General features: G+C 41.9%; 2 protein-coding genes across 2 annotated transcripts; both read left to right on the forward strand.

Moving 5' to 3' along the window:
• Positions 1-8,956: 8,956 nt before the first annotated feature.
• LOC117509440 (transmembrane protease serine 5-like) lies at positions 8,957-28,333 on the forward strand. Its single transcript, XM_034169138.1, is given in 14 exon segments — positions 8,957-9,163; positions 19,524-19,653; positions 19,826-19,906; positions 22,928-23,041; positions 23,310-23,451; positions 23,663-23,776; positions 23,881-23,924; positions 24,090-24,252; positions 25,324-25,508; positions 27,729-27,827; positions 27,952-28,043; positions 28,045-28,095; positions 28,184-28,244; positions 28,247-28,333. Coding segments are annotated over 14 exon segments (1,365 nt in total). The 5' UTR covers positions 8,957-9,160; the 3' UTR covers position 28,333.
• A 1,398-nt stretch (positions 28,334-29,731) lies between these two features.
• On the forward strand, positions 29,732-59,442 carry pih1d2 (PIH1 domain containing 2). The gene is made up of 5 exons (XM_034169139.1): positions 29,732-30,021; positions 47,761-47,881; positions 50,551-50,787; positions 58,755-59,029; positions 59,126-59,442. The coding sequence occupies exons 1-5, from the start codon at positions 29,854-29,856 to the stop codon at positions 59,258-59,260; spliced, it is 936 nt and encodes a 311-aa protein (XP_034025030.1). The 5' UTR covers positions 29,732-29,853; the 3' UTR covers positions 59,261-59,442.
• Positions 59,443-72,089: the final 12,647 nt, after the last annotated feature.

A 72,089-nucleotide genomic window follows, 5' to 3' on the forward strand; every position in this document is an offset into this window, starting at 1 on the left:
GCACGTCTTTGATTGCGTGAAGTTTACATTTGGAAATTAATCTACAATACGACAGAGTGTGGCATGTTCCCCTTGTGTGTTTTGTGGTTAGATTTCTTTTTTTCTTTTTTACTGTGAGTGTAAATTTGGAGCTGGAATGTGTGTATGTGTGCTGCAAAGCCCGCTGTATGTGTGCGCACACATGCTCTGTGCAGCTAACGAGACGCTTGTTTTCCCCAGATGATAACACTCATAATTAATCATGCGCAACACTGATCCTGGAGCAGAGATGGTTATTGACAGGCTGCATTTATGACTCATGGCCATGCAGGTGCACATCAACCTTTTTGGAGCCGCAGCTTTTACCGTGACTCCATCAAAATGAACAGTTATCACTTAAAAACGAATCATAACACAACATCACACTTATGTAAACTTTGGAATTAATCTGGCCTCCGTTCTTAAGATTAACAGCTACATTTCATTGAAGCGCACGCTGTGACGCTTGTAGTTGTGACGTCACCTGTCGGGAACACCCGAGTAAGTACTTTCTTTTAAGACGTCTCTGTAGCTGTTTGTGGTGACTGTCGTATACTTTGAAACCGGTCATCATCGGATGGTCACTAACAGCCTAAATCTTAATTGTTATGATTTTGGTGCGACATGTCCTTTAAGAAGTGCCACCGATGAATTGTACCATAGCCCATTTATACAGACTGCATTCTTTTAGAAGAGAGAATGTTAGAATCACTCCCTTTACCATTGAGTGAGGGTTATTCCTTTGATGTCTATCCTAAAAGTTTTAGATCCTGATTGCTGATGTATGATTGTGATCTTTGATCCTGAACAGTGACATTTTATCCCAATCACCAAGCTTTTATGCTGAGTATTCAACTACTGAACAATGATCTTTGAACCCCACTAAAGGGATTGTTTTCCTTGCTGTTTTATCCAAAATATAGGATGAAAGGAATCAGAGTCAAGGAGTGTCCCATGCTTAGTTCGTGCCACTTACTTACTGTTACACTTACTCTCAAGTACTTGGCTTTAAAGCAGGAAATATATTTGAGAAACTAAAAACAGAAGTTTCCATTGTGGATTGATAAAAACCGAAGAAGAGACATCACACTCAGGTGCAAACAGCAAACCGTGTTCTCTGTCTGACAAGGCCTTAGGTTTGCTCCTGCAAGAGAATTCAAGGCTGCCACCCTAATATTATCACACATTATTAACCTCGGAACCCTGCTGGCATGAATTTCAGCCATTTCTCCATTAAGGCAATTTACGCTGTTTGAGCAATGCTCATTGCTCTGCATTTGAGTTCCAATAATTCCTAATGACACTTGTTAGATGAGCTAAATAGATGTGGACCATTACTGAGATTGTGGCCTGACAGTCTGATGAGGAGAAAATCTCCTTCCTGGCACTTTTTCACTTCACCTGGACTCTGAATATTCCTGCACCGCACATAACGGAAATACATAAATAATAACTCCTTCTGTTAAAAATACCAAAAGTACCTCATTTCTAAATGAAGTGTAAAATTTCATATTTCTTTCAATTAAAATTTCATTGCCTCTTCAGAGTGGAGAAAAGCCTTGATTTCCCGGTCCTGGTTTCAGACTCTTCTCACATGTTCGTCACACTGAATAATCATTATAACCACCTAATAAGCAGGTTCTGTTTTCACCTATAGATAATTCCTGAAAGCTTTCTGAAAAAGTTGATTCTGACCTGAAGAAGATCCCTTTATATTTCAGGGGTGCACAAACCAGGAAATTCTGACAACAATAGAAGATGACTTAATCTACTGGCATAACTTACCACTTACCATAATTGGCAGAATAGCAGACGTAAAAATGAACATATTACCTAAATTAAACTATTTATTTTCAATGATTCCAATCCATCCCAAACCCACCTGGTTCAGAAAATTAGATTCAATCGTTTCCCATTTCTATTGAAAAAACAAACCACCAAGAATAAAACTAACCACTCTGCAAAAAAATAAATTTCAAGGAGGTCTAGAAGCACCAAACTTTCAATTATACTCCCTTGCAAACCAACTACAATACCCTACCCAATCTGATATCATCTGGCTAGACTTGGAACAAACTCTGTGCAAAGACATAAACATATCAGACATCCCTTTTATTACAAAGTCCATTAAACACCATACATGCTTCAACGCGGTCACAATAGCTTCCATCCTGACAGCCTGGTGGAAATTCCACCAAATCACTAACTCCACTCTTGCCCCATCTAACTTCACTCCACTGTGGAATAACCCGGACTTTGTAAATAATAAAAAATCACTTAACTTTAACACGTGGGCTGAAAAGGGTATCACTCACATTAACCATATCTTCAATTCCAATGAACTTAAATTTCCACTCCTGAACCAGAGGTTTGGCATCAGGAGCAATCAGTTCCTGAAATACCTGCAATTAAAATCAATTCTACAAACAAAAATACATTTCAGATCATCAAATCTACAACTCCCACCTGCAATATCACAATTAATTAATCTATCTTCATCCAAAAAAATTATTCTCCAAAATATACAAAATTATTTTAAAAACCTCTTCAAGAAATATCTCTGTCGACATCCAAATCGGAAAATGACTTGTCAACTTCTCCCGATGCCAACTTCTGGAATCAAATCTGTAAAAATATTTATTTTATGACTAATAATGCAAATTTACAATTGATACAATACAAAACACTGCATAGAACACATTACACGGGGGAAAGGTTATCAAAAATGGGACTCACATCAGAAATTTGCATGCACTGCACAGAGAACTGCACAGACACATACATTCATGTGACATGGCACTGCACCCCCATCAGACACTTCTGGGAACAGGTTACACAGGCACTTTCATCCTTGCTGGACTGCCACATCCCATTATCTCCCACACTCTGCTTGCTAGGGGACACTTCAATAATTACCAAAAAAACTATAGATTTCAAACTGGTCCTCATAGCTCTAACCATTGCCAAGAAAACTATCCTCATGAACTGGAAAACACGAACCCGTATAAACATCAATTATTGGAGAAATCTTCTCACAGATTTCATCACAATGCAATATTCTTCACCTCCTTACAATGACTCAGCAGAATCCCAACCCTCCCACTCAACATTAACTGACTTGGTATTGTTTTAGTTTCCTTTCAGGGAGGAGGGAAGAAGAAAGAAAAGGAAGGAGGGAGAAGGAGAAAGGAAAGGGAAAGGGAAGGAAAAGAGAGGGGAAGGGAAAGGAAAAGAAAAAGGGAAAAAAAGGGAGGGGAAAGGGGAAAGGAAGAAAAAGAAAATTAAAAATCATGTCACTCTTGACAGCACACTCACCTCTACCCCCCCCCCCCCCAGAACCCACTGGCATCTAGTCAATATTAAGAACTTTTCTCTCATAACCTCACACCAGTTGTATGTGTGTGTGTATATATATATATATATATATATATATAATTTTTTTTTATTTAAGCTATTTATATATTCATTATTGATAATAATATAATAATTATTGATAATATTATAATTATTTTTTTATGATATATGTTTGTATGTGTATATGTAGGTATCCTTCCTCAGTAACTGTTTTTCATGGAAATTTTACGATTACTTATACGATTAATGGCTGCATGAAATACTAATAGCGACAACAACACAAGGACAGGTTAAATTAATATATATATTTAATATATATACATTAAAGATAATTAAAAATAAAACACTGCACATTCAAGGATCTGATCCATTCTAACCCCACATTCATGTCTGTGTTTTAATGCACCATACGAGATGAGACCAACACACAGAAAAAAAAAAAAAAAAGAATAGGTCAGATACGCAATAATCAATGTCACACTATTTTGAAAGGTTGTTTAATCATTGTTGTTGTTGCTGTGGTACGGATTGATGTTGTTATGATCATTGTTGGAAGCCTTAAGCCTTGGAACATGCCCTGCTGTTAAACAATTTCTCAGATACTCACTCAACTGAAAGCCACCAAAAGCCGCCTGGATTTTACAAATGGTTATCAACACGGAGGTGTTTTTCCTGTGGCGGGCGCGCTGCGCCGGCTGCGAGCCGACGCGCCAATCCATCCGCATGTCTTTCATTAAAAAAAATCTCCTTTAACAGTGGAATGTCCGGATAAACTGCTGAACCCGAGTTCTTCTGAAAGTTCTCTGTTCTCTCACGACGTCCTGGGTCAACAGAGGCTTAAATTTGGAGGTTTTCAGCTTGAAACAGGATGACGACATCGCCTCGGAGCGCTGCGTGACATCCCGCTCCGTGGGAAGTCCTTACAGCGATAGAAACAATCCAAAATCTCTCATCAGCCGTTAAAATTTTCACCGAAAACCAGCTTAATTTGTCGAATGGTATCCACTCGGATGTGCCTCACAGTTTTGGAAAAACTTTTGATGAAGCACAGCGCCAGTCTCTCAGCAACTTCTCAGACAAAGGAATTCCGATGAGGGGGCTGGACCACTCCTCCCACAAGGCGTGCTCACAGGCGAATGATGTCACCGACAGGCGTGGAAAAACTCACGCATGCGCACGAAGGTTCAAGCTTGGTTGACATAAAAACATATGAATCAAATCCATATAGTTTTTTAAAAAAATAAAAAGGTAGGATACTTTTCTAATAGACCTCGGATATTTTGTATACATGTGTGCATGTATGCATGTGTGTGTGTATATATATATATATGTGTGTGTGTGTATGTATACTGTATATGTATATATACCTCCTTGTGTATCATGTCTGTATTGTTTTATGTTATATGGTTATTATCCTTTTGCATTTATTTCTTTATATTACCGTTGTTGCCAGTGCTCGTTATTGCCTGTTTTGTTTTATGTTGTCATGTTGTCTTTGTCCTCTTGCCTTTATATTTGTTGCCAGGGCCTGTTATTGTTTGTCCCTATTAAAAACAGAAAAAAACAAAACAAAACAAACAAACAAAAAACCCCCCCAGGAAATTCTACTTATTTAGTGTAACTGCAAGATAGCGCGTGATACCAGAATGGTTCATTTAATTTATTTGTTTTTTGTTTTTTTAAATATGCAGTCTAACCTAAAATCAACAGTTTATTTTGGGTTATGTCCAGATACCTTATTTTTTGGAGAATAAGTGACCTATTTGTTTGGGAGGACCTGCGACTTAGACCCTGGTGCAACTTATATCCCGAAAAATCACACATTTGTTAAGAATAATAATTATAACAACTATTTATATAGCACTTTCCCAGGAATCAAAGGACAAAACTAACTAAATTCCAATAATAAATGAATAAATGCCATTAATAAAAAGTACACTACAACAAAGCACAAAAATCTCAAATTAAGGAACCGAGGTCTGACATACAACCCCTGGCAAAAATTATGGAATCACCGGCCTCGGAGGATGTTCATTCAGTTGTTTAATTTTATAGAAAAAAAGCAGATCACAGACATGACACAAAACTAAAGTCATTTCAAATGGCAACTTTCTGGCTTTAAGAAACACTATAAGAAATCAGGAAAAATAATTGTGGCAGTCAGTAACAGTTACTTTTTTAGACCAAGCAGAGGGAAAAAAAATATGGACTCACTCAATTCTGAGGAATAAATTATGGAATCACCCTGTAAATTTTTATTCCCAAAACTAACACCTGCATCAAATCAGACCTGCTCGTTAGTCTGCATCTAAAAAGGAGTGATCACACCTTGGAGAGCTGTTGCACCAAGTGGACTGACATGAATCATGGCTCCAACACGAGAGATGTCAATTGAAACAAAGGAGGGGATTATCAAACTCTTAAAAGAGGGTAAATCAACACGCAATGTTGCAAAAGATGTTGGTTGTTCACAGTCAGCTGTGTCTAAACTCTGGACCAAATACAAACAACATGGGAAGGTTGTTAAAGGCAAACATACTGGTAGACCAAGGAAGACATCAAAGCGTCAAGACAGAAAACTTAAAGCAATATGTCTCAAAAATTGAAAATGCACCTCAAAACAAATGAGGAACGAATGGGAGGAAACTGGAGTCAACGTCTGTGACCAAACTGTAAGAAACCGCCTAAAGGAAATGGGATTTACATACAGAAAAGCTAAACGAAAGCTATCATTAACACCTAAACAGAAAAAACAAGGTTACAATGGGCTAAGGAAAAGCAATCATGGACTGTGGATGACTGGATGAAAGTCATATTCAGTGATGAATCTCGAATCTGCATTGGGCAAGGTGATGATGCTGGAACTTTTGTTTGGTGCCGTTCCAATGAGATTTATAAAGATGACTGCCTGAAAAGAACATGTAAATTTCCACATGGCCTGCAAATAGTCCGGATCTTAATCCAACTGAAAATGCTTGGTGGAAGTGATGTACTAGTGATGTGTTAGAGCGTTCTTTTGTTTTTAATGATTCCATAATTTTTTCCTCAGAATTGAGTGATTCCATATTTTTTTTCCCTCTGCTTGGTCTAAAAAAGTAACCGTTACTGACTGCCACAATTATTTTTCCTGATTTCTTATAGTGTTTCTTAAAGCCAGAAAGTTGCCATTTGAAATGACTTTAGTTTTGTGTCATGTCTGTGATCTACTTTTTTCTAAAAAATTAAACAACTGAATGAACATCCTCCGAGGCCGGTGATTCCATAATTTGTGCCAGGGGTTATATTAACTAGAAGCACTCAGAGAGTGCAAACCTCTGCCAAGGCCATGGGGTCACTGACGCCATAACATCTACATGCCGTGGAATCACTGAACCTAAAAAAGTCTAACAATGATGTTTGCTCAGTCGTAAAAAAAAACATTTCATCTGCTGTGACTAGATAGCATGTATCCTTAGCGCTTGGCATCACAGTTTATTGCAACTTGCACCTTTCCCAGAAGCTACTGTCATCTGAGCACTGATATTGATATTGCATGTGCTTATAGACAAAAACAAATAATAGACAAAAATCAATTTATTATTCAACTAAACTGCAAATATATGAATTTTTTAACATTTATGAAACACTTCTCTAAACAAGGCCATAGGGCCAAAGAGATTCCCTCCTTGGCACAGTGATCTATTTATTTTTGTCTCGTTCTCTAAAATTGTATATAATAATCATTAGATTATTAATATATAAACAAAAATAAATTTAAGAAATATTACAATTTCAAAACAAATGCACCTGAACTTGTTGACAGCTGCAACTGCTTAATGCTAACTTTTAACATTGAAAATGCCACAGACATGCTAATGTGTTAGCATCGGGATCTGGATCGTGATCCGGATCACCACTAAAATTTAATCACTTGTTCCTCTCGTCATTTCCAACCACTCCACAAAATTTCATCAAAATCCATTCAAAACTTTTTGAGTTATCCTGCTGACAAACAGACAAACAAACAAACAAACGCGACCGAAAACATAACCTCCTTGGCGGAGGTAACAACAACAACTATTTATACTCTGCAAATTATCTGATTCTTACCAAGATAAAAAAAAAAAATCTACAACTTAGATTTAGGAAGTGTTCATTTTTTTTTATCTTGTTTTAAGAGTTATTTTATTATTTTAAGTGTTTTACATACTTATTTCTAGATTTAATCTTAATTCAAGACAAAATTTCACTTGTTTTCAGTACCTTTTCCTTCAGACTTAGTATTTTATGCTGTTTTTAGACATCCCTTTTTGCAGTGTATTGGGCTTTCCCAGGAATCAATGTACAAATAAATAAATTAATTTAAAAAAATCCAATAACTAGACTATAACAATGGGAAAAAGAATAAGAAATAAAAGAGCTGATTAAAAAAAACAACCAACCAGACAAAACAATCAAATGGACTCATTTTTATTATAGTGTTTCGAATGTTATATGTCAGCAATCCACGACCATCTGATGTTCTCTGTTCAAACTGCATCAAATGACATCCAATGTGTTGTCCATCATATATTTATCTGTCCATCTTACTTATTGATCGAATTTAAAAGTCGCCCCCAATGAAAGTTAAAAAGCATGTCCCACATACAGCAAAAAAGTGTGACTGGACTACTCCGGACAAAGTTAGATATGCTTTTAATTCTTCAAGAAGCATTTGTTAACAGTTCTGACTTTTACTGTAGAGAATATGAGTAGTTTGAATCAAGAAGTGGTGCCAGGAAGTTTAAAAAAAAAATCATTATTAAATAAAATTGTAACATCACAAGACAGGGAGGTTTTGGACTTGGGTGGAAATATCCTATGCAGGTCTTGGTGCTTATCCTAGGACACTGGAAGAGACTTTATCACAACTCCTAGACAGGAAGTCAGTCCATCACAAGTTCACTACTTCAACCAAGGCTGGTACCAATTTACAGCTGGGTGAACTGGGACACTGTAGTTGCAGTGTCTTGTCCAAAGACATGCAGAGGTGTAGACTGTAGCACACTCCTGAAATTCAACTCTGTTCTACGATTCCTATTCCACAGATCTACCTGCGTGCCGGTGTACAAATCGACAGCAACATATGTTGTTTATACGTGTAACTGTGCCGGCGACTCTGCAGGTATCGTGGCATTAATTAGTACCCTTCTAATTGATCCTGTATGTTCACCATTCACATTTTTCGATGCCACCCAATTTATTTAAACATATATAATGGAGACAAATTAGACAATATGTTGATTAAAAATGTGAAATTGAAGAGAGTCTCATTTGTCAGCAGACAGACAGAACAGACTTCATTTTGTGCTCACGTGGCGACAGGTGACACCTGTGGATTCCAAATGATAGGGCAAATGACAGAAGCTGACTTTTCAACAATCTGCAATAATGACCTTTTCTCAGAACCTGCAAACTGTCAGGTAATAACAACATAACATACCAAGCAACCTCCAGGTGCTGTCAATAGTCAGCTTGGAAGTTATCAGTATCTCTGGAGATGCTCCGCCCGCCTACAAAGACCCGGTTCATCTCGCGTCCAGCCTCTCACCCCCCCCCCCCCCCGACCTCACTGGACAAACAACAGCCTCATTCTCTGCACCACTGCTGACTTCATTGTCTCTTTGAGAAAGGAAAATCCACAGTTGCATTCTGTTAAATGGCAAACATTGAACCAACTGCTGGCAGGACAGACCTCGACCACTAGCACAGGCCTACAGATGCGCACGGACAACGAGTCTTTTCCCCGGGACTGTATGCAAGGAAAAAAATGGTAAGAAAGCAGATGACATTGGGAAAACGTATAGACTACCAGACTTTTCTTGACTCGCCATCGCTGGTTGCACCGTCCAACTCTACATCAACATATGTCACTTGCATAGCAATTTCTTTTTGTTTTTTGTTTTGTTTTCTTCATGTCAGTAATGCTGTTTCAAATGAGCTTTTCTTCGATATATGCTACTTGTGTTCATTCCAGACGGGTGAAGAATTACAAGAGCTGTCGTAACACCAGGGCAGATGGTGGCGCATTTCTGTACATCTGATTTGTCCTGTAACTGTATAATACAATGTCTGTATTGCACATCTATACAAAGCTGTGTTAGGATTCATGTAATACTCTCAATATGCTGCTTATAGAAACAGCTGCTCCTTGGAATTATGCGGCACACTGCAGCCTGCGATAAAATGTCAGAAAAGTTGGTGTGTGTGGGCAGGCGGTATTTTAAAATGAAATTAAAATGATGACCTAAAGCAGGTTGGGCTGATAATAAATTAGTTTCATTATCGAGCCTCTACATTGTCATTACAACTGACTGATAATCCATTTAGCCAATAAATGTCAGTTGAAAAGTAAAAGTCATTACAATTTCCAGAGAGATGGCTTTAGATTTACTTCTGTCAGTGAAACCAATCGGCCAAAAACCAACAAAAGCCATCTTTTCAAATTTAATCATCTTAATCCCACTTTAAATTGGTTTTGAGGCATTTACAAATCAGCAATATCTGGTTTACAATCAAAGTGCTGAAGAATCGCATTAAACTTGATTATCCTTGACACAGAACAGTAGATTAGTGAAAGAAATTTTATACACAATCCCCAACTCTCCTACACTAGTCGCTCGTCATCGTCAGCACTTTAGAGTCCAACAGGTCTACATTACATACAACATATTAAATTAACAAATGTGAATTACATCAACTTACTCAAAAACAAACAAAAATAAGTCTGATTCAATTATATTAATAATTTGACTAGAATTATTCTTCTTTATTTACTATAATAAGTACCAGTTTTATCATCATGTCCCACAGCAGGCAATACTCAAGGTTCTTGAAATGGAGCAATATCTCTGCCTGGTGGACATTTACCATTAATGCAGGTACAATAGAATTTTGCCAAAGCTCTAATATTATATGTTACGAGGTCTGTTAGAAAAGTATCCGACCTTTTTATTTTTTGCAAAAACCTGATGGATTTGAATCACGTGTGCTTGCATGAGCAAACCTTGAACCTTCATGCGCATGTGTGAGCTTTTTCACGCCTGTCGATTACATCATTTTCTGGTTAAACAGCCTTTGTGTGAGGACATGTGTAGTGCGCGCGGCGGATTTTCATTTCAAGGAAAAAGATGGAACGACTGGAGCAGCGCTGCATCAAATTTTGCCAGAAACTGGGCGACAGCCATTCGGATGATTCAGACAGCTTTCGCTGACTTTTCAGCCATGTGACTATCTGAGAAATTGTGGAAGAGGTGGGCATGTCACAGCATGTCCTGTGAGACTTCAACATGGAGGCGCTTTTGCGCCGCCGTCAGCAGCAGCATGAATTTCACAGCCACTCTTTTCATGGCCAAATCTTCTGTCACAGTGGAATGTACTGAAAAAGTGCTGATGTCCACCTCTTCCGCAGTTTCTCAGATAGTCACATGACGGTCCCGCATCACCACGGCGTTCACTTTGGAAATGATCCGGTCATTTCAGCATGTTGATGGCCGACCAGAGCGTGGCTCGCTCTCCACCGTTGTGCGGACGTCTTTAAACCGGTTGTACTGCTCCTTAGTCAATCAATCAATCAATCAATTTTTTTTATATAGCGCCAAATCACAACAAACAGTTGCCCCAAGGCGCTTTATATTGTAAGGCAAGGCCATACAATAATTACGGAAAAACCCCAACGGTCAAAACGACCCCCTGTGAGCAAGCACTTGGCTACAGTGGGAAGGAAAAACTCCCTTTTAACAGGAAGAAACCTCCAGCAGAACCAGGCTCAGGGAGGGGCAGTCTTCTGCTGGGACTGGTTGGGGCTGAAGGAGAGAACCAGGAAAAAGACATGCTGTGGAGGGGAGCAGAGATCGATCACTAATGATTAAATGCAGAGTGGTGCATACAGAGCAAAAAGAGAAAGAAACACTCAGTGCATCATGGGAATCCCCCAGCAGTCTACGTCTATAGCAGCATAACTAAGGGATGGTTCAGGGTCACCTGATCCAGCCCTAACTATAAGCTTTAGCAAAAAGGAAAGTTTTAAGCCTAATCTTAAAAGTAGAGAGGGTGTCTGTCTCCCTGATCTGAATTGGGAGCTGGTTCCACAGGAGAGGAGCCTGAAAGCTGAAGGCTCTGCCTCCCATTCTACTCTTACAAACCCTAGGAACTACAAGTAAGCCTGCAGTCTGAGAGCGAAGCGCTCTATTGGGGTGATATGGTACTACGAGGTCCCTAAGATAAGATGGGACCTGATTATTCAAAACCTTATAAGTAAGAAGAAGAATTTTAAATTCTATTCTAGAATTAACAGGAAGCCAATGAAGAGAGGCCAATATGGGTGAGATATGCTCTCTCCTTCTAGTCCCCGTCAGTACTCTAGCTGCAGCATTCTGAATTAACTGAAGGCTTTTTAGGGAACTTTTAGGACAACCTGATAATAATGAATTACAATAGTCCAGCCTAGAGGAAATAAATGCATGAATTAGTTTTTCAGCATCACTCTGAGACAAGACTTTTCTGATTTTAGAGATATTGCGTAAATGCAAAAAAGCAGTCCTACATATTTGTTTAATATGCGCTTTGAATGACATATCCTGATCAAAAATGACTCCAAGATTTCTCACAGTATTACTAGAGGTCAGGGTAATGCCATCCAGAGTAAGGATCTGGTTAGACACCATGTTTCTAAGATTTGTGGGGCCAAGTACAATAACTTCAGTTTTATCTGAGTTTAAAAGCAGGAAATTAGAGGTCATCCATGTCTTTATGTCTGTAAGACAATCCTGCAGTTTAGCTAATTGGTGTGTGTCCTCTGGCTTCATGGATAGATAAAGCTGGGTATCATCTGCGTAACAATGAAAATTTAAGCAATACCGTCTAATAATACTGCCTAAGGGAAGCATGTATAAAGTGAATAAAATTGGTCCTAGCACAGAACCTTGTGGAACTCCATAATTAACTTTAGTCTGTGAAAAAGATTCCCCATTTACATGAACAAATTGTAATCTATTAGACAAATATGATTCAAACCACCGCAGCGCAGTGCCTTTAATACCTATGGCATGCTCTAATCTCTGTAATAAAATTTTATGGTCAACAGTATCAAAAGCAGCACTGAGGTCTAAGAGAACAAGCACAGAGATGAGTCCACTGTCCGAGGCCATAAGAAGATCATTTGTAACCTTCACTAATGCTGTTTCTGTACTATGATGAATTCTAAAACTCTTCAAATAGACCATTCCTCTGCAGATGATCAGTTAGCTGTTTTACAACTACCCTTTCAAGAATTTTTGAGAGAAAAGGAAGGTTGGAGATTGGCCTATAATTAGCTAAGATAGCTGGGTCAAGTGATGGCTTTTTAAGTAATGGTTTAATTACTGCCACCTTAAAAGCCTGTGGTACATAGCCAACTAACAAAGATAGACTGATCATATTTAAGATCGAAGCATTAAGTAATGGCAGGGCTTCCTTGAGCATCCTGGTAGGAATGGGGTCTAATAAACATGTTGATGGTTTGGATGAAGTAACTAATGAAAATAACTCAGACAAAACAATCGGAGAGAAAGAGTCTAACCAAATACCGGCATCCCTGAAAGCAGCCAAAGATAACGATACGTCTTTGGGATGGTTATGAGTAATTTTTTCTCTAATAGTTAAAATTTTGTTAGCAAAGAAAGTCATGAAGTCATTACTAGTTAAAGTTAATGGAATACTCAGCTCAATAGAGCTCTGTCTCTTTGTCAGCCTGGCTACAATGCTGAAAAGAAACCTGGGGTTGTTCACTCAGAGCAACCACGCCCCCAATTATACAGAACATTATGGCTTAAAGCATCTTAAACTAAGACTTTACAAAAAAATTCACCTCCTGTACAGTTGTCATGGAGGCAGAAACTAGTGAAACAGACTAAAACTGATTTTTTTTTTTTTTTCCAGGCTGCAAACGTCTTTTTTTCTGCTTTAAAGTTGGACATTTGGAGTCCTACGGGAAATTGCTCTGTTTTGAAGCCAGCCTCCGACAGCCAGTCACTTCCACGTCAATCTCATTTATAGCAGACTCAAGTTGCCACTGGTAATATCCCATAGACGTGTCTGCCACCTGCTGGATGGTTGGTTGATGTTGGAAGGATTATGAAAAATTATGAATAGCTGTTGAAGACACTTTGTGCTTCATCAGTTGCCTGCTGAACACGTCTACATCATGTGCACATCATGTGCTCATTAGTGGAGTAAAACTGGAATTAAAGAATATATAGAACATGTGGCTGGTGATGATACCAAAACACATCTGCGGCCCTCCAAATTAATGACGGCAAACACAAAACACTGTTTTGGTAAAGTGAAGCACATACAGATAAACATATTTACTAAAAGATTAGTTGTTTTGACACAGTGAAGAAGGTATTGGACTGATATTTGCAGATACTGTAGGTTCTCTTATCCGTATTGTATCGTATTGTGTTGACCTTTAAGCTGTACGGCCTTACAAATTTCACAAAACTGACAATGGTAGGAATGGGGTCTAATAAACATGTTGATGGTTTGGATGAAGTAACTAATGAAAATAACTCAGACAGAACAATCGGAGAGAAAGAGTCTAACCAAATACCGGTATCACTGAAAGCAGCCAAGATAACGATACGTCTTTGGGATGGTTATGAGTAATTTTTTCTCTAATAGTTAAAATTTTGTTAGCAAAGAAAGTCATGAAGTCATTACTAGTTAAAGTTAATGGAATACTCAGCTCAATAGAGCTCTGACTCTTTGTCAGCCTGGCTACAGTGCTGAAAAGAAACCTGGGGTTGTTCTTATTTTCTTCAATTAGTGATGAGTAGAAAGATGTCCTAGCTTTACGGAGGGCTTTTTTATAGAGCAACAGACTCTTTTTCCAGGCTAAGTGAAGATCTTCTAAATTAGTGAGATGCCATTTCCTCTTCAACTTACGGGTTATCTGCTTTAAGCTACGAGTTTGTGAGTTATACCATGGAGTCAGGCACTTCTGATTTAAAGCTCTCGTTTTTAGAGGAGCTACAGCATCCAAAGTTGTCTTCAATGAGGATGTAAAACTATTGACGAGATACTCTATCTCACTTACAGAGTTTAGGTAGCTACTCTGCACTGTGTTGGTATATGGCATTAGAGAACATAAAGAAGGAATCATATCCTTAAACCTAGTTACAGCGCTTTCTGAAAGACTTCTAGTGTAATGAAACTTATTCCCCACTGCTGGCTAGTCCATCAGAGTAAATGTAAATGTTATTAAGAAATGATCAGACAGAAGGGAGTTTTCAGGGAATACTGTTAAGTCTTCTATTTCCATACCATAAGTCAGAACAAGATCTAAGATATGATTAAAGTGGTGGGTGGACTCATTTACTTTTTGAGCAAAGCCAATAGAGTCTAATAATAGATTAAATGCAGTGTTGAGGCTGTCATTCTCAGCATCTGTGTGGATGTTAAAATCGCCCACTATAATTATCTTATCTGAGCTAAGCACTAAGTCAGACAAAAGGTCTGAAAATTCACAGAGAAAGTCACAGTAACAACCAGGTGGACGATAGATAATAACAAATAAAACTGGTTTTTGGGACTTCCAATTTGGATGGACAAGACTAAGAGTCAAGCTTTCAAATGAATTAAAGCTCTGTCTGGGTTTTTGATTAATTAATAAGCTGGAATGGAAGATTGCTGCTAATCCTCCGCCCCGGCCCGTGCTACGAGCATTCTGACAGTTAGTGTGACTCGGGGGTGTTGACTCATTTAAACTAACATATTCATCCTGCTGTAACCAGGTTTCTGTAAGGCAGAATAAATCAATATGTTGATCAATTATTATATCATTTACCAACAGGGACTTAGAAGAGAGAGACCTAATGTTTAATAGACCACATTTAACTGTTTTAGTCTGTGGTGCAGTTGAAGGTGCTATATTATTTTTTCTTTTTGAATTTTTATGCTTAAATAGATTTTTGCTGGTTATTGGTGGTCTGGGAGCAGGCACCGTCTCTACGGGGATGGGGTAATGAGGGGATGGCAGGGGGAGAGAAGCTGCAGAGAGGTGTGTAAGACTACAACTCTGCTTCCTGGTCCCAACCCTGGATAGTCACGGTTTGGAGGATTTAACAAAATTGGCCAGATTTCTAGAAATGAGAGCTGCTCCATCCAAAGTGGGATGGATGCCATCTCTCCTAACAAGACCAGGTTTTCCCCAGAAGCTTTGCCAATTATCTATGAAGTCCACCTCATTTTTTGGACACCACTCAGCCAGCCAGCAATTCAAGGAGAACATGCGGCTAAACATGTCACTCCCGGTCTGATTGGGGAGGGGCCCAGAGAAAACTACAGAGTCCGACATTGTTTTTGCAAAGTTACACACCGATTTAATGTTAATTTTAGTGACCTCCGATTGGCGTAACCGGGTGTCATTACTGCCGACGTGAATTACAATCTTACCAAATTTACGCTTAGCCTTAGCCAGCAGTTTCAAATTTCCTTCAATGTCACCTGCTCTGGCCCCCGGAAGACAATTGACTATGGTTGCTGGTGTCGCTAACTTCACATTTCGCAAAACAGAGTCGCCAATAACCAGAGTTTGATCCTCGGCGGGTGTGTCGTCGAGTGGGGAAAAACGGTTAGAAATGTGAACGGGTTGGCGGTGTACACGGGGCTTCTGTTTAGGGCTACGCTTCCTCCTCACAGTCACCCAGTCGGCCTGCTTTCCCGGCTGCTCGGGATCTGCCAGGGGGTAACTAACGGCGGCTAAGCTACCTAATCTTAATCTGTGTGATGCCCATAGGATCGTCACCAAAAGCCGTCTGAATCATCCGAATGGTTTCCACCTGGCTGTCGCCCAGTTTCTGGCAAAATGTGATGCAGCGCTGCTCCAGTCGTTCCGTCTTTTTCCTTGAAATGAAAATCCGCCGAGCGCACAGCACACATCTCACACAAAGGCTGCTTATCAGGCAATGACGCAATCAACAGGCGTGAAAAAGTTCACACATGCGCACGAAGGTTCAAGCTTGGCTCATGCAAGCAAACGTGATTCAAATCCATCAGGTTTTTTCAAAAAATAAAAAGGTCTGATACTTTTCTAACAAACCTCGTATATGTTAAGTTTTATTAAACTCCATGAACTAGTTTCTGAAGAGTTTTGCTTACAATATCGATGGGCAAGGACAAGGTGATTCCAATAAATCCTCCAAATATTGTTTGGGAAGTAATCTGGATCCATAACAGATGTGCTACGGTGACACCAAGCAAAAAAAGTAACAATGAAATGAAAGATTTTACTTCTAATTAGTCAGACTTAAAACATTTAAAGACATGCTTTCAGTGTATTTATTTTCTTGCTCAAAGTCTTTTAGGTCAATGTTTGCTATAAATGTACTCTTAAATTGTATAGTTTGGCATTCAGTCACAATCGGTGAAAAAAAAATAAAAAATAAAAATCCACCAACCCTTGATGCAATTAATTAAAATTAATATTATTTGTAAGTAATTATCAAAATTGTTGATGGATATTTTTCTTAATAATGAGATGACTCAGTTTCAGCTGTATGTTAAACACACTGAAGCATCAATTTGCAAATAGCGTGTTTCTTACTGGCGGGATGGGCTACATACTCCAACCCACAACAACCTCTACGACTTTATATACTGGCGGCATACAACATGATTACAGTGGTCCTAATTAAATGATCAAATAATACGAAATGATCTGATCAGTTAACTTTTTAAAAAGCGTGAAAAAATGATGTGCACATCTATCAGTGAATGATGCACATATTTATTTTGCAGAAGAGAGCATATTACAAATATTATGTCTAATGGTGAATCACATCAAAGGAATTTGGTGTCTGAGAAAAGCTAACAGAAGACGAAACTTCACATTCGGGCACAAACAGGAAACCATGTTTGCCGTCTGCTATTTGCTTCTGCAGGGGTACAGTTCAAAGCTACTATCCTAATATTATCACACAATATTAACCTCAGAACCCTGGTGGTATGAATTTCAGCCATTTCTCCATTCATGCAATTTACGCCATTTCAGAAATGTTCATTTCTCGGCGTTACAGTTCCAATAATTCCTAACGATACATATTAGATGAACCACAGCGACATGGGCCATTTCTGGGATTCTGGCCTGACAGTCAGATGAGGAAGAATGTCCTTCCTGGCAGGCTTTCACTTCACCTGCACCCTGTGTAAATCCTTCACCGCACACACACGATGACGAATGCATAAATAATATCTCTTCTACAATGTACCTGATTTATAAATTAAAGGTAAAAATTTCATATTTCTTTCCATTCAAATTTCATTGCATCAACAGAGAGGAGAAAAGCTTTCATCTCCTAGTTCTGACATTAGACTCCTCACAAGTGTTCTTCACACTGAATGATCATTACCTGAGGAGGTACTGAAAATGTTAAAGTGGTGAAAACGTAATCTCCCTACGTTCTCACCCGTATGCGATTATTGTTTTTCATAAGGCTACTCAAAGACAGAATGAGATAGCAAATTTGCTTGGTTGGGTTTGCCACAGATCCATAAAGCGGTTAAGGAGGAGTGGTACTTACAAAGTCAATATCATGCATTCCATTAATTAAACATAAAGATCCAATTATCTCCCCCTGAAGATGCAGGACAAGAATGACTTTCCTTTATGCACAGCTTTATATGATGTTCTACCATTGTGTGAAGTTTCACTGAAAACTGACAAAGTTTATGAGGAGTTGTGCTTACAAGACTCTGACAAACACAGTTTTTGTTTGCAGCTGGCATAACTGTGACCCATCTCAGAGTTACTGATGAGTACTAATGGTAGTTACTGGCTTCTTTGTAGGAGATAAAAAGAAGGGTTATTGTGGGCCATGATTGGTCCATGTTGAGGGGACACCATCCCTGTGAATAACATCACAGACAAAGAGGTCTGTCGCCAACTGTCCGTGATTAAAGGACAATGTAAATTGACCTTGTAGGGATTCATTTGTAACAAGCATTGATACAATTATACACCCCCTATAGGGAGATATACATACGACATCATGAAACCAAAGGAGTGGGTCGGCACCACCATCCCAAGGAGGGGTTCAACACACACCTATCACAGTCCAGACCAACTGGTGATCCTTAATCACACAGTAACATATATGACATTACAACATACACGATGAAGAATTGATAACTAATTGATCCCATGAGAGACCAGGCAAAACACCAGAGGACACCACAGTCTCCAAATCAATCATCAGTTCTGTAGACTGAACAACAGGAAGAATTCATTTTGTCTGTCTCTGGAAGGACCCTCCAGAAGAAGTGATTAACTCTAGTGTAAAATCATTTCAATACCAACAAGTAGATACAGCAGTCAAATTTAAATTTGACAGTGATATGAAGGAAAAACATCAAACTGACTTATTACACATATATGAATTGCTGTCACTGAAGGACTAAAAGCCTTCTGCAGGTATTGTAGCTTATCTGATGTCAGCTCCACTCCACACTAACCACAATAAACAGTAACCCACAAAACCAACGGTAGCCTAGCTATTAGCTTTGTTCAGTAACCCTGAAGTGGGAGGGTGTGTTTGTCCCACCAAGGTCTTGCCTACGTTCCACCTCTTTACCCATTTATAGGTTTTTACAGTCACAGCGTGACTGCCATAGATTAAACATTACAAAAGCACAAATGGGAATATTTTGATAAATGGGCAGTAAAACAAACACAAACACACACACACACTTAATGTCAGAGGAAGAGGAGGCTGGAGGTGCAGAAGACACTAATTAGTGCCCTTTTAATTAGTGCTCTTCTAATTGTTCTTACATGTGTTAATAATATGTCTTTTTGATGCAAGCCAAATTATTTAAACAAATATGAAAATTATGATAATAGCAGACAGTTATTATTCTGTTACACACACACATCCACACACCCACACACCTCTTTGATTTTGTGCATCTGGAGTGGACACAATTACAGCGCTCCTCATTAAATCTAATAGAAGCCAACAGATACACCATTGTTCAGGAACAGATGCTCAGCAGCTATTTTATGCCTTCAAGTTGGCAAAATTGCCAAAGCTTTCTCCCTCAGAATGAGGGGGGACGAGCTCTGGTGTATGAAATGACCTGTATCTTTCTTCCAGGGTCTTGATGGAGACACACTGTCGGTGATTGAGAATCCAGCAGCTGTCAGTCATCCTCTTAGCACACAGAACACCGAAGGCGTGGGGGGCTGCAGCACTTCCTTACAAAGGATTCATTGTACAGCTCACGGTAAGCTCCAGGTGTCCAACCACAGAAGAGAAAAAAGTGTGTTTTATTAGTGCACAAACTAACAGCCATTACACGTAATTCTAACAAAGCTGAATACTAATTGTGTCATATTTAGCATCGTCCTCAGCGGGAACCAGTTGGCATTAATTCCAGCATTAACTGTTGCTTTAAGCTCACAGGCTGGTGAGAGTCGTGGCAGCTGTGTGTGCGGTTGGACTCCTGGGAGGTTTAGCTGTAGGTGTCTGGTTTCTCGGTGAGTCACGGCACCTTACTGTAAGAATTAACAAGCTTCAACTACTCTGACTGCTTCATACTTCTAAATCAATGCCACAGATGTTACTACCATGACCAAACACACAGTCAGGTCCATAAGTATTTGGACATTGGTCTTTGTGGGGGGCGGAGGGTAATTTTGTCTCTATACACCACAAACAATGAAGTTGAAATGAAACATTCACAATATTCTTATAGTGTTGAATCTCAGCTTTAATTCAAGGAGATTAACAAAAATGTCACATTCATTTTGAAGAATTATAGCCATTTTATACACCGTCCCTCCATTTTTGAGGCAATGATCCATTCCAGCATTAGGGCTCTCCAACTGGTTAAAAATGCTGCTACCAGACTTTTGACACGAAGCAGAATGTTTGACCACATGACACCCATTTTGGCATCCCTTCACTGACTTCTTGTCCCTGTGAGATCAGACTTTAAGGTTCTGCTACTAACCTATAAAATTTTTCACAGACTGGCACCTCCCTACTTAGCTGACTTACTTAAACCTTAGGTACCAGCCTAGGCTGAGGGTGTTTTTCCTTACCACTGTTGCCTATGTGCTTGCTCTAGGGGTTGGTAAGGTTAGACCCACTTGTGTGAATCACCTTGAGGCAACTTTGTTGTGATTTGGCACTATATAAATTAAATGAAAATGAAATGATGAATTGGAAAACTATAAGAAATCATGTCAACATAAATCATCACTTTTACAGTCAGTTTTCATTGGACAAGTCAGGTGATGGACATGTGAACTTTTCTAAGGTCACTGAATATGTCTTGTACTTCATTTACCGTGTTTTCCAGAGTATAAATCATGATTTTTGGGAGTTCGTATGATTTCTACTCCAGTGCGAGTTATATACAAAAAATAATAATAATAATAATAAAATAAATAAATAAATCACATTCATTATTATTAATAAGAATAATAATAATTCTAATAACTATTTCAACAGAACTTTAACCAAAAATCAAAGCACAAAACAAAATAAACTCCAATAACAAAAAGAATAAATGCCAATAATAACAATAATAATAATAATAATAATAATAATAACAAGTGTACTATAAGTGAGGGAAGCCATCAAGACAGCCAAACATGTCTTAAGGAGATACAGGCTTCTTTAGGCTGTGACTAGAGAAACTGCAACATGCAGCCTTTGTCGCGTGCATCATCAGGTATACATTTATGGAGGAGTGGAACAGAGGCAAATGTTCTTTAAAGAACAGAAATTTCATTTTCAGTTTGACAGAAGGCACAAGGGAAACTCAAACTTACATTTGATCCATTTTCTTTCACTGCTCCACTCCATCATGAAGCTGTGACTGATGATGCAACAGGCAAAAGCTGCATTGTTCTGCGTTTCTCCAGTCACACCCACAGAAGCCTGTAACTCCTTCAGAGCTGTTAGGGATGTCTTGGTGGCTTCCCTCACTAGTTTCCTTCTCCAAGACATGGTCAATGACTTTGAAATCTTCATGTATGTCACCGGAACTGACTAAATAAACTGAATGTAAAAGTGAGTATTTCTTTTGACAATAATCATTATATTTAAATGCTGCACAACTTCTGACAGGAACTCAAAAGAGAGAACACATAACTTCTGTATTGGCCTCACTTCATTGGCTGCCTGTATAGCTTAGGGTCCATTTTAGAATTCTTATGTTTGTTTTTAAATCTCTTCACAGTGTTGCTCCGGCTTAGCTCTCTGAGCTTCTTCATCCTTACGTACCATGTCGGTCTCTCAGGTCAGCTGTCCAGCTGCTCCTGGAAGTACCAAGATCCAGAAGGAAGCTCAGAGAGGACCAGGATTTCTCTGTTGTTGCTCCTAAGTTGTGGAACAGCTTGCCCTTATATGTTAGAGATGCTCCTTCACTGCCCACTTTTAAAGTTTGTTTAAAAACCTATTTTTTCTCCTTGGCTTTCGGCCCCATTGAAACTTAGTTTTAAATGGTATTTTTTATTCATTTATTTAAATGTATGTTTTAATGTATAGCACTTTGTGTCAGTGGTGGTTGTGTTAAAGTGCTTTATAAGTCAAGTTGGTGTGGTATGGTATTTAGTTTCTCCAATTACTTATGGCCTCGAAAAATTGAGAGACTGTGTATATAAATGGCTGTAATTCCTTATTATATAATGGCTGAGTGGATCCTTGTCATTTGATTGGTGCTTTGTATGTGACATGACATGGATTAATTCATCCCATTTGTGTTGCATTGCATTTAGAGTGCAGCTTGGTTCCATTTAGAGTGCAAATTTGGTTCCATATGTTTGGTACTATTGCACTCTGTACATACACATGCATGCTCTCTTGCATGCGCATGCAGATGCACGCACATGCATGCACGCCTCACACAGCAAGCGCACACACATACAAAACAAATCCACTGTGCTGTCTGGAGGCTGTTAGCAGGAAGAAAGAATGAAAAGCTGGACTAATTTCTGATGTGATTTTTTTCGTTGCACTGAGGATGTGCACAGTCTTTTTTTGGTAGTACATGTACCAACCCGGTTGCGTATGTGTGCGTGCACACGCGGGGGACAATGACACAACGATCTGATTGAGCTAACCGACGCTGCTAATTCTTGTAACACACACACACACACACACCGCTGTAAACCGTCTTCTGGATGCATGAAGAACTGTTCAGATGAAACGCTGATGTGATTTTTGGCTGGACTGAGGAACTACACAAAGTCTTTTTTTTTCTTTTTTTATGGAAGTCCGAAGTCAGTGCACAGCATTACTGGACTACATGTCACAATTTGGACTTTAGCAGCAGTGGAACACCAAAATGTAAGTCCCTTTTCTGTTGTTTACAAATTAATAAAATATCAAATGACAAGGATCTATTTTAGCCGTAATACAAAACAAATAATGAATGTTTTTACATTCTTTCAATGGAACGAATATTTAATTGGGTGAAAGCTGGAACAAACCTTCCATTGTTTGTTTGTTTGTTTGTTTGTTTGTTTTGGTGCCTGTTTCACCCACAGTCAGAATGCTACTGAGGCCTTCCTCGTCTCACAGCGCGGTGGGACTGGGGGACATAAAGGAGACAACGTTCTGCAATGTGACCGAGGACTTTTCTACCTTCAATTCCAGAAAAGGTCTGTGTTTGTTGGAGGCACTGTCACGCTCTTCATTATAATGGATCGTGGCTCATTGCTGCAGTCGTAAAATTATCACGCTGCAGCCGTTTCTTGTAGCTTTTTCTCACTCTTGAGATAAGACTCTTGACTGACATTAAAACATCACGCGTAATGATGTGTTTGTATTGACTACATTAGCATATGGCTGCTTTTCCTAATAATTTTCCACTCGTGGAAGCAGTTTGTTCATTACCGTTACTCTCTGGAGGGATTTTCAATCAATTGGGTTCAGTGTTTTACAGAATCAGCCCGGAAAACTCCCTGCTGGAGATACAGCTGGAGAAGCTGCCCACCTGGCTGCCGGTGTGCTACGAAAGATGGAACGCTTCCCTGGGAACGTTGGTCTGCAGACAGCTGGGTTATCTAAGGTCTGACCACACTACTGAAGAGATCATCTTATTCAGAGCGAAACCCCAACTCGCCAACCTCTAATTTAACCTTGCCTTGCTTTACCAAGCTTAAAGGCTTGGCTTCTTTATGACCTGTCGGTACCCTGTTCACAATCTTGTTTCATATCCTGTAGGTTTGAATTGTCTTCAGTACTTACTCCCACCCATCCTGCATGTGTTCGCTTTCCAGACTGACAAAGCACAAAGGTGTAAATCTAACAGATATCAGCCCAAACTATACTGACGGCTTCATACAAATTACCTCAGAATACAAGACCAATCTGGAGAATTTGTGGCATTTCAGGTAAGGCAATTTGTCTAAGGACACACTCATAATTAGGCAGAGAAAAGCGCGGCTACTTGCGCATTAATTATGCATCGTTAGTCACCCAATTTATTTTCATTTAGGGGGAGCTGTATCACAGGGAAGGTTATTGCTTTGCAATGTTTCGGTGAGTAAATTACACTTAACTTTTTCTTTGACTTTGCATCAAACATCAAGCCCCTTGAACCTTAAATGATTTGTGGTGGCGGGGGAGGAAAGCAGAAAATGGCAACGCTGACACCGTTTGATTAATCCAACGATTAACCTTTTGAAACATGGGATCTCTGTGCAGAGTGTGGGACACGTGCAAAGTTGCCGAGGATAATCGGAGGAATAGAGGCCGCGCTGGGCAGGTGGCCGTGGCAGGTCAGCCTCTACTACAGCAACCGTCACACCTGTGGAGGATCCATCATCACCCGTCAATGGGTGCTCACAGCCGCGCACTGCGTGCACAAGTAAGACTGATAAGTTATGATTGCTAAAGACTGGGGAAAGTATGCACAAAACATCTTTAAGGCAAAAAGGCCCAATAAGGAACAAATTGACAGGGTGATTCCTATCTTAACGACTCCATCTTTGTTAGTAGGGGGTCTAATTAGTGAAGTAACATTTCTAGGATTGTAGGATTTATGGTTTAGCAGAAATGGAATATAGCATTCACAACCATTTGTTCATTATTGTACAACTAGCCGATTACCTGCTCCAGGGCGGGTGTGATTCAGAGACTGAAATTAAAGCTTCATTTTCACCATCAAAGCTATCACCTCCCACCTATCCTGAATTCCAGAGAACTGTTAAGGTTTGACTACAGCTGCCTAAAGAAGACACAGCTACTATTGCTGCTACTACTACTTGCAAAAGTTCAAAGGAAAAACAAGTATGACATCAACCTTTTAGCACACTTGAGATGATGATGTAGCGCAAAAGTGTCTCTTTCCTTAATTACTAAATTGCTCAATAGTCTGTCACTCCTTGTATGTCAAAGTATATGTGTGCCAAGTTTGGCTCAATTCCAAGGTGCCGTTTGGACAGGTGGGGGACATATACAAAGGCACCCGCACACATACAGTTAGTATATAGATTTACCTGCAAAAATCAAATCAACAAGCTTCGAAAGAGGCCTTCATATCTACATGGGAGTGGGCCCCCTCATGGAGGCTACCATGTTGCATCAGCAGTTGCTTCCCTATACACTGTCTCCTGGTGGCTAGTGCAGGCTAAGCAGCTTGAAAAACCCTCATTTTTGTGAAACAGAGGACCATACATATTATCAGAAAAGAAGGTAAGGGAGCATGAATCCACGTCGACTTAAATGTGAAAACGGCAAGATAAAGTCGTGACTGGTGATGACGAAAGGCAATCTGCATGTATGACAGTAAATCCTCCATGCTGCAGCTTGATGTTGGTTTTCAGAGTAATTTACATAGTATTTTGATACATCACATGTGTAAGAAGCAACCAATATTGTGGATTTCGTGAATGAGATCTATGAACAGACGAAGATGTTTTCTGATTTCTTGCTCCAGCTACAGGATACCTCAGGTGTCCAGCTGGGTGGTCTATGCAGGTATTGTGACACGCAGCTCAGCTAAATCATCTCAACATGTGGGGTACGCTGTAGAAAAGGTCATCTACAACAAGAACTACAACCACAGGAGCCACGACAGTGACATCGCTCTGATGAAACTGCGCACCCCTCTCAATTTCTCAGGTCAGTCTCCCTGCAAACTCTGCAGACTAAAGTCTACGTGCACCGATCAAACCCCTTAGAACTGACGGGTGCAATTTCCACTGAAATGACATCCCCAGAACTAAAGGCTTGGTACTCTTAAACATATGACAAAGGAGCCATTTGCTTTGTATCATCTGACAGAAAACCTTTTACAATTTCAGGAAAAAGAGTTGACCCTCAAGTCAGACGTTTCACACATTTTTTTTTTTTTTCAAAATGGTTATTTTAGGAATAAAAAGATCTTTGGATTAACTTTTGAGATGCTGCTTATGGCCCATTCATAGTATGACGTGATGTAACTGACGGAGCAGATTCTCAAAAATCTCTGTGAAACACTGGAGAACGCTTACTCCAGGAGTCCAAATTTCCAGTTTTTAATGCAGGTTGACAGAGCTCAGCGGGGGGCGACGATGTACTGGCGGAGCTCCATGTTAGCTGACAGTCCACTGACTTAGGATATTATGTAGGTCAGCTTTCACGGAGGTCGGATGCATGAGTGCTGCACTAGCCGAACTGATCGTCAACTCAACTTTTGAGACATCATGTGATGTAGCCTATAAAAACTTCAAAGAACTGCACTTGCTACTGGTGCATCGCTGAGAGAGATTCTACAGATTTCTTCATATTTCTACATATTTCTTCATGCCCAAGGGATCCAGAGGAGGTGGTGCATCCAGTCAATCAATCAATCAACTTTTTTCTTGTATAGCGCCAAATCACAACAAACAGTTGCCCCAAGGCGCTCCACATTGCAAGGCAAGGCCATACAATAATTATGAAACACAGTCTACGTCTAAAGCAACATAACCAAGGGATGGTCCAGGGTCACCCGATCCAGCCCTAACTATAAGCCTTAGTGAAAAGGAAAGTTTTAAGCCTAATCTTAAAAGTAGAGAGGGTATCTGTCTCCCTGATCTGAATTGGGAGCTGGTTCCACAGGAGAGGAGCCTGAAAGCTGAAGGCTCTGCCTCCCATTCTACTCTTACAAACCCTAGGAACTACAAGTAAGCCCGCAGTCTGAGAGCGAAGCGCTCTAATGGGGTAATATGGTACTATGAGGTCCCTAAGATAAGATGGGACCTGATTATTCAAAACCTTATAAGTAAGAAGAAGAATTTTAAATTCTATTCTAGCATTAACAGGAAGCCAATGAAGGGAGGCCAACACGGGTGAGATATGCTCTCTCCTGCTAGTCCCCGTCAGTACTCTAGCTGCAGCATTCTGAACCAACTGAAGGCTTTTTAGGGAACTTTTAGGACAACCTGATAATAATGAATTACAATAGTCCAGCCTAGAGGAAACAAATGCATGAATTAGTTTTTCAGCATCACTCTGAGACAAGACCTTTCTGATTTTAGAGATATTGCGTAAATGCAAAAAGGCAGTCCTACATATTTGTTTAATATGCGCTTTGAATGACATATCCTGGTCAAGCTGCCAACATTGGCCAGCAGAGCAGTTAGCATGAACGGTGAAGATTTTCAGAAGTAGTAATCCTATATAGGCCTTGAGGCACATTCTTGCTGGTGCTTCTCTCCAGATTCCATAGCATCAAGCGAATGAGAGTCTATGACTCCTCCTGGAAGGGACACCCGTCTGACGCACGTTACTTTCCCAACTGTGGCTGGTACCCAGTTGCAGCTGGGTGAACTGAGACAATCTAGATTAAGTGTCTTGGAAGATTTTAAGCACGCTGGAAATTTTTCTGGGTCCACGACCTACATCAGCGTTGCCTGACAGACATTGACTTAGCTCCTACACAGTCTGGCGGACTTCACCGTTGGACAACATTTATCAAATTTTCACTCTCCCTCGGCAAATGGCGAGCTAATCATTAGAGTGTGAATGTGCACTAAACATGGAATCAAACTACAGAAAGATTAAAATATTTGCAAATTCACACCATTTCACACACACTGAAACAAAATATCACTGAACTACATCTGTCTTCATCGCCACAGCTGTTTCTCCCTCTATGGAATGCATCATTTGAAGCATTATTACATAATTAGCATAATTGTCATGGCTAAACAAAAGCTATCAGGGCTGCTGAGCTGTCCATCCAATCCAATGAAAATAAAATGTATAATTACAGTGAAAGCCTTCAAAACATAAAGCTCATCATCATCAACGTCATCATCGAAAAGTGGCCGCACTATGGTTTAAGCCTGGAGGTAATGTTGTTTTTCTTTTTTCTAGATACAATTAGGCCCGTGTGCTTGCCTCAGTACGACTCTGATCCGCCCGGAGGCACACAGTGCTGGATCTCTGGGTGGGGATACACACAACCCGATGGTGGTAAGGACCTAAAATGCGATCCGACTACGGTGTCACATATGAATTGGACTATTTAGATGTGATGACACAGCGTGGTTGCCATGGACACAAAGAGAGCAGCATTAAATGTGTTTTTTCTTCTCAGTTCACTCCCCTGACACCTTAAAAGAGGCATCTGTTCCTATAATAAGCACAAAGAAGTGTAACAGCTCCTGCATGTACAATGGGGAGATCACACCCGCGGATGCTTTGTGCCGGATACACCGAGGGAAAAGTGGACGCATGTCAGGTTGGGGTGAATGTTTGAGTAGTACCTCACAGAAGACATGAAGGCCGGGTCGTTCTGTACAACAGACAGTCTGGGTTGTCCTCTCCAGGGTGACAGCGGGGGGCCTCTGGTATGCCAGGATGAGGGCGTGTGGAGGCTGGTGGGCGTCGTCGCTGGGGTACAGGGTGTGCCGAGCCAAATCATCCTGGGTTTACACCAAAGTGGCAGAATTTTGGGATGGATCTACGAAATGATTGAGGTAATCGACATTAGATAGCCTCATTTTCTGCAATAGAGCGGCGGTGAAGTATGGGCTCTAACGCCACACGACTGATTCGTTGAGTCCTTTAAATCCAGACCTTAAGACACATCTGTCCTCCCTAACGTACGCTTATGGTAGTGCCATCACTGTACTGTCACATTATTACACTGGCAATGATTCAGGCCATCGCTCTCTGGGGCTGCGGGGTGTTAGCCGAGTGATATGTGCGAGGTGTGTGTGAGTGAGTGTGTGTGCATTATAATGGTTCTTATTGTTCATTTTAATGCTATTTATGACTCTGCAATAAAGTTGGGTAAGAGGTTATGTTTTCACCCCTGTTTGTTTGTCTGTTTGTGAACAGCCTGTAAACCCCAATTTTTCATATGTCTTCATGAAATTATTTTTGAGAGGATTCATATCCTGCATGGGCAAGAACGTTTCAATTTTCAGGTCAAAGTCAAAGTCAGGAAAATCTTAGAAAATTGGAAAAATCCTTTTCCGAGGTACTTTAACATTGACATGAATTTCAACAATTCATAACTCAGTCAAAAAAAATTTGAGAGCGTCATGTAGGATGGTATCCTTTATCGACTGACAAATTTGATCTGGATCTGATCCAGATTACAGATTTTGTGGCCATTTAAATTTCACATTGAAAACCCCATTCAAAATAAACGAACCAATAACTGATAAATCTTTTCTTTTGCAGAATTACTGATGGTCGCTTATGAAGAACGACAACCAGACAATGCTGATGATTCCTGTGTGAATATTTATGAATGATAAACCTTCTATTTTCCTTTAAATGTCTACTGTAGATAAAAGAGAATGGAGATAAATTTGTATGTTATATTTTTCATATGCTGAATATAAATTATGCATCTTATTAAACACTGTACTGTGATTTTTGAGCCAGTCAAGGGAAACTCATTGTAACATTAAAATATGTTAATACAAAGACAGAAAGTGTGAAAACTTTCATGAGACATTCTCCAGGCAGAATTACATTAGATAAAATGTAAAGGAGGAAAAAAAATAATGGCAACATGTAGAAAATACCTTCACAAATTTTACTTGGCACATAATTTTTCCAGTGATTATTTGAAAATTTGGACATCAATACTTATTTCCATGAGAGATTTTAATTTGCACTGTATAAATAATTCATGTATAATGATGCATTTAGAATTTTGTAATGTCAATGTCATTCAAACAGGGAACAGAATACAAATGACCAAACGTTTCCTCGATGGTTTCCTCAAGGATTTGGAACACAAACTGATGATGGCAAAAAACAAAAACAAAAACAAACAATGATTTTTAAAAATCTGCTCACTAATGAATGAGGGAGTGATTTTACATGGTGGCCACCAGGTGGCAGTGCGACATTTTCACTCGTCTAGTCTCCATAGCAACAGGAAAACTTTAGTTGGCCAGCTTCTATTTTGTTGCCTCAACTAAACTTCAACGTGTTTCCAGCAGTTTTCACTGGACCGCTGGTTTTAGTTTACCTGAAGATGTCCGCCAGCGTCGTGCGGCAGCTTTGTGACTTTTGGTCGATGCTGGATGATCTTTCTGAGAACAACCCTGAAGCCTACAACAGCTTCATTAAGGAACAAATGAAAGGATCTGCTGAACGCAGCGCCCCGCCGGAGCTCCACTCCTGTTTGTGCACTGAAATACTGGTAAATTAATTAGATGCTGACTACAACTTAGTGCGACACATTCCACAGCACAGACTTTGTTACGGTTTGCGGAAGAGCAGGAGTAAAAAGCGCAGGTGGGCTGATGACTCTTGGCACCGTTCCATTTTGCTTGCAATAGACGGTAGCCACAGTTCATTTTACGGGGCCGGTTCTTTTGGCTGCGTTCAGTTACAATGTGTCCTTTGTATCTCAAGGAATATAATGCACAAAAACATCCATGCCTTTTCTGCCAGAAATTTTGTCTCGCACCCCATTTATTAATGTAGTACCGCACAGTATGCAAATCAGAAATATTCTGGAATTTTACCTTGGCCATATTACACCATGATGTGCACCAAGCCTTGGTACAGATGGGGAAATATTATTAAAATTTCAGAATCTTTCAGCATTTCAGAAAATGTACGCCTTAATTCTAACCCCAAACCTAAACTATGTAAGTAAATTAGTTTGCATGGTTGCTTGACAGCCAAGACATCAGGTTTTGAGCCAGAAGTGTACAGTACCTTTCCAGAAATGGTGGTCAGATTTGGGATTGCAAAAAAAAATTTTTTTTTTTTTTTTAGGGATGCACCAATACCACTTTTTTCCACACCAAGTACAAGTACGAGTACATACATTTTCGTACTCGTTGATACAGAGTACCGATACGAATGGATTAGATTAGATTAGAATTATTGGTCCCTGTAGGGAAATTTGTCTTCACTGACTGTACAATACATTGTACATAACAAGACAAACAGTGCAGTAAACACAATAGCACATCACAAGACAGACAGCAACAATATCACAGTAGCACAGCACAAGATAGACAGCACAGACATCTATAATAGCACTAATAACAACAATAACAAGCAGCAATACAATGGCAAACAGACTGGTCAGTGGGGCTTGCTGTTAAGGGCCGCTATAGCTGTGGGGATCAGGCTCCTCTTGAAGTGAGCCTGCCTAAACTTAATGCTTCTGTATCTGTGTCCTGAAGGAAGTGCAATAATGAATTGGTGAAGTGGGTGAGTGGCGTCTTGTACTGTAGCGTTTGCTATGCGAACAAAGGATCTATTGTTCAATTCTGTGAGGTTGGGTGTGGGGAGTCCAATGATTTTGGCAGCTATGTTTGTCATGCGTGTGAGTTTGGCCCGGTTTGAGACAGAAAGCATGGCAAAGAAACATGAAGAACAGTACAGGATGATGAGTTGATAAAGTAACAACAGCAGATGGGGTGCAACATATACTCAACAAAAATATAAACGCAACACTTTTGGTTTTGCTCCCATTTTGTATGAGACGAACTCAAAGATCTAAAACTTTTTCCACATACACAATATCACCATTTCCCTCAAATATTGTTCACAAACCAGTCGAAATCTGTGATAGTGAGCACTTCGCCTTCGCTGAGATAATCCATCCCACCTCACAGGTGTGCCATATCAAGATGCTGATTAGACACCATGATTAGTGCACAGGTGTGCCTTAGACTGCCCACAATAAAAGGCCACTCTGAAAGGTGCAGTTTTGTTTTATTGGGGGGGGGATACCAGTCAGTATCTGGTGTGACCACCATTTGCCTCATGCAGTGCAACACATCTCCTTCGCATCATCCGTGAAGAGAACACCTCTCCAACGTGCCAAACGCCAGCGAATGTGAGCATTTGCCCACTCAAGTCGGTTACGACGACGAACTGGAGTCAGGTCGAGACCCCAATGAGGATGACGAGCATGCAGATGAGCTTCCCTGAGACGGTTTCTGACAGTTTGTGCAGAAATTCTTTGGTTATGCCAACCGATTGTTTCAGCAGCTGTCCGAGTGGCTGGTCTCAGACGATCTTGGAGGTGAACATGCTGGATGTGGAGGTCCTGGGCTGGTGTGGTTACATGTGGTCTGTGGTTGTGAGGCTGGTTGGATGTACTGCCAATTCTCTGAAACGCCTTTGGAGACGGCTTATGGTAGAGAAATGAACATTCAATACACGAGCAACAGCTCTGGTTGACATTCCTGCTGTCAGCATGCCAATTGCACGCTCCCTCAAATCTTGCGACATCTGTGGCATTGTGCTGTGTGATAAAACTGTACCTTTCAGAGTGGCCTTTTATTGTGGGCAGTCTAAGGCACACCTGTGCACTAATCATGGTGTCTAATCAGTATCTTGATATGGCACACCTGTGAGGTGGGATGGATTATCTCAGCAAAGGAGAAGTGCCCACTATCACAGATTTCGACTGGTTTGTGAACAATATTTGAGGGAAATGGTGATATTGTGTATGTGGAAAAAGTTTTAGATCTTTGAGTTCATCTCATACAAAATGGGAGCAAAACCAAAAGTGTTGCATTTATATTTTTGTTGAGTGTATAATCTTTTGAGTTTGCGGATGACTAACAGTCTTTGTTGGCTTCTTTTTTGAATGTCCTTAGTGTGCTGATCAAAGGTGAATTTATTATCCAGAGTTTAATTTTAATTAAATTAAATTTTATTTAATTAGCTTATAATGCGCCAAATCACAACAAAAGCCATCTCAAGGCGTCTTACATGAAACAATTCAACATAAAATATAAATAAATAATTAAAAAATAATTTTTAAAAAATTCAAATACATTAAGAGTTATTCCTAAGTATTTGAAAGTGTCCACTGTCTCAACTATTTGTGTGTTTATGATGGTAGGGAGCTGGGGTGAGGGGGGGCTGACCCGAGGTTCCTTTGTTTTATTGACAATTATTTGAAGATGGTTGTCCGTACACCATTTGGTAAAGTGAGTGATTGTGTTGTGGTAGTCCAAGGTGGATTGGTTTCCTGAGAGGAGTGCGAGGATGGCTATGTCATCTGAATATTTGATATGGTTGGTGAGATGCTTAGACAGTCATTGGTGTAGAGAATGTACAGGAATGGGCTCAGCACACATCCCTGTGGGACCCCGGTGTTAATGGTAAGTACAGGGGATGTGGTTGAGCCCACCCTTACTGCTTGTAGTCTGTCTGTGAGGAAGTTATGGGTAAGGTGGATCAGATGGGGAGGAATGTTGAGATGGTAAAGCTTCTGGATCAGCAGATGTTTCTGTTGGGAATTGAAGGTGGAAATGAAGTCTACAAATAGTATCCTGGCGAAGTTGCCTGGGGAGTCCAGATGCTGAAAGAGGAGGTGCAGCAGGCAGGCCACAGCATCCTCTGTACCTCTTTTTGCCTTATAGGCAAATTGGAGGGGATCCAAGTGTGGGGTGACAAGTGGAAGAATGATGTTCAGTAGCAGTTTCTCCAAGCATTTCATGATTATGGATGTTAAAGCTATGGGGCAGTAATGATTAAGTTCAGTAGGTCTAGGTTTTTTTGGTACTGGAATTATGGTGGCAATTTTCCATAGTGTGGGTATTGTGACAGTCCAATAAGATTGACAAAAAAGTGAGTGCAGAATTGGGGAGAGCTGCATGGCACAGGTCTTAAGCACCCTGGCTGGGATGCCATCAGGCCCTGGAGCCTTGCCAGGCTTGCAGCAACTCAGCTGGCATCGTACCTCCTCCTCTGTGAAGGGGGCTGGTTCTTCAGGGTCTAGTGGTGGGAGGGTTCTCAACAAGGCCTGACACTTGGATGCGAAGTTCTGGTTGTCAAAATGGGTGTAGAATGTGTTCAGGTCTTTAGTGAGGGTTTCTGGATCACAATACGAGGTCTGTCAATAAAGTATAGGTCCTTTTTATTTTTTTCAAAAACTATATGGATTTCATTCATATGTTTTTTACGTCAGACATGCTTGAACCCTCGTGCGCATGCGTGAGTTTTTCCACGCCTGTCGGTGACGTCATTTGCCTGTGAGCACTCCTTGTGGGAGGAGTCGTTTATTTTCAAACATTTCACTTCAATCCTGTAACTTCACTTTTTGACTACAACAAATTGTCCTTTAACATTAGCTGTTTCTTAACAAACATGACACTGCCAGACATCTCAATGAAATGTAACCTGTGGACTTCAGCACTACAAAATATACAACACCAGGAACAGAACTGAAACTGTCCATCAATAACTGTTTATGTCTGTGGGGACTAAAAGCCTTTTTTTTGAAAATGTGAGGGACAGATTCATTTTGATGAAAAGAAGGTTCTCTGTGTTATCAGCTCTTTTTATCTTCAATGTGTTACACTGAGCTAAACAGTTTTTCACTCTCCACACTATTTTTAAACTTTTAATTAAATACAAACGGGTAACATACATAATTACAAACCATAATTTTTTTTTTCTCCAAAGGTGGAACATGTAATATTGATGAGCATGGCGTGCGCGCCCACACACATGCACACACACTGTTGCACGTCATCTCCGTGACATGCTGAGGCAAGACGGAGTAATTTTAACATTATTTTATTTTTTCTGTGTGGATCATGGAATAATTTCCTCGCATGCAAACAAAATCACCGGTTGACTGTAGTAAATGAGCCGTTAACGAGGAGCAGTGACTCAATGTCTGGCCCAAATTGCGGCTCGTGGAGGCGAGCGGAGCACAGCTCCATGGACATTCCGCAAACGGATTACACACCTGTTGCGAACCGAGCCGGTCTGCCATCGGCCTGGACAGCAACACCAAGGGCTGAAACTCACCAACGTGATGGACAATCTCTGCTGCTGAAGTCATGATCTGAGTTCTGATGGAGAGACTGCAGTGCAAAGTGCCGAAGTCACAGAGGAACATTTTATTGGGCTATACAGGCCCAAAAATGGAGCGAAATGGGGCCAAATGGGGAGTCATAATCACGAAATGGGAGTAAAATTTAATGAAATGGACCAGAGTGAACCAGACTGTCTCAAAATAATTACTTTTATTTAATGTTTGGCTTTTGTTTGTTTTTTTTTTGTTTTTTTGTGAGATGTGCTCAGTACACGTTGTAGGGGCAGGTTCGCCATCTGGCGTTTAAGAGATGAAACTTCAGTCAGTGAGTCAGTCTGCTCCATTTCATAACGTTTTACCCCCATTTCATTATTATCAGTCCCAATTTCACTAAACAAATTAAATGAAAGTACTTAATTGAACCATATTTGGAGTCAGTCTGCTCCATTTTGTTACACTTTACCCCTGTTTCCTTAATATCAGTCCCCATTTTGCTTAAAAATAATTAGATAAAAGTACCTAATTGAATCATATTTAATCATATTTGGAGTCAGTCTGGGTCAGTCTGCTCCATTTCGTTACATTTTACCTCATTTCATGATTATCAGGTTCCATTTAGCTCCATTTCATGTTTTAGTATAGCCGCTTTTTTTCAGCCACGTGAGGAATTAAAGTATTTTTTTCAGATGTTCTGTTCCAATTACCTCAGGAGGCTTTGTGTGGATTATTCTTCTTCAAGCGTGTATGATGATGAATTCCACTGAAACGAACAGATAAGACTTTTTATTTACTGTGTGTGTGAATTTACTGTGACTTTCAGCCAATCAGTGGACGGCATTGACAGATGTGTTTGACTTATGAGTAAATTACATGAAAGCCTGTAAAAACAATGCTGCAGTGTTCAAAACGTATGACAAAGTAGAGGTTTAAAGTCTGGGAAATTTGGGGAGCGTGTGTGTGAAAATCCCACATTGAGAGGTTGAAACATATCCCACAGCGCCTTCTGATCTTAGAAACTCAGACAGCCGTCTTAATGACCCCTGCCATAGCATAAACAATCCATACTACAAACAGGGCCTTGGCTGATTGCGTATCGCCGACCGAACAGTCCCTCTAAAAAATTGGACCACCCTGCCTTCACTGCGCATGGATAATTTCGGAGCATCAGTATCCTCATTTCTGAGCGTCAGCAATGATTCACTTAAAACTGCACTCCAGTCATCATCTATCTCAGCGACAGATATCTGAAGCTTTTGCACTGTTATTCTCCCGGCTCTTTCTGTGCACTGCTCCTCACAAAGTACAAACTCGAACTATTCCGCACTTGGGCGATAACGGTACATTTATGATTCATAATGTAATCTGATTCTCTTTGTTCTGAGTACTAAAACCATTTAAATCCAGTTCGACATGCACATTCCAACTAGTAACAGAAAATTACATGAAACTAAGAATACAATCCTATGTAAAATAACTACTGTAATACCCAAACAAATAAAGAAAACAATAATTAAACACAAATATATCCAGTGGTGGGCACAGTTCCGATAATCTGATAACCGATAATTATGGAAGGTAAAGTTTTCATTATCGGATTATCTTTTCAGATAACTTTGAAAACCATTATCGGACTAATTATCTTATTATCTATCTAATTACTCTATGTCCGATAATTTTTAGACCATTAACATGGTAAACAAAGGTGAAACAGATGTGTAATTGTACCCTCTGCAACCAGAGGAGAACTGCTTATAGAAGAAACCGCTCTATCCTCTGCAGGCAAACCGGGGAGGGGGTCTGAGGACATGTTTTATTCCATTTACAATGGGGTACTCAGATCAAGCAGTTTCAGTCTTTTGTTCATGGTAATGAGTCATTCACACTCATCAGGAGAGGCATCAGTCCCATCGTTCGGAGGGACAAGCTACCCTGTCATTAGGAGTGTGCTAACGAGAGCACAATAGGTGCTAATTTAAGCAATTGTTTAATCACTAGCCAGTAGCAGTCTGCCTCTCGGTAGGAGGTGTCTGGTTAGGTTTAAACTCAGCTTTTGTGGCTTCTGTTTGTTTCTTCTTGACAAGGGTGAAACAGAAGTCAGACTACCAGAACAGAATTTTAGCTGAGGAAGCTTCTGCAATTTGAAGCAAACGTCCTTGCGTCAAGCACCCAGTCCAGTCGAAGATTCAAGCTTCTCTACTCTGCAGGCAAAGGAGAACTGATTACCAAGAAAAATAATAATAATAATAATAATAATAATTTCTTTTAACCCCATGCTGATATGCGGCCAATATCACCCAAGTCATACAGAGGCATACATTTTTAACTTATGGTTCAAATTTTAGCCAAACTTATTTCGGACAAGCTATTTAATTAACGTCACGTCGAAGTTTTATAAAGTGAAAATATCAGATATATGTTTTAGTTTTAAAGTAATGCGCTAATTTTTAAGGTTTTAGTGTGGACATGCTGTGTCCAGGTGCATTATGGGTGATAGGGTAATCTCAGTACGCTCACAGACATGAGAAATGCATTTGATCAGGCTCCATGGACAACAGCATTAAACTCTCGTTATATTACTACGTTAAATATATTCTCTGGGTTTATAGACGTAGTCATTGTGTTTGCGTTTATTAAATTCCACGCATCTTAAATGTAGCAAGTAGCAACACAGATTATCTGGAATTTTGTTTTGGCAAGTTTTCAAAGTCTCTACTGCCATCTACTGGCCAGTAGTGTTCATGGCAGTATTCAACACTGAAGCTGGGCTGATATTTTTCAATCACTGTACTCGGTTCCAGCTCAACTGTACCACAGAACCACACGGTGTAAAAGTTCAGAGCGCACGATTTATGTTCTCACACACATTGTACATTCAAAACCACGTTTCCACTTGTGTTTCCAGTAGCAAAATGTAAACAGAAGCTTTTTTTTTTTCAAACTTAATTTACAAAAACTCGATGGGAGACATCAAAGTTAAAAAAATAAATAAAAAATTACAGGACAGGTCTGAGGTGTTTGCACATGCACAGTGCGAGAGGTTGGATGCTTGTAGCTCTTCAGCAGCGGGATACCCTCAAGCCAGCCAACCAGAATATCAAACAGGTTTGATTTTCATTCGACCATTGATCGGTGGTCGTGAGATGTTAAACGCAGCTTGTTACTCCATGTATACTAAATGATGCAGGACGCGTGAATAACCTGAAACTCTGTGTGATCTAAAAAATTCTCACACGAATGAAAAATCAGCTGAAAAAGGGCCAAAACTCGCACTGGCAACAGTAGATCATGGCAGTGTTCTATTTATTTTGACACCGGTTATATCAGACAGTTATCTAATTACAACTTGGATTTTTTTTTTTTATTTTTTTTTTTACAAATAAAAAATGACATATTTTACAAAAGCACATTTATCTGTAAACACCAACACACGACACACTTCACATTAACGTGTTGGTTTACATAGAATGAATCAACCAATCAGTGTAGCGGAGGCACTGTTGGGAAAGTGAAATGCACGGACCCACGCCAGGGGCGTAAATGAACTGGTCAGTTGGAATTCAAAATAAATGACAATTTATTATGCAAATGTGCAACACAACCAAATATGCTTGAGTCAATCAATAACCAAAATGGTGATGCGTGGGCAGGCCCGAGGGTAGGAGACGCCTATCCAGAGAAGATCCGGGACCCACGAAGTTCCACCGCCAATGGAGGCCTGCAACACACCAGAGCCGCCAAGTCCTGATTGCCCCAGGTGGCCACCGGTAGTGGCTGTCAGACCCGGTACTGCTGGCAGGAGCAAAAACAGGTTAGGGTGGGTGTGTGAACACCCAGCAAACAGTCAGCAACTCACAGAAATCTTCTTGGAGGAATAAATCCAGATACTCCCAGAGTGCAGAGGAAAAACTGGAGGACGTGCAGTGTCAATTGTTATACTTAGTAAGGCAGAAGTGAGGAGTGGAGACGACAACTCCTCCAACTTCCACAAACTTGGCTACAAGCTGCAAGTATAAGTCACAACTGCAAAGACTTCAGTAACAATGAATGTGCGTACGGCACAAAACGGCTGAGTTGGTTTACTTGCGTGGTAAGCTGATAACTCAGCAGAGTTATGGTGTCTCTCCCAGGTTTTTATGGATGAGGTGATGAATGATGACAGACAGCTGACAGCCAAACGGTGCACCTGGAGGATCCACTTGGCCAGTGCGCCCTGTGGAGCCCGAAAAATGCCAACAGGCAGGGCGCCCTCTGGTGGTGGGCCAGCAATACCTACTCTTCGGCGGCCCACACAACAGGACCCCCCCCTCAACGGGCGCCTCCTGGCGCCCAACCCGGCTTGTCGGGGTGCCTCCGGTAGAAATCTGCCAGGAGGGCGGGATCCAAAATGAAGTTCCTCTTCACCCAGGAGCGTTCTTCCGGGCCATAACCCTCCCAGTCTACCAGGTATTGATACCCCCGACCCCTGTGACGTACATCTAGGAGCTTTCTGACGGTCCACGCCGGTTCTCCGTCGATGATGCGGGCAGGAGGCTGCGCCGGTCCAGGGGTGCAGAGGTCCGATGTGTGGTATGGTTTGATTTTGGAGACGTGGAAAACCGGATGTATCCGCAGTGAAGCTGGGAGCTGGAGCTTCACTGCGGCCGGGCTCACGACCTTGAGGATATTGTATGGTCCGATGTACCGGTCAGTCAACTTTGGGGAGTCCGTGTGCAGAGGGATGTTCTTGGTCAATAGTCACACCTCCCGCCTGGGCTGATAATCTGGGGCCGGGGCTCGTCGGCGGTCTGCATGGACCTTAGCCCGCGTCCGGGCCTTCAGGAGAGCAGAGCGGGCTTTCTTCCACACCCGACGGCACCTCCTGAGGTGGGCCTGGACCGAGGGCACCTCGACCTCTCCCTCCACTGCCGGAAACAACAGGGGCTGGTACCCCAAACAGAGCTCGAATGGGGAGAGGCCGGTGGATGACGAGACCTGACTGTTGTGAGCATACTCAATCCAAGCCAGATGTTGACTCCAGGCCGTCGGGTGCGCAGAGGTGACACATCTAAGAGCTTGCTCCAGGTCCTGGTTGGCCTGCTCTGCTTGACCATTGGTCTGAGAGTGGTACCCGGACGACAGGCTCACCGTGGCCCCCAGCTCCCTACAGAAACTCCTCCAGACCTGCGAGGAGAACTGAGGACTATGGTCTGAGACAATATCCGTGGGGATACCATGCAGACGCACGACGTGGTAGACCAGGAGGTCTGCAGTCTCCTGGGCAGTCGGGAGCTTCGGGAGGGCCACGAAGTGGGCTGCCTTGGAAAACTGGTCCACTATCGTCAAGATTACTGTCTTCCCCTGAGACGCAGGGACGCCCATGACGAAATCCAGCCCGATGTGGGACCAGGGGCGATGAGGCACAGGCAATGGCTGGAGGAGCCCCTTCTTTGGTTGATGGGTTGCCTTGCCCCTGGCGCAGATGGTACAGGCCCAGACATAGTCTCTGGTGTCGGCTTCGACTGACGCCCACCAGAACCACTGCCGGACCACTGCCACGGTTCTTTGCACCCCTGAATGGCAGGAGAGCTTGGAACCATGGCAGAAGTCCAAAATGGCAGTCTGAGCATCTGGTGGGACGTACAGCCTGTTGCGAGGACCACCTCCGGGATCTAGGTGACGCGTCAGGGCCTCCCTGACCACTCCCTCCACGTCCCACGTGAGGGCTGCGACGACAGTGGATTCCGGAATGGTCTCTGGTGGGTCCAACAGCCTTGCTCCAACTTCCTCTTCATGCACCCGGGACAGGGCGTCAGACCGAATGTTTTTGGTCCAGGGGCGATAAGTGATCTTGAAGTTGAAGCATCCGAAGAACAGTGACCATTGGGCTTGTCTGGGGTTCAGACGCTTAGCGGTCTGGATGTATTCCAGGTTCCGATACTCAGTGAAAACCACAAATGGGACCACAGCTCCCTCCAATAGATGTCTCCACTCCTCAAGGGCCTCTTTCACCGCCAGGAGTTCCCGATTGCCAACGTCATAGTTCCGTTCAGCGGGGGTTAACCTGCGGGAGAAGTAAGCACAGGGGTGGAGAACACTATCGGACTCCCTGCTCTGGGTCAGCATGGCTCCTATCCCTGAGTTAGAGGCATCCACTTCAACAATAAACTGGTGGTTAGGGTCGGGCTGCACCAGAACTGGTGCAGTTGAAAGCCAGTGTTTCAACTCCCTAAACGCAGCTTCGCACCGATCCGACTAGGTGAAGGGGACTTTTCTGGAGGTCAGGGCTGTAAGGGGACCAACTACCAAGACTATAACCCTTAATGAACCTCCTGTAAAAATTGGCGAATCCTAGGAACTGTTGCAGCTTCCTACGATTTACCGGTTGGGGCCAATCTCTCACCGCCGCTACCTTAGCCGGATCGGGTGCGACGGAGTTGGAGGAGATGATAAACCCCAGGAAGGACAAAGAAGTGCGGTGGAACTCACACTTCTCGGCCTTCACAAACAGCCGGTTCTCCAATAACCGCTGAAGGACCTGACGGACATGCTTAACATGAGTCTCAGAGTCCGGGGAGAAGATGAGGATGTCGTCTAGATATACGAAGACGAATCGGTGCAGGAAATCCCGCAGAACGTCGTTAACCAAAGCTTGGAACGTCGCGGGGGCGTTGGTGAGGCCGAACGGCATGACCAGGTACTCAAAGTGACCTAAGGGGGTGTTAAATGCCGTCTTCCACTCGTCTCCCTTCCGTATCCGAACCAGATGATAAGCATTTCTAAGATCCAGTTTTGTGAAAATTTTGGCTCCATGCAGGGGCGTGAACACTGAATCCAATAGAGGTAACGGGTATCGGTTGCGAACCGTGATCTCGTTCAGCCCTCTATAATCAATGCATGGACGGAGACCGCCGTCCTTCTTGCCCACAAAAAACAAACCTGCACCTAACGGGGATGAAGAATTACGGATTAGCCCGGCAGCTAATGAGTCCCGGATGTAGGTCTCCATTGATTCGCATTCAGGACATGAGAGGTTGTACAGTCTGCTGGATGGATACTCAGCGCCTGGAACCAAATCAATGGCACAATCATACGGTCGATGCGGGGGCAGGGTGAGTGCCAGATCCTTGCTGAAGATGTCAGCAAGGTCATGATACTCAGCCGGTACCTCCGTGAGATTCGGGGGGGACTCTGGCCTCCTCTTTAACTTCATCGCCGGGTGGCACCGAGGATCTTAAACACTCCCAGTGGCAGGTTTCGCTCCATTGAGCCACAACCCCAGACGGCCAATCAATCTGGGGATTGTGCTTAACCATCCATGGAAATCCCCAAATAATCCTGGAGGTAGAAGGTGTTACAAAGAACACAATCTCCTCCCTGTGATTTCCAAAGACAACCAAAGTTAAAGGCTGTGTCTAGTGTGTAATTTCTGGTATCAGGGTGCCATCTAGTGCCCGCACCTTCAATGGTGAAGGAACGGCCACCAGAGGGAGCCCTACCTCCTTAGCCCACCTACTATCCAGTAGGTTCCCTTCCGACCCCGTGTCGATCAGTGCTGGAGCGGTAAGGGTTAAATCCCCACAGAGGATTGTGACTGGGAGTTGTGCGCATTTCCATGGAATGCCCGTGTGTGTATTATGGCTCACCCTTAACCCAGTCTCTAAGGGTGAGCGTTGGAGTTTAACCGTTTGGGGCAGTTTTTCTGCACATGTTCATTCGAGCCGCAGTAAAAACACTCTCCACGGGCCAACCTCCTCTGTCTGTCATTTGGTTTCACTTTTGCCCTGCTCGTGTCCATAGCTTCGTCAGCAGGGGGAGCTGGTGCTACGCCGAAAGCCCTGGCTTTGGAGCGGGGAGAGGACGGCGCTGCTTCAGACCTGGAAGGGAGAGGGACGACGCGCACCCGGCCACGTCCTTCGTCTCGCTCGCGTTTATGTTCCTTTAACCGATTGTCTAAACGGATAACCAGATCAATAAGCCCATCTAAATCCCGAGGCTGATCCTTAGCCACCAGATGCTCCTTTAGGGCTGGAGACAGCCCATTTACAAAGGCGGCGCAGAGTGCTACTGTGTTCCAACCAGCCCTCGCTGCTGCAACACGAAAGTCGATTGCGTATTCAACCGCACACCGGTGTCCCTGTCTCATTGACAGCAGCATATTTGAAGCGGACTCGCCTCTATTGGGATGATCGAACACCTGTCGAAATTCCTTGATAAACCCAGTATATGTCGAAAGGAGCCGTGAGTCCTGCTCCCAGAGTGCCGTAGACCAGGTGCATGCCTCGCCCCGAAGCAAATTAATTACATAAGCCACCCGGCTGTGGTCTGACGCATACATCACGGGGCGTTGCGAAAAAAGAAGCGCGCACTGCATCAAGAAGTCCACGCACGTTTTGACACAACCCCCGTACGGTTCCGGGGGGCTAATGTAAGCTTCGGGTGACGGGGGGGAGACCTTTGAACGACCACTGGATTTTCTCTGTTAAGCGACAGGTCCACAGGAGGAGTGGCTGCAGCCGCGCCTGACGCGCGCGTCTCCACCTGAGCTGTGAGAGCCTCCATCCTACGGCTGAGGTGAATGTTCTGCTCGGTTAATAAATCCAACCGAGCAGTGAGGTTGGTGAGAATGTGTTGCAGCTCACCCAACGCACCTCCTGGTGGAGCCTGCTCACCTTGCCTCTCCATTGGCTGTTCAGTTGGTGGTGAACGCCCCTCGGAGTCCATGACGTGGCCGAGTTATCCTGTTGGGAAAGTGAAATGCATGGACCCACGCCAGGGGGCGTAAATGAACGGTCAATAGGAATTCAAAATAAATGACAATTTATTATGCAAATGTGCAACACAACCAAATATGCTTGAGTCAATCAATAACCAAAATGGTGACGCGTGGGCAGGCTCGAGGGTAGGAGACGCCTATCCAGAGAAGAGCCGGGACCCACGAAGTTCCACTGCCAGTGGAGACCTGCAACACACCAGAGCCACCAAGTTCTGATTTCCCCAGGTGGCCACCGCTCGTGGCTGTCAGACCCGGTACTGCTGGCAGGAGCAAAAACAGGTTAGGGTGGGTGTGTGAACACCCAGCAAACAGTCAGCAACTCACAGAAATCTTCTTGGAGGAATAAATCCAGATACTCCCAGAGTGCAGAGGAAAAACTGGAGGACGTGCAGTGTCAATTGTTATACTTAGTAAGGCAGAAGTGAGGAGTGAAGACGCCAACTCCTCCTATTTCCACAAACTCGGCTACAAGCTGCAAGTATAAGTCACAGCTGCAAAGACTTCAGTAACAATGAATGTGCGTACGGCACAAAATGCCTGAGTTGGTTTACTTGCGTGGTAAGCTGATAACTCAGCAGAGTTATGGTGTCTCTCCCAGGTTTTTATGGATGAGGTGATGAATGATGACAGACAGCTGACAGCCAAACGGTGCACCTGGAGGATCCACTTGGCCAGTGTGCCCTCTGGAGTCCGAAAAATGCCAACAGGCAGGGCGCCCTCTGGTGGTGGGCCAGCAGTGCCTCCTCTTCGGCAGCCCACACAACAGGCACATTTTACCCAGAATGCCATCTGTCTGTGTTTATTACAAAACTTCAGAATAGTGCATTATTCAACATTAAAAGATATACGAGGTCTATTAGATAAGAAACCGACACTTTTATTTTTTTTTTAACTATATGGATTTGAATGACGTGCGATTACACCAATCATGCTTGAACCCTCGTGCGCATGCGTGAGTTTTTTCACGCGTGTCGGTGACATCATTTCCCTGTGGGCAGGCCTTGAGTGAGATGTGGTCCAGCCCTCTCCGCTGAATTCCTTTGTTTCACACGCTGCTCGAGACGGCGCGCATTGCTTTATCAAAATTTTTTCTGGACCTTTGAGGAATATCCGAGTGGACACTATTCGAGAAATTAAGCTGGTTTTCGGTGAAAAGTTTAACGGCTGATGAGAGATTATGGGGTGTTTCTGTCGGTGTAAGGACTTCCCACGGAGCGGGACGTCGCGCAGCGCTTCCAGGCGCCGTCGTCGGCCTGTTTCGACCTGAAAACATCCTAATTTAAGGCTTAATTCACCCAGGACGTCGTGAGAGAACAGAGAAGATTCAGAAGAGGCATGAGGACTTTATGCGGACATTCCACTGTTTAAGGACATTTTGTAATGAAAGACGTGTGCGCAAATTCGCCGAGTCGTTTCCGTGATGACTCGGCGAATCTGTGTGTGCCGCGACAGGAAAAACACCTCCATGTTGAAAACCATTTGTAAAATTCAGGTGGCTTTTGATGGCTTTCAACAAGTGAGTAACTGAGAAATTGTTTAACAGCTTGGGCATGTTCCAACTTGCCCGTTAAGGTTTCCAACGGAGGTGTTTTTCCTGTCGCGACCCCCCACGGTCGGGTCCGGCCCGACATGCGACTCTGCCCGCACGTTCTTTCATTAGAAAATGTCCGTTAACAATGGAATGTCTGAATAAACTCCTCATGCCGACTTCTTCTGAAAGTTCTCTGTTCTCTGACGACTTACTGGGTCAACAGAGCCTGAAATGTGGAAGTTTTCAACTTGAAACAGCGAGACGCTGCCACCTCGAAGCGCAGATCGCCGTCAGGCACCGTGGGCCGTCCTTACGGCGACACTACCAGACCAAAATCTCTCATCAGCCGTTAAAATTTTTACCCAAAACCAGCTGAATTGATCGAATGGTTTCCCCTCAGTTGTGCCTTACAGTTTTGAAAAAAATTTGATCAAACAAAGCAGCAGTCTCTGAGCCATTCCTAAACAATGAAAAAATCGATGAGAGGGTGGGCGACTCCTCACTCAAAGACTGCCCACAGGCGAATGACGTAACCGACAGGCGTGAAAAAACTCTTGCATGCCCACGAGGGTTCAAGCATGTCTGATGTAATCACACGTGATTCAAATTCATATGGTTTTTGAAAAAAATAATAAGGTCGGATACTTTTCTAATAGACCTCGTATGTTATATCTTAACTTTGCACAAATGACAGAATTGACATTAATGGAATTATTCTATCAGTATTCATTTTATTTATACACCAAACCATAACTCAGCACTACTTTATTTTCCAAGACCTCGGCCTGATGGCAGCGTTGTGATTGAGTAGAGAGTTGAGCTTTGTGGCTTCTCTCAGTTGCTTCTGTGCTGGAAGCCATGTAGTAAACTGGTGCTTCCAGCAGGGGGCAGGACACTCAAAGACAGAAGTACTGACTCATTGTTTGGTTCTGTTGTCACTTTTGATGCTTCCAAAAGCGATCGTGGTGTTAAAACTCAAAATCAGTTTGTTAGTAGTTGCAAGTGTACCGGGAGACAATACTGGAATTTATCGGTTATCTGTAACTTCCGATACATTTTTGGGTGGTTTATCATTTTAGCTTTATTGAAGATAACTTTTCAGTTATCTGATTATCTGTTATCAAAGTAAATTTTTTGGTTATCTGTGCCCACCACTGAATATATTTAACAGTACAACAATCATTTCCACATAAATTCGGCATTATTTCATAATAAAAGATGGTGAAGTGATCACAGCACCACAGCAGCAGATGTGATGCTGCGCCCACGTCATTTTAGAGCGTCAGTAATGACTCACCAATTGTCACCTCACTTTCTGCTTAAAACGGCTTTGTTTCTGCTTAAAACTGACTTTAGAATGATTCTCTTTGATCACTTTGGGTGTACAGAGTCAGTCTCAGATGTGCTGTTGTGGTCCCAAATGATGCATGCACAGTGAAGACAGGGCGGACTAATTTTGAGGGGGGACCATTCTGTCTGCATGATCCAATGTTGTGTCGTGAACGTGGAGGAGCTCAGCATATTTTATCAGCAAAGACAAACAAGCCATGAGTGACCCTGGCCTCATTACACTGATCCTTCACGCCTAAGTTGTTATATGGCTGGGGGGGCCGGGCTGCCGGTTTGTTTCTGTTTTTTGGTTTTCCTCCCAGGTGGCGTGCGTTTGGGACTGAGTGGCTGTGTTGCTGAGGCTGTCAGGACCTCACCCTGATCACCTGCGACTCGTCAGGACTCACAGCTGTAGTGCATCTGGATGGATTGGAACATGTTGGCATTTAAGACTGGAGTGCACAGTGTGTATTTGCCAGAGACTCGACCTTGTGACCAGACGGGTGAGATCGTCGTCTCGGGAGCCATCTCATCAACAGCGGATGCTGAGAACGTCCAGGTTTGATGCACAGTCTGTGAAAGAGGAGGGGGTGAGGTTTCACGCTCGTCAGCACACTTCCTGAGGTACGTTAGATTTTGTGACTAACAGTTATACAGTCAGTAAATGTGGTGTCCCTCACACCTTATTGTATTGAGCTGTTTGTTAGTCATGTATCAGCTTCCACTGCAGTGGAGTTTTGTGAACGGGATGTTCCATGCCTGCAGGTTGGGAAGCTGATCAGTAATCAAGCCAGGAAGTGTTTGCTGTTTGTACACCTTTAAGTGTTCTGTGTGTAGAGTGTGGACTCACATAATGGTTCCTTCTTTCACAGACTCGGTTGTTGCGGCCACCTGGGGGGTGTCGGCGGGGTCCTTGGGTCCGAAACAGCTTCTGGCTCCGGACCGTTAGCGCTGCTGGGAGCGCACCATGCCAGGCCGCACCTTTTTATTATATTATCACTGTTATGTATTAAATTCAGTTAGCCTTTGTACCGTGCTCTGCTTATTTCATACTGGGTCCTTCAAACGCTGGTCGGTTCTCCGAGCTGCGTCCGACACATAACATAAGTAAAGCATGCATTTGCTGATGGACACAAACCCATAAGCAGATAGCGCTGATACGGACTTCTTGGCCAGTAGAGGATAATAAAGGCTTGTACAGCCTGATATTTGCATGCTGTAACTGCATTTAGCAAGAAAAATGTCGACCATTAGAAATATGTGAAGGCCTTTTCCCTGACATTTTATCATGCTAGCATCAAAAAGCCGCAGGTGTTTTAACAGTATTCATAAAGACTGCATTCCCTTAAAGTGCACTAGATTCACCTGTGTCTTTTTTACATTAACAAATGTCTTCTATGAGAAAGGTCATATAGTATTAACTGCTAGTCAGGCTATCGCACACGTTAATGTAAAATGTGTGATGTTTGACACCTGTGCCAGCTGATGTGTTTTGACAGATACAATTTATCATCGTCTTCAACAGGAACCAACAAAAGGTTTGCTGTACATCAATCTGTGCAGCTGGGAACGTGTACCTGCACCTGAGGATCTTAGTAAACCTTTGCCTTTATATGGAGGAAAAAAGGAAACAGGCAAAAATCAAGGTAAAAAAATAATTAAAGCTGTGATTTATCATAAAATCTGTGTCACAACTGCTTTACCAGTGTTGTTCTTCTGCTTTCAGGTGCACTTTATTTGGGGTCAACACAGTGGTCTTCACCTCACCCTGTCCTCCATTCCCACATCAATAATCTTCTTATGCTTTCTCTTCTCCAACCTGGTGGCTTTAACCTCAGCATCGTTTTCCCTATTTACCCTGCATCACTCGGCAAAACCAGTTGTGTCCAAATTGACCTACCTGCTCTGTCTCTCTGATAGTGTTTTTCAGTCTTTATCCTTGGGACCCAAAGTACAGCACATAAACCAGATTTTCTATTGTTTGTCCAGTATATGATTAGCTGAGCTCACATGACTGAGCTGAACGAGTCTGAGTAGCTCAAGGTCAGATGGAAAATGTGCATTATTTTTGTTCCAGAACATCAGGATTAGGAAATACTGCACTCATTCCTAATCCTGTCCATCCTCACCACTCTGTAGGAAAATTGGAGCATCTTCCACTCTGTCATCTCTGCTTCTGCATCCTGTGTTTTTGTCAATGCCTTCAAACCACACATTACCCTTCTCACTACCATCTTGTAAATATTCTCATTCACTCTTGTAAATACCCTTGTCATGATCACGCTTCCTGCACACTCTTCTTTAACTCTTGACCAGACTCTCCATTACTTTGAACAGCTGACCCCAAGTATTTAAACTCATCTCCCTTCATCACCTTCACTCAGTGCAACTGCATCATTGCGCCACCCTCACTCTCACATACTACATCTTGCTCCTGCTGACTTTCATTCCCCTTCTCTCACTGCATAGCTCGCCTCAACCTGCTCCCTACTGTTGCTACAGACCACAATGTCTTCTGCAGTCATCTTAGTCTATGAAGACTCCTGTCTGATCTTGTTTCTTCTAGTTACAGTAGTGTTCAGAATAATAGTGCTATGTGACTAAAAAGATTAATTCAGGTTTTGAGTATATTTCTTATTGTTACATGGGAAACAAGGTACCAGTAGATTCAGTAGATTCTCACAAATCCAACAAGATATGCACACTCTTAAGGCTATGAAATTGGGCTATTAGTCAAAAAAGTAGAAAAGGGTGTGTTCACAAAAATAGTAGTGTGGCATTCAGTCAGTGAGTTCGTCAATTTTGTGGAACAAACAGGTGTGAATCAGGTGTCCCCTATTTAAGGATGAAGCCAGCACCTGTTGAACATGCTTTACTCTTTGAAAGCCTGAGGAAAATGGGATGTTCAAGACATTGTTTAGAAGAACAGAGTAGTTTGATTAAAAAGTTGATTGGAGAGGGGAAAACTGATACGCAGGTGCAAAACGTTATAGGCTGTTCATCTACAATGATCTCCAATGCTTTAAAATGGACAAAAAAACAGACGTGTGGAAGAAAACGGAAAACAACCATGAAAATGGATAGAAGAATAACCAGAATGGCAAAGGCTCACCCATTGATCAGCTCCAGGATGATCAAAGACAGTCTGGAGTTACCTGTAAGTGCTGTGACAGTTAGAAGATGCCTGTGTGAAGCAAATTTATTTGCAAGAATCCCCCGCAAAGTCCCTCTGTTAAATAAAAGACATGTGCAGAAGAGGTTACAATTTGCCAAAGAACACATCAACTGGCCTAAAGAGAAATGGAGGAATATTTTGTGGACTGATGAGAGTAAAATTGTTCTTTTTGGGTCCATTAGCCACAGACAGTTTGTGAGATGACCCCCAAACTCTGAATTCAAGCCACATTTCACAGTGAAGACAGTGACGCATGGTGGTGCAAGCATCATGATATGGGCATGTTTCTCCTACTATGGTGTTGGGCCTGTATATCGCATACCAGGTATCATGGATCAGTTTGGATATGTCAGAATACTTGAAGAGGTCATGTTGCCTTATGCTGAAGAGGACATGCCCATGAAATGGGTGTTTCAACAAGACAATGACCCCAAGCATACTAGTAAACAAGCAAAATCTTGGTTCCAAACCAACAAAATTAATGCTTCGGAGATGTGAAGAAATCATGAAAAACTGTGGTTATACAACTAAATACTAGTTTAGTGATTCACAGGATTGCTAAAAAAGCAGTTTGAACATTATAGTTTTGAGTTTGTAGCGTCAACAGCAGATGCTACTATTATTATGAACACCCCCTTTTCTACTTTTTTTTACTAATAGCCCAATTTCGTAGACTTAAGAGTGTGCATATCATGAATGCTTGGTCTTGTTTGATTTGTGAGAATCTACTGAATCTACTGGTACCTTGTTTCCCATGTAACAATAAGAAATATACTCAAAACCTGGATTAATCTTTTTAGTCACATAGCACTACTATTATTTTGAACACTACTGTATCTTCCCACTCTTCTTCTCCTCCTTTACCCAATGGTAGCACGGTTTCCAGTGATACCCTGCTCGCCAGCAGTACCAGTGACTGTCATTGGTAACCAGGCCTCAACTGACTCAGGATGGAAATCTGGATTTCTTATTTCTGTATTTGATGTGGAGCAAGTTTTATACCAAATGCCCTTCCTGATGCAACCGTCCTCTTGTGCGCTTGTGACAAGTACCAAGTGTGCACTAGCTTGTGCACCCCACAGTGTCTGAGATGTTGTGCAGTACAGTCTGAGAAAATGATAAATTGTTTTTCCACTGCAGGCACATACACTGTGTTGGATGTCGCTCTAAATCCAGGAGTGTTGCAGCAGTGTAAAGATAAAACAGAGATGAATGAGCTCTATACGCTGACCCTGAGCTTCACCCAACAGCAACATGGGTTGACATTATCTCATCAGTACACTGTCATCAGCTGTAGCCCCAGCAGTAGTCCAGATGACTTGTTCCGCCGCCTTGGGTTTTGGAGCATGTCTGAAAACATCAAGCAGCATGATATAGGTGGGTGGATATAAGCCCTGGTCATCTTAGGAACTGACATCAAATGTCATTTGCTCACATCTACCGTTACGCAGTCATTATAACTGACCAACTTCACTAAATAGTACCGTCGCAGATGGCAACATGTATCCCTAAATGCAGTATTGACCCACAAACAAGCTTCGGTAAATACCTTTAAAGCTACCTGCGTGGTAGCGAGGAACACTAGCTGACTTGGTGAGCAACCATCATGACTTGGCTAGGTGTGCTAGCTAGCTCAGGTACTATGCGATTAGTTATTTAAATTTCAATTTATTTTCATTTATATAGCGCCAAATCACAACAGAGTTGCCTCAAAGCGCTTCACACAGGTAAGGTCTAACCTTATCAACCCCCAGAGCAACAGTGGTAAGGAAAAACTCCCTCTGAGGAAGAAACGTCAAGCAGACCAGACTCAAAGGGGCGACCCTCTGCTTGGGCCATGCTACAAACATAAATTACAGAACAATTCACAGAACAATTCATGGACGAATATACAAGAAATGCTATTGGTGCACAGGACAGGAGGATTGCCAACACGAATACAATTCCCATCTGTGGATGGAGCTGCACCTTAAACAGTGAGAAAAAAACAGAATCAGGCATCAGAAAGACAAAAAATACTGTATAATTTGCCAGCATTAAACAACAAGAAAAACAGAGAAATAGTAAGGTGATCGCCGGCCACTAGCCCTAAACGTCAGTAAAAGACCCAGAATTTAGGTAAAGTTGAGGCCACGGCCCACTCCAATTACTAATAAATGAATTAAAAGAGTAAAAAGTGTAAAACAAAACTGTATCAGTGTACTAGCTATATGAAAGGGAAAATAAGTGTGTCTTAAGTCTGGACTTGAAAGGCTCCACAGAATCTGACTATTTTATTGACGCAGGGAGATCATTCCACAGAACAGGGGCACGATAAGAGAAAGCTCTGTGACCCGCAGACTTCTTATTCACCTTAGAGACACAAAGTAGTCCTGCACTCTAAGAACGTAAAGCCCGGGCCGGTACGTAAGATTTAATTAGGTCAGCTAGGTAGGGAGGTGCCAGTCCATGAATAATTTTATAGGTTAGTAGCAGAACCTTAAAATCTGATCTCACTGGGACAGGAAGCCAGTGAAGGGATGCCAAAATGGGTGTAATGTGTTCAAACTTTCTGCTTCGTGTCAAAAGTCTGGCTGCAGCATTTTGAACCAATTGGAGACCCCTAATGCTAGACTGCGGTAAACCAGAAAATAGAACATTGCAGTAGTCCAATCTAGAAGAGATAAATGCATGGATCAGAGTCTCAGCATCAGCCATAGACAGGATGGGACGAATCTTCGCTATATTTCACAGGTGGAAGAAAGCAGTCCTAGTAATATTTCTAATGTCGAGACCAAAGGACAACGAAGGATCAAAAATTACCCCAAGGTTCCTCACTTTGTCAGTGTGATGTATGACACACGAGCCGAGGCTGAGCGTTAACTGGTCATATTGATGCCGATGTCTCACTGGACCAAGAACCATCATTTCAGTCTTATCAGAGTTTAAAAGTAGGAAGTTTCTAGACATCCAGCTTCTCACTGCTGCAAGGCAATCTTCTAAGGATTTTATGTGAACGAGATTACCAGCAGTTATCCGCATGTATAACTGAGTATCATCTGCATAGCAGTGAAAGGTAATCCCAAAATGCCGCAATATGTGCCCAAGGGGTGCTAGCATTTATTTTTCTGGAGTTTAAGTGTCATCTGTCAAAAAATGCTTTGTGAAGAGGAAAAACACACGCACTCTCTCTCTCTCTCTCTCTCTCTCTCTCTCTCTCTCTCTCTCTCTCTCTCTCTCTCTCTCTCTCTCTCTCTCTCTCTCACACACACATATCTATCTATCTATCTATCTATCTATCTATCTATCTATCTATCTATCTATCTATCTATATGTGTGTGTGTACAAATAATGAATGTTTATGAGTGCAATGGTAAGAATATTTCATGAGGTGAAACAACACATTACATCTTTAACCTCATGAAATATTCTTTCCATTGAACAAATGAAAACATTCATTATTTGTTATATATAACAGCTATTAATTTATAAACGAGAAAAGGGACTTACATTTTGGTGTGTGTCACTGGTCCTTTGACATCAAGAGGTTCTAAACAGTCCAAAAACAAATTTAAAACAACAATCCACTTCAATCAGAAATAGTTCTCAGTCAACTTGCAAAAACAGTTAGATAGTTCAAAACCATTCCTGATGATGCAGTCCGTCCCTGATGCTGTGCACTGACTTCTTTGTGTACTCAACTGCCATCTGCTTTTCTCAGTCCAGCAAAAATTCACAACAGAAATTTGTCAGGCTCTTCATCCAACAGCAGTTCTACTTTAGCTAGATACGTTCCAGCGAATATTGCGAATGCCTCCAGACTAGAGCTGGGTATCGATTGAAATTTCAAGAATTGATTCGATTCCGATTCTTAAGATTCAGAATCGATTATTTCGATTAGATTCAATTTGATCTGATCCAATATTGATTTGGGTTAGTGTTATTAAAAATATTTTTGAGCTGTTACCTAATTGTCTAGTTATGCAACATAATACTGTATTATATTGACTTTTGACAGCAGATTAATTAAGTAGTTAATAATGATGGCTATAAGACTGATGGAACGGACCAACCCCCTCCCAGAATGATAGAGTAGTATTTTTATTTTACAAACATACTGAAGGGCAGAATTACTGAACAGATCCAGGGCAGCCAGAACAGCACACCAGAGGTACCTGGTTGATTGGGCCTGATGCAGGTCCATTTCTACACCCTTCCATGTTTTGGCCTGATGCCTTGTTTTTTTGGCTTTAAAGTAAGGCTGTAACAAAGATAAAAAAAAAAATTATGGCTTTACTTCACAAAATGCAGGCAATAGTGCTTCAGAGAGATAAAAATGTAAAAATTTTCCAGGGGCAAATGGTCCTGGTGTCCCTACAAATACTCGCATCTGCAGTGCTGGCTGTGCGGCATGCTGCAGGAGAACTTCTCCCACAGCCGCGCAGACTGACTTTTCATTCACTCTTCTCCCACAGCCACGCAGTGAGTGCTGGTGACAAAGGCTGACTGAAAAGTCATTCACACCAGAGAACCTTCATGCATGGTCTCAAAGAGGAACGAAAGAAAGTGAATTAAATGGTGGACGAGTCTCTTTTCTTGCCCGCAAGAGACAAGAATCCCGGTCATCACGATTGACATCTTTAAATGTCTTTGACAGAGGTTGATGAATAAATTGTGGACCTGCTTCTAAATCAAAACCAGCGAGTCCGCAATCAGTGTAGAGAAATTATCATTTTCACACCCTCGGTAACAGCGCAATGGCCCAACTGCAGTATCATTTTTTCACGGACGCTGTTTGAACACTGGCGAGAAGTGCATACCTATATATATATATATATATATATATATATATATATTTTTTTTTTTTTTTTTTTTTTTTTAAATTGATCTTTGTATGTGTGAATCAATCTGTGGGAATTAAAAGGAGAATCAATTTAAAATTGGCGAATCGATCTTTTCAACACAGCACTGCTTCAGACAGGTAATGGCGTACTGATTTGTTTTTTATTTTGCGTTAGAAGAATGAGCAGCGTCAATAAGCTGCTAAGTCCCGTCGCTACTAATGTTCATGTGCGCAGTGGTCGCAGCGTGTAATGGTACGATGGAACCAAATTTGGATGCTAAATGGAACCAAAATTTGTAAGGGTAAATAGAGCACAATGACAAATGGGACAAATGATCAATGTCATACAAACCACCAATCAAATGACAAGGATCTATTCAGGCGTTATATAAATACATATATCTATATATATATATATCTACATATGTATAGCGACACAAGAGTATAAGTCTCCCCCTTTTTCCATATGTGGAAGTCACTTTGTATAACAGCTTCTACAGCCTGTGCTGTTACTGAACATAAGCACTTTTAAATTCCAAAAATAAGCAAGATGGACAAATAAATATGTGACGGACGACATATTACATATTATCTCAGAGTTTTGACAAAAGAAATCAGATGCACACAGATTGCTGGCATTGGAAACACTACAATAAAAACATGAGTCCATATAATTTTTTGAATCAGCTTTTTAATTTGGGATTTTTGTGCATTGTTATAGTGTGCTCACTTACCTCTGAGGTGGCATACATGCCTCTGGGTCCTCGGCCTTTGAGATCGAGAGACACCTGGAAAATTTTACCACATTACACCCATTTTGGTGTCTCTTCACTGAATTCCTGTCTCTGAGATCAGATTTTAAGGCTCTGTTCTTAACCTATGAAATTATTCATGGACTAGCACCTCCCTATTTAGCTGACCTAGTCAAACCCTATGTACTGGCCCGGGCTCTGCATTCTCAGGGTGCAGGACTACTTTGTGTCCCTAGGGTGAATAAAAAGTCTGCGGGTCACAGAGCCTTCTCTTATTGTGCCCCTGTTTTGTGGAATGATCTCCCTGCATCAGTAAAGCAGTCAGATTCTGTAGAGACTTTCAGGTCCAGACTTAAGACACATTTATTCTCCCTTTCATTTGGCTAGTATACTGGCATAGTATGGTACTATGATTCTCAGCCTTTTAAATTCATCTTATTAGTAAACAGCGGGTCTCGGCCTCAAGTCTGGGTCTGTTAGTGAAGCTAAGGGCTAGTGACCGGTGATCACCTTAGTATTTCATCTGTTTTCATGTTGCTTATTGCTGGTGAATTATACCTTAAGTGTAGTTTTTCTGGCTGACTGATTCTGTTTTCTTTTTCTCTCTGTCCGAGATGCGGCTGGATCCACGTGCTGGATTGGATGATTTTTGTGGCAGACGTGGGATGGACTCTGTTGTATAGGAACAGATGCAATGAGTGGCTCAGTGAACCCTCCTCCCCAACCCCCTACCCTCCTGACGGTGGCTGGATGCTTGCATGGACATTTGTCAATTGTTGTTGTGTTGTGTTCTGTATTGTAAACATTTTTGTAGAATGGCCCAAGCAGTGGGTTACACATTTGAGTCTGGTCTGCTTGAGGTTTCTTCCTCAGTATCATCAGAGGGAGTTTTCCCTACCACTGTCGCCTGTGTGCTTGTTCTAGGGGTTGGTAAAGTTAGACCTTACTTGTGTGAAGTGTCTTGAGGCAGCTTTGTTGTGATTTGGCGCTATATAAACTAAATAAATTCAATTAAATTGAATTGAATTGCAAACATAGGTCCAAGTCTTTATGGCCCTGGTGCTGTCTGTGTTGCTGTATGGTTGTGAGACTTGGACACTAACTACTGACCGAAGGTGAAGACTGGACATCTTTGATATTTGGGCCCGTATCCGCGAAGCAACTCAAAGTCAAAGAGCTCCTAACAGCCTAAAATTTCCTGACAAGGAATCTTAGCCTAAGAGTCAGCCAGCAAGTATCTGAGAGCAACTCTGAGCAAGGAGGGAACAGAAACTCCTATCTTTGTGAGGAGGTGGGGTTGACCCCGTTGCTAGGTATGACGCAGTCCTCTAAAAGCTGTAATTGGTTGGAAAGGGGAGGAGAAATAAAAAAAACAAACGTGCTCCGCCCTCCTAGTCATGAATAGACAGTGAAATCCCCCGATCATATAAGCTGAACTGTTGTGTGGGCCGCTGAAGAGGAGGTACTGCTGGCCCACCACCACCAGTCGGCGCCCTGCTTGGAGTGCGGGCTTCAAGCATGAGAGGGCGCCGAGACAGAGAGTGACAGCTGTCACTCATTTACACCAGCTGTCACCAATCACCTGCAGCTCTACAAAAGCCGGATCATTACTCCACCTCCTCGCAGAGAAATCTACTACCGTCAAAGGTAATCTTCTCTGCTGTATCTAACGATATTATTATCATTATTATTCTGCTTCGCAGCCGTGTTCCTGCATCTCAGTCCCTGCTGGAGTGGTATACAGTGAGAGTCAGCGACGTCCTCACCTCTCACTCCTCCTAAGGAAGCGACTGACAGGAGCTGCACGTTTGTTCTTTATTGGAGGTGGAGGTTCTCCCTCCTGAAGGAACTAGTTCCAAGGATTACTGGGTGTGTGGATACACACTCACCTTAACTGTTTTGTCATCTTCTGCCAGCAGTACCAGGGTCTGCAACAGAAGACGGTGACCACCTGGGGACTCAGGACTTGGCGGCTCCGGTGTTCTTCAGGCCGTTGGTGGTGGAAGCTGTGTGGGTCCCGGCTCTCAGATCGCCAGAGGTCTCCTATCTTCGAGCCTGCCCGCACGTCACCTTGTGTACGATTGGCACTATCTGTATCTGTATTTAGTTGTGCGATTCACAACATTAAATTGTTACTCTTTGTCTTATCCATTGTCCGTTCTTTTGCGCCCCCTGTTGCGGGTTCGTGTTACGACCCTTTCCCAACATGAACCCCATTAAGACGTGTAATCATGAAGATAACTTTGTTATGATGATGAAACCCACCAAGATTAAATGAATTGTTACACACCTTGAAAATGTTTGAACGTACCTCATTCACATGCCAATTGTCTATATATTAAAAGCGTGCATGCGTAAGTTTTAGTATGTTCATTGTGAGTACATATTATAATTGTAAATATCTTAAAAACACATGCATGGTACAAGAAAGTGAAAACACTTATTTTCATTGTGGCCCATTTGACAAAATAGAAGTAATAAATGAAAACAATAATATTAATAACACCAATAATAATAATCATGATAAAAATAACGATAATTAAAAAATAATGATAATATTAACAGTTTGTATATGATAACAAAAACCTACACAATTTATAGATACATTAAGACAGTAAATTAATATAATTATGTAGATCAAGCCGGTAGTGTGTTACTGATTCACTGTCATCCTACATGTGGAGAAAATCTCTGCTTCCTCTGTCTTTCTGCCATCTTCTCTGCTTAAGATACTCTTAGGCTTCTTCAAAGTCCTCCTCCCTACTCTTACCAGTTTGGCACCATATGAGCGTTCTTAAGGCCTAAAGTGCTATGTGGACAACTTTCATCTTACCAAAGGAAAATTCGAAGAAATGTCTAAGAATTCGAAGAATTATAATATTTTTCTTAAAATAATGCCACTATGAACTATTTTTTAGCCTTAGGCTGTTTCATGGTTACGGGCCCAAGTCTCTTTGGAAGATCCTTGGGTACCACTGGAATGACTTTGTACCAAATGCGCAGTTACTAGGAGAGATTAGGATGAGGAGTATCACTTGCATTGTGAAGGAGCGTCAGCTACGACATTTTGGCCATGAGAAACACAGTAGCTGGATAAGGCCAAGGGGACTCCCAAGTTTCACCTGGCTGGAGCAGATAGATAGTTATTTTAGAGATGTGGAAATGGACCAGTTATCTGCCTCGGTGGTTGCCATCCAGCACACAAGACTCTCAGTGCTCCCAAACTTGACATGACCTGTTATAGTGGACTTTGTGGTGTTTCGTCTTTTGTCATTGGAGTTTATTTTATTTAGTGTTTTCATTCCCGGGAAAGCCTTCAATAAATCTTTATTATTATTATTAGTAGTAGTAGTAGTAGTAGTATTGATAACAAATGCATCATTTTTCTGTATATGTCGCACCACAGTATGCTGCAGGACCTTCCAAACTAGTAGGTAAAATGTTAATACTATCCAGTTTCTTTCACATCTTACTCTAAACTATAACTGTCTGTTTTTGAAAGAATTCATACTTTTATAGCAAGGTTTTATACAATGTGCCCTTCCAATATGATACCATCGTTATGGGCCCACTAACTGTTTCACAGAGATGAATCCAGTAAATTACCTTGAATGTAAATGAGATTTGGTTAGTGATTTTGCTGTCAAATTATGTGTGGCAATGTTGTAGTCTGATAAAATGCTGCAAATCTCTTATGTTGTAGGTATTTTATAGCCTTTTTTTTTATCTTATCACAGAGTTTCTGTGCTTTTATACACTTATTTTTACAGTTAATCAGACCCCAGCTTCCCTCGTGCAGCAGCTTTCTTCTTTACGTATGGAGAAGCAACAGGAGGACCCAGCAGTGCAAATTAATTTTTGCAGTGTAGGGCACAGGAAAAAGGATTTGATCCAGGTAATCTCCTCCACATTTGTGCAGCCACAGAGGCCGGAGTACCAGCTGGAGGTGAGGACTGACAACACGAGAGCTCCTCGCAGCGTGGAGCTGACAGTGGAGCTGCCAAAACTTTGCTCCATGTCCAACTGCCAGCTAAGAATTTCCAAGGTCAGTGCTTACGCTTTAGTCTGTACCATTTTATAATGAACTGATTTTGAATCCAGTGAAGCAGTTTGATGCCATAATGTTTTCTATATTCTGCAGGATGATGTCTTGCTGGAAGTAGAGGATCTTTATTATTTACTGTTGGAGTTTCCAAATCCAGTAAATGAAGACAGTGCATCTGCCACCTTTAATAAGAAAACACGTAGGCTCACTTTGAATGTGGATGTTTTGTGACACATCTCATTTTAAAAACTAAAGCCACTTAGTCTGAAATGGTTTGCCATAGCGGAACTTTACACTTACTGATCTCTAGGAGACGTCCAGCCGCCCTGCTGCAAATTCTGTTCCGGCAAAGTAAAGACAGCAAATCCAACCAAGTTTATTACAAAATAAATCTACTGAGTGCTTAAATATTACCAGTCGGCCTTGTCTGTAACATACAATGAAACATAAGCCTTTAATGTCAGAGACAGTGCGAATGAGTGTGTTTGTCTGTGTGTCGGTGCTGTGATAGACTGGCAGCCTGTCTGGGGTGTTCCCCTCCTCTCACCTGATGACTGCTGGGAGAGGCTCCAGAAATTAAATCGACTGTGATATATTTAAAAGTCCAGTGTACTGTCGGCCCTGAGGCCTATTGGTGCTGGTGCTTATCCTGAGATAACGTACTGTGAACTGTATGAGAGGCTAAGGTTGCTCCTGGATGGGGCGCCTGGCTGGTTCCCATTTACAGATGAAATGTCTTGATATGTCCAAAATACATGACAGTATGTAGCTGCTTCCATCAATCAAATAGGGTGCTGGCTGATATAGCAGAGTGTCAAAAATCTCTGAAATGCTGGAGAAGGCTTGCTCATTGTAGAAATTCAACATAACTTTGCGATTTCTTCACTTGCTACTGGTGTGTTATCAAGACAGGTTTTACATAGTCCTTTACATTTCTACATATTTCTTAATGCCCAAGGGGTTCAGAGGAGGTGGTGCATACAATCAATTTCAATTTATTTTCATTTATATAGTGTGAAATCACAACAGAGTTGCCTCAAGGCAGTTCACACACGTAAGGTCTGACCTTACTAACCCCCAGAGCAGCAGTGGTAAGGAAAAACTCCCTCTGAAGAAGAAACCTCAAGCAGACCAGACTTAAAGGGGTGACCCTTGCATGGGCCATGCTACAGACATACAGTAGTGTTCAGAATAATAGTAGTGCTATGTGACTAAAAAGATTAATCCAGGTTTTGAGTGTATTTCTTATTGTTACATGGGAAACAAGGTACCAGTAGATTCAGTAGATTCTCACAAATCAAACAAGACCAAGCGTTCATGATATGCACACTCTTAAGGCTATGAAATTGGGCTATTAGTAAAAAAAAAAGTAGAAAAGGGGGTGTTCACAATAATAGTAGCATCTGCTGTTGACGCTACAAACTCAAAACTATTATGTTCAAACTGCTTTTTTAGCAATCCTGTGAATCACTAAACTAGTATTTAGTTGTATAACCACAGTTTTTCATGATTTCTTCACATCTGCAAGGCATTAATTTTGTTGGTTTGGAACCAAGATTTGCTCATTTACTAGTGTGCCAGGGGTCATTGTCTTGTTGAAACACCCATTTCAAGGGCATGTCCTCTTCAGCATAAGGCAACATGACCTCTTCAAGTATTTTGACATATCCAAACTGATCCATGATACCTGGTATGCGATGCGATATATAGGCCCAACACCATAGTAGGAGAAACATGCCCATATCATGATGCTTGCACCACCATGCTTCACTGTCTTCACTGTGAACTGTGGCTTGAATTCAGAGTTTGGGGGTCATCTCACAACTGTCTGCAGCCCTTAGACCCAAAAAGAACAATTTTACTCTCATCAGTCCACAAAATATTCCTCCATTTCTCTTTAGGCCAGTTGATGTGTTCTTTGGCAAATTGTTCCTCTTCTGCACATGTCTTTTATTTAACAGAGGGACTTTGCGGGGGATTCTTGCAAATAAATTAGCTTCACACAGGCGTCTTCTAACTATCACAGCACTTACAGGTAACTCCAGACTGTCTTTGATCATCCTGGAGCTGATCAGTGGGTGAGCCTTTGCCATTCTGGTTTTTCTTCTATCCATTTTGATGGTTGTTTTCCATTTTCTTCCACGCGTCTCTGGTTTTTTTGTCCATTTTAAAGCATTGGAGATCATTGTAGATGAACAGCCTATACTTTTTTGCACCTGCGTATAAGTTTTCCCCTCTCCAATCAACTTTTTAATCAAACTACGCTGTTCTTCTGAACAATGTCTTGAATGTCCCATTTTCCTCAGGCTTTCAAAGAGAAAAGCATGTTCAACAAGTGCTGGCTTCATCCTTAAATAGGAGACACCTGATTCACACCTGTTTGTTCCATAAAATCGACGAACTCACTGACTGAATGCCACACTACTATTATTGTGAACACCCCCTTTTCTACTTTTTTGACTAATAGCCCAATTTCATAGCCTTAAGAGTGTGCATATCATGAATGCTTGGTCTTGCTGGATTTGTGAGAATCTACTGGTACCTTGTTTCCCATGTAACAATAAGAAATATGCTCAAAACCTGGATTAATCTTTTTAGTCACATAGCACTACTACTATTCTGAACACTACTGTAAATTACAGAACAATTCACAAAATGAATATACAGGAAATGCTGTTGGTGCACAAGACAAGAGGGTCTCCAGCACAAATACCACATCCATCTCTGGATGGAGCGGCACCTTAAACAGAGAGAAAAAACAGAATCGGGCATCAGTACAGTATAATTTGCCAGCATTAAACAACAAGAAAAACAGGAAATACTAAGGTGATCGCCGGCCACTAGCCCTAAGCTTCACTAAAAGACCCAGAATTTAGGTAAAGTTGAGGCTGCGGCCCGCTCCATTTCCTAATAAAATGAATTAAAAGAGTAAAAAACGTAGAACTATACTATGTCAGTATGCTAGCCATACGAAAGGGAAAATAAGTGTGTCTTAAGTGTGGTCTTGAAAGTCTCCACAGAATCTGATTGTTTTATTGACGCAGGGAGATCATTCCACAGAACAGGGGCACGATCAAATCAAATCAATTTTATTTATATAGCGCCAAATCACAACAAACAGTTGACCCAAGGCGCTTTATATTGTAAGGCAAAGCCATACAGTAATTACGGAAAAACCCCAACGGTCAAAACGACCCCCTGTGAGCAAGCACTTGGCGACAGTGGGAAGGAAAAACTCCCTTTTAACAGGAAGAAACCTCCAGCAGAACCAGGCTCAGGGAGGGGCAGTCTTCTGCTGGGACTGGTTGGGGCTGAGGGAGAGAACCAGGAAAAAGACATGCTGTGGAGGGGAGCAGAGATCAATCACTAATGATTAAATGCAGAGTGGTGCATACAGAGCAAAAAGAGAAACACTCAGTGCATCATGGGAACCCCCCAGCAATCTAAGACTATAGCAGCATAACTGAGGGATGGTTCAGGGTCACCTGATCCAGCCCTAACTATAAGCTTTAGCAAAAAGGAAAGTTTTAAGCCTAATCTTAAAAGTAGAGAGGGTGTCTGTCTCCCTGATCCGAACTGGGAGCTGGTTCCAGAGGAGAGGAGCCTGAAAGCTGAAGGCTCTGCCTCCCATTCTACTCTTACAAACCCTAGGAACTACAAGTAAGCCTGCAGTCTGAGAGCGAAGCGCTCTATTGGGGTGATATGGTACTATGAGGTCCCTAAGATAAGATGGGACCTGATTATTCAAAACCTTATAAGTAAGAAGAAGAATTTTAAATTCTATTCTAGAATTAACAGGAAGCCAATGAAGAGAAGCCAATATAGGTGAAATATGCTCTCTCCTTCTAGTCCCTGTCAGTACTCTAGCTGCAGCATTTTGAATTAACTGAAGGCTTTTCAGGGAACTTTTAGGACAACCTGATAATAATGAATTACAATAGTCCAGCCTAGAGGAAATAAATGCATGAATTAGTTTTTCAGCATCACTGTGAGACAAGACCTTTCTAATTTTATAGATATTGCGCAAATGCAAAAAAGCAGTCCTACATATTTGTTTAATATGCGCATTGAATGACATATCCTGATCAAAAATGACTCCAAGATTTCTCACAGTATTACTAGAGGTCAGGGTAATGCCATCCAGAGTAAGGATCTGGTTAGACCCCATGTTTCTAAGATTTGTGGGGCCAAGTACAATAACTTCAGTTTTATCTGAGTTTAAAAGCAGGAAATTAGAGGTCATCCATGTCTTTATGTCTGTAAGACAATCCTGCAGTTTAGCTAATTGGTGTGTGTCCTCTGGCTTCATGGATAGATAAAGCTGGGTATCATCTGCGTAACAATGAAAATTTAAGCAATGCTGTCTAATAATACTGCCTAAGGGAAGCATGTATAAAGTGAATAAAATTGGTCCTAGCACAGAACCTTGTGGAACTCCATAATTAACCTTAGTCTGTGAAGAAGATTCCCCATTTACATGAACAAATTGTAATCTATTAGATAAATATGATTCAAACCACCGCAGCGCAGTGCTTTTAATACCTACGGCATGCTCTAATCTCTGTAATAAACTTTTATGGTCAACAGTATCAAAAGCAGCACTGAGGTCTAACAGAGCAAGCACAGAGATGAGTCCACTGTCTGAGGCCATAAGAAGATCATTTGTAACCTTCACTAATGCTGTTTCTGTACTATGATGAATTCTAAACCCTGACTGAAACTCTTCAAATAGACCATTCCTCTACAGATGATCAGTTAGCTGTTTTACAACTACCCTTTCAAGAATTTTTGAGAGAAAAGGAAGGTTGGAGATTGGCCTATAATTAGCTAAGATAGCTGGGTCAAGTGATGGCTTTTTAAGTAATGGTTTAATTACTGCCACCTTAAAAGCCTGTGGTACATAGCCAACTAATATTGATAGATTGATCATATTTAAGATCGAAGCATTAATTAATGGTAGGGCTTCCTTGAGCAGCCTGGTAGGAATCGGGTCTAATAGACATGTTGATGGTTTGGAGGAAGTAACTAATGAAAATAACTCAGACAGAACAATCAGAGAGAAAGAGTCTAACCAAATACCGGCATCACTGAAAGCAGCCAAAGAGAACGATATGTCTTTGGGATGGTTATGAGTAATTTTTTCTCTAATAGTTAAAATTTTATTAGCAAAGAAAGTCATGAAGTCATTACTAGTTAAAGTTAAAGGAATACTTGGCTCAATAGAGCTCTGACTCTTTGTCAGCCTGGCTACAGTGCTGAAAAGAAACCTGGGGTTGTTCTTATTTTCTTCAATTAGTGATGAGTAGTAAGAAGTCCTAGCTTTACGGAGGGCTTTTTTATAGAGCAATAGACTCTTTTTCCAGGCTAAGTGAAGCTCTTCTAAATTAGTGAGATGCCATTTCCTCTCCAACTTACGGGTTATCTGCTTTAAGCTGCGAGTTTGTGAGTTATACCACGGAGTCAGGCATTTCTGATTTAAGGCTCTCTTTTTCAGAGGAGCTACAGCATCCAAAGTTGTCCTCAATGAGGATATAAAACTATTGACGAGATAATCTATCTCACTCACAGAGTTTAGGTAGCTACTCTGCCCTGCGTTGGTATATGGTATTGGAGAACATAAAGAAGGAATCATATTCTAGTTACAGAGCTTTCTGAAAGACTTCTACTGTAATGAAACTTATTCCCCACTGCTGGGTAGTCCATCAGAGTAAATGTAAATGTTATTAAGAAATGATCAGACAGAAGGGGGTTTTCAGGGAATACTGTTAAGTCTTCAATTTCCATACCATAAGTCAGAACAAGATCTATGGTATGATTAAAGTGGTGGGTGGACTCATTTACATTTTTGAGCAAAGCCAATCGAGTCTAACAATAGATTCAATGCAGTGTTGACGCTGTCATTCTCAGCATCTGTGTGGATGTTAAAATCGCCCACTATAATTATCTGAGCTAAGCACTAAGTCAGACAAAAGGTCCAAAAATTCACAGAGAAACTCACAGTAACGACCAGGAGGACGATAGATAACAACAAATAAAACTGTTTTTTGGGACTTCCAATTTGGATGGACAAGACTAAGAGTCAAGCTTTCAAATGAATTAAAGCTCTGTCTGGGTTTTTGATTAATTAATAAGCTGGAATGGAAGATTGTTGCTAATCCTCCGCCTCGGCCCGTGCTACGAGCATTCTGGCAGTTAGTGTGACTCGGGGGTGTTGACTCATTTAAACTAACATATTCATCCTGCTGTAACCAGGTTTCTGTAAGGCAGAATAAATCAATATGTTGATTAATTATTATATCATTTACTAACAGGGATTTAGAAGAGAGAGATCTAATGTTTAATAGACCACATTTAACTGTTTTAGTCTGTGGTGCAGTTGAAGGTGCTATATTATTTTTTTCTTTTTGAATTTTTATGCTTAAATAGATTTTTGCTGGTTATTGGTGGTCTGGGAGCAGGCACTGTCTCTACGGGGATGGGGTAATGAGGGGATGGCAGGGGGAGAGAAGCTGCAGAGAGGTGTGTAAGACTACAACTCTGCTTCCTGGTCCCAACCCTGGGCAGTCACGGTTTGGAGGATTTAAGAAAATTGGCCAGATTTCTAGAAATGAGAGCTGCTCCATCCAAAGTGGGATGGATGCCGTCTCTCCTGACAAGACCAGGTTTTCCCCAGAAGCTTTGCCAATTATCTATGAAGCCCACCTCATTTTTTGGACACCACTCAGACAGCCAGCAATTCAGGGAGAACATGCGGCTAAACATGTCACTCCCGGTCCGATTGAGAAAGCTCTGTGACCCACAGACTTCTTATTCACCTTAGAGACACAACGTAGTCCTGCACCCTGAGAACGCAAAGCCCAGGTCGGTACGTAAGGTTTAATTAGGTCAGCTAGTTAGGGAGGTGCCAGTCTGTGAACAGTTTTATAGACTAGTAGCAGAACCTTAAAATCTGATCTCACTGGGGCAGGAAGCCAGTGAAGGGATGCCAAAATGGGTGTAATGTGGTCAAACTTTCTGCTTCGTGTCAAAAGTCTGGCTGCAGCATTTTGAACCAATTTTGAGAGCCCTAATGCCTGACTGCGGTAAACCAGAAAATAGAACATTGCAGTATTCCAAATTTGAAGAGATAAATGCATGAATCAGGGTCTCAGCATCAGCCATAGACAGGATGGGACGAATCTTCGTTATATTTCACAGTTGGAAGAAAGCAGTCCTCGTAATATTTCTAATGTGGAGGTCAAAGGACATTGTAGGATCAAAAATTACCCCAAGGTTCCCCCTTTGTCGGTGTGATGTATGACACACGAGCCTAGGCTAAGTGTTAACTGGTCAAATTGATGCCAATGTCTCACTGGACCAAGAACCATCATGTCAGTCTTATCAGTGTTTAAAAGTAGGAAGTTTCTAGACATCCAACTTCTCACTGATGCAAGGCAATCTTCTAAGGATTTTATGTGAATGAAATTATCATCAGTTATCGGCATGTATAACTGAGTATCATCAGCATAGCAGTGAAAGGTAATCCCAAAACGGTGCAATATGTGCACAAGGGGTGCTATATAAAGGAAGAAAAGCAGGGGGCCTAAGATGAACCCCTGTGGAACCCCAAATTTCATGACACTAAGGTTAGAGGTAGTGTTACTGTTGTCGCGGCTCGTCTTTTTGGTCTTCTCAGGATGTCGTCTTTTAGATAACACAAACTAATTGCAAGTGATATGCTAGAAAGAGGACACAACACTTTAGAATAATTCAGCCTTAAGCAAGATAAAATGCACAGAGTTTTTAAGTTTATTTAAGCCTTCGACACAAAGCTTAGACAAACTGAGTCCTCTAGAGAGACTGAATATGACAACCGCGCTCGTCTATTTATTGGAGACCCGCGGGCATCGCTCCTCCTTCGACTTTTTTATTTATTTCATTCCCAAGACATGGTTTTCTATTGGAAGCGTCCTCTAGTGAACCCTAAGCAGGTGTTAGGCCATTATTTCAATGTGACAAACGCTCCCATTAAAACATGAAGGATTTACAACTGATTTTTTTAAAAGACCTTCAGCCACAGGTGCAGCTGGCCTGAGGCCCCCTCCGCACGTGGCCTCAGCCACACGTGCAGCTGGCCTGAGGCCCCCGCACGTGGCCTGCGGGAAAGCACCTACAAGGCCTTGGAAAGCCCCTGACAGACTAAATGACTAATAGAGCCCTTTTTTTGGGTTGAACACCTGCTAGTTCAACCAGAGGACATACAGTTCGGATCAGGACACTTGATAGTTCATCACAGTTCAAATATGGACCTAAAAATTCTTCTACACTGTACAAAACACAGAACGACTGGTCAAGTATGATGTCAACCATGCAAGGGCACACCCAGTAATGCCAAAACAATTTTCCAGCCTATCAAGTAAAATATGATGATCCACGGTATCAAATGCAGCACTAAGATCAAACAGCACCAGAACCATAGTGCCCAAATCCATTGCAAGCAGAAAATCATTCACCACTTTAGTGAGAGCCATCTCTGTGGAATGATATTTTCTAAAAGCAGACTGAACTGGCTCGTGAGATTACTTTCAGTAAGATAGTCCACAAGCTGCCGTGACACCACTTTTTCCAGAATTTTAGAGCAAAATGATAGATTTTATATCGGTCAATAGTTTTTCAATACACTAGGGTCAAGATTAGGTTTCTTAAGTAATGGTTTAATCACTGCAGATTTGAAACATTTAGGAACAGATCCAAAAGTTAAAAGAAAGTCGGCCCAACAGTGGGCCACAGGTCCTTAAACAGTTTTGTTGGTAGGGGATCAAATAAACAGATTGTGCTTTTTGTTGATGTTATGAGCTTCGTCAGCATGCGTAGAGAGATACTCTCAAATTCTCTTAATCTAGGAAATACCTCAGTAATGGCACCCACCTCAATAGTAGGGTGTAGTGGCTGGGTTAAGGCATGCTGGGATATGTTTAACCTAATGTCTTCTATTTTCTTCTCAAAGTAATCCAGGAAATCTTGTGCTGTAAAAGGAGAGCGAACTACAGGTGGTTGCCCATGAATAAGTGTTGCCACCATGGTGAACAAGAACTTTGAGTTATGCTTGTTTTTTTTATCAAATCAGAGTAATAGGTCCGCTTTGTACCCAGTAATGCATGCTTATAGTCTAAGATAGCATTACGCCACGAAAGGTGGGATACTTCTAATTTTGAACTACACCATTTCCGTTCTGGACCTCTAGCCTTATGCTTGAGGTCACGCAGGTAATCATTGAACCAAGGTGACTGTTTTGGGGAGCACGGTTTTAACACAGGTGGCACAATCATGTCGAGTGTAGTTTTGAGCACTAAGTTTAAACTATCCACAAGACTGTCTACTGATTGGGTATTTGCCAAATGTGAAGCTAAGACATCAGGCAGTCTAGCTTCGAGTTCACTCTTAGTTGAGGAGTTGATGCATCCCCGTAGTGATATATAAGGTTGTTGTTCCAGTAAACACGGCAGTGAAACTGGTAACTTAATAAGTGAGTGATATGAGACCACTGATGTAAGAGGCATGATGTCAATATTCATGACAGCAATACCATGTGCGAGAACCAAATCCAGGGTATTTCCACTAATGTGCGTCGAGTCCCAAATGCATTGCCGAAATCCTAATGCATCCACAATTTCCATAAATGATTTGCAGATGGGATCAGAAGGCTTATTTACATAAACATTAAACTCACCAATGATCAGAATGTTATGTGCACTAGCTGACAAGTTAGAGATGAACACACCAAATTCATCTAAGATTTCAGAACATGGGCCAGGAGGCCTATATACAGTGACAAAGTAATATGGCTGATTTTTATTCTTCTGACCTTGGCAATGCATAATATTCTGAGCAGAGCGGAGAATCAGATGTTTGTGACTCCCAACAGCGAATAAGGTAAACCTAGATTTATAAATGAGAGCAACACCTCTGCCTTGCTTTGCATCATGAGGGACATGACTAAATGTATATGATGGTGGGCAGGCCTCATTTAAGGGGAGGACAGCTGTAGGTTTAAGCCAGGTTTCACATAACCCAATCATATCTAAGTGATGATCAATAATTAGATCATTAATCAACAGTGATTTTGAGGATAGTGATCTTATGCTAATGAGACCCAGACTAAGGACCTTAGTGGGGTTGACAGTTGAACTGTTTGGGTATAGGGGTGGTTCTAGAGTAGCATATATAAGATGCCTAGAAGTAGGTTTAGGTTTGAGAGATTCCACACTTGTTGTAGGTAGCAGATATGATATTGATTTTGCTAGAACAGCCATTGGGCCATCCTCAATTTCAACATCATCCAATACAGTAATGGGTATTAAGTTTGCAAAGCATACCCCTCTATGATTTTTATGAACACGTCTACGGAAGCAGGAAACATTCTCAACTTTTTGAATTTCCCTCCCTGGCAGATAAATTGCACTATCACCATAGTGGATTTTCTGCACTAATTTCCCTGCTAAGCTAATGAATTCCACATCCGCATTTGTCATAAGCCTTGCAGGGTCTCTAATCACCTGCTTCATGGTCTGCTGTAAATTCCTAATGTTACTCGCCCTGTAGAGCTCTATCAATATTTGCAGACAAGATGGCGGCACCTTCCCCAGTAGGGTGGAGGCCGTCCGGCATCAGCAAGCCACGGCGGCCTCAGAACGAAGGCCAGTTATCAATAAAGCTAAAGCCTTGCTGTCTACAAATTTGCGCCAGCCACCTATTTAATGATGTCAGCCTGCTAAATGCCTCATCAGTACCCTGGGAGGGGAGGGGACCAGAGACAATTAATCGATGCCGACACATCTTTCTGGCAAGGTCACAAGTCCTCTCTATGTCCATTTTTGTGACCTCTGCATGCTTCATTGTGACATCATTGGAGCCAACGTGAATGACTATGTGACTATATCTCATGTCATGTTCCTTAGTCTGTCTTCCCTTCTGCAGCGTCAGCACCTTAAGATGGGATGCAATGTCAGGAGCTCTGGCCCCAGGAATACATTTAATGTCAGCCGGCGTCTGTAACCTGACTTTGCGGGTGATAGAATCCCCTATCACTAAAGTCCGGCATTTCAGCCTGGAGATAGGAGCGGAAGTCACTTGTGGGCTCAGAGAATTCACATCAGGTAAATCCAAGGGGGAGGACCGATTCACAGTTTGCAGTGGCGAACCAAGCCTTATGGGGGTTTCCTCCACCTAGCCACAGTCCGAAGGCCATCCTCCTCATGTCAGAGTTGTTTCAAACCTCTGACATTGGCCAGCGGAGGCAAATGGAGCAGCGACAGCGTACTAATGGGGTTGAGGTAGTGGTATTGTTGAGCTTCATTACCGCTGCATCACATTTTAGCATGAATATTGAAGATTTTAAGCATGTTGAAAATTTTTCATGGTACCACGGCGAACATCAATGTTGCCTGACTGACTTAGACTTAGCTCCTGCACAGTTATGTGGACCATGGCGCTGGTCGTCGTTAATCAACTTTCACCATCAGCAGAAGCCGAACTAATCGTCAGAGTGGAAATGCACCCAAAAAGTTTTTCATCTTGTACTCTATAGTTTGGGTTGCCACAGCAGATCCATTATGCATCTGCCAGGGCTGTGAAAACGCCATGGATCCGTGGAATTCCGCGGATTTCATCATGAGGAGGGGGGGTGGGGTATTAGTGATGTACTCTTTAATCGTGAACATCACTGAGTTTTTAAAATGCTTATCGCAAAACGTTCTCTTTTTTTACGACATCATGTAAGTTTTATAAGTCCGCGGACACTGATCTGTATGTTACAGATACAAATCAGTTTCCTCGGATCCGCGGAGTTTTGCGGAAGAAAAGTGCCACTCAAAGCGTAGCTGTTACAACAGTTGTCGTAAAACGGGACTGGTTGGTTGCTGCGGCGACGCTGTGTGGCTCCTGTGCGGTGCTTAAGCTAAATGTAGCATGTGGATATCCTAAACTTTTAGAGCTTTCAAGTTTTTAAAAGAAGATTTGTGCAGCATGTCTGTGTCATGGAGCAACGTCGCACAGAGAGAAGATGGTGAGAAAGACTGTTTGAATAAGTCTTATAAGGACAAGAATCCCTGGAATCATTGCTGGCTTCATCAACACACCTGAAAGATAAAAGAAACGGGAACTGAATGGGAAGTGAACTGTGCCCTCTCAGGAAAACACAGTAAGAATTTTTCTCTCCCTGGAAAATAAACATTCTGTTGTGAAAGTGTAGTGACACGGACCCACAACAGGGGGCGCAAATGAACGGTCAATAGATGAGCCAAAAAGTAACAACTTAATGTTGTGAAGGTGCACAACGAATATACAGACAATCTCAGAATCTGATAACAGTCAATCCACAAAGGTGACGTGTGGGCAGGCTCGAGGATAGAAGACGTCTGTCCTGAGAAGAGCCGGAACCACACGATTTCCGCCGCCACCGAACCCGGTGAATACTGGAGGCGCCAACTCCCGAATTCCCGGGTGATCACCGTCCCCGACTGTCGGATCTGGTACTGCTGGCGAAGAGCAAAGACAGTCAAGTGTGGGTGTGTGTACACCCCGTAACAACAACGGTGGGAATGCCACCTCCACCTCTAACACACACTCGTGCAGCGTCTGTGTAACCACTTATCTGAATCTGCAGGCTGAGAAGGTTACCTCCATAGAAGTACGATATCTCGGCGATGAGGTGGAGATCACGTCTGGGTTTTATGGAGTGAGATGATGAAGCATGAATGAGTGACAGCTGTCAGGAAATAATGAGTGACAGCTGTCACTCCGGCTGTGTCCGTGGCGGCAGCGCCCTCTCGTGCCTGAAGCCCGCACTTCAGGCAGGGCGCCCTCTGGTGGTGGGCCAGCAGTACCTCCTCTTCTGGCGGCCCACACAACACATTCTGCTGTTCAAACAGGATTTTAGACAAGATTATGTGACTTTTTTCACTAATCTAGATTTTCTTTCATTGTAAAATAGACATTGTGGCTTTGAATGGATTTAGGCTGCATGAATTTACACAAGAATATGTGACTTTTTACTATAAGGTATGTTATTGATATTTTACCA

Source organism: Thalassophryne amazonica, chromosome 4 (genome assembly GCF_902500255.1).
Source record: "Thalassophryne amazonica chromosome 4, fThaAma1.1, whole genome shotgun sequence".
Classification (NCBI taxonomy): domain Eukaryota; kingdom Metazoa; phylum Chordata; class Actinopteri; order Batrachoidiformes; family Batrachoididae; genus Thalassophryne; species Thalassophryne amazonica.

Bases quoted from the DNA above. Each gene is read 5' to 3' on its own strand.
- pih1d2 (XM_034169139.1), top strand. From the start codon at position 29,854: ATGTCCGCCAGCGTCGTGCGGCAGCTTTGTGACTTTTGGTCGATGCTG. The intron at 50,788-58,754 runs GTGGGTGGATAT...TTATTTTTACAG, and splicing joins CATCAAGCAGCATGATATAG to TTAATCAGACCCCAGCTTCC. The intron at 59,030-59,125 runs GTCAGTGCTTAC...TATATTCTGCAG, and splicing joins GCCAGCTAAGAATTTCCAAG to GATGATGTCTTGCTGGAAGT.